Source organism: Elaeis guineensis, chromosome 15 (genome assembly GCF_000442705.2).
Source record: "Elaeis guineensis isolate ETL-2024a chromosome 15, EG11, whole genome shotgun sequence".
NCBI lineage: Eukaryota > Viridiplantae > Streptophyta > Magnoliopsida > Arecales > Arecaceae > Elaeis > Elaeis guineensis.
In genome coordinates this window covers 58,067,713-58,139,801 of record NC_026007.2, presented here as the reverse complement: position 1 = coordinate 58,139,801, position 72,089 = coordinate 58,067,713, and the positions used below count along the sequence as shown (strand labels likewise).

At 33.9% G+C, this 72,089-nt stretch overlaps 2 protein-coding genes and 1 long non-coding RNA gene across 5 annotated transcripts; all 3 read left to right on the top strand.

The window, feature by feature from the left end:
* The first annotated feature begins 27,865 nt into the window (after positions 1 to 27,865).
* LOC105032262 (putative disease resistance protein At3g14460) lies at positions 27,866 to 30,980 on the top strand. The gene is given in 6 exon segments (XM_073249085.1): positions 27,866 to 27,955; positions 28,045 to 28,169; positions 28,389 to 28,691; positions 28,962 to 29,985; positions 29,988 to 30,263; positions 30,933 to 30,980. Coding segments are annotated over 6 exon segments (1,866 nt in total).
* Positions 30,981 to 47,015: 16,035 nt separating this feature from the next.
* Positions 47,016 to 52,092, top strand: LOC105032242 (uncharacterized). 3 transcript variants are annotated; one of them, XM_010906625.4, is made up of 3 exons: positions 47,016 to 47,223; positions 49,192 to 49,498; positions 51,049 to 52,092. In XM_010906625.4, the coding sequence occupies exons 1-3, from the start codon at positions 47,204 to 47,206 to the stop codon at positions 51,709 to 51,711; spliced, it is 990 nt and encodes a 329-aa protein (XP_010904927.1). In that variant the 5' UTR covers positions 47,016 to 47,203; the 3' UTR covers positions 51,712 to 52,092. The 3 variants fall into 3 exon arrangements, with proteins under 3 accessions (XP_010904927.1, XP_010904928.1, XP_010904929.1); XM_010906626.4 differs by having other exon boundaries at positions 49,107 to 49,498; positions 51,049 to 52,091; XM_010906627.4 differs by having other exon boundaries at positions 47,016 to 47,425; positions 49,107 to 49,498; positions 51,049 to 52,091.
* Positions 52,093 to 59,273: 7,181 nt separating this feature from the next.
* On the top strand, positions 59,274 to 64,661 carry LOC109504895 (uncharacterized). Its single transcript, XR_012137283.1, has 3 exons — positions 59,274 to 59,445; positions 61,357 to 61,670; positions 63,226 to 64,661. It is a non-coding gene; the product is annotated as an uncharacterized lncRNA (long non-coding RNA).
* The last annotated feature ends 7,428 nt before the right edge of the window (positions 64,662 to 72,089 follow it).

Below are 72,089 nucleotides of genomic sequence, written 5' to 3'. Positions count from 1 at the left end.
ACTAGATAAAGCGAAGCATCTTCTAAAAATTGCCGTACTGGTCCAATTTGATCTGTCATAATCTTAACGTCATGCATATTAAGAAGAATATATTCGATAATATTTTCTATACTATTATGGGTGTCAAGGGTAAGACGAAGGACAATCTCAAAGCTCAAGCAGATATGAAAAATATATGCAAGCATCCTCAGTTAGAGTGGATTGAGGTGTCAACCTAAAAAATTTTTGAAACCGAAAGCATCTTATATCTTAACAAGGAAGCAGTTGAAAGATGTTTGTGAATGGTGTAAAAGTCTTAAATTTTTAGATGGTTATACAAGTAATCTAGCTCGATGCATCAATGTTAAAGATTAGAGATTTTATGGGCTAAAGAGTCATGACTGCCATGTCTTCATATAATGATGACTCCCATTGGCTTGGTGTGATCTCCTTCCCAACTCTATATAGAGTTCTTTGACCAAACTTAGCCTTTTCTTCAGAGATATTTATGCTATCGAACTATCCACCAACTACATCTCCAGTTTTGAGGCTAGCAGTGTAGAGATCATATGCAAGTTAGAAAAAATATTTTCTCCTAGTTTCTTCGACTCTATGGAGCACCCCGTGATTCATCTGGCATATGAAGCTAGGTTGAAGGGACCAATACAGTTGATGAACACTTGAATTACATCACTAGAGGTATTAAATATTATAATAATTGATGTTATTTTATAAAAATTGGATACTCTAAAGTCTATTTTGTAGGTATTGGGAGTTTGGGTACATAGGATTCAAATTGGACTCAAATCGGATCAGACTTGAGTGAATCAGGCAACCAACTTTCATTTCAATATGAATGCGACTTAAAGATCAAGGGTCAAGAAGCAACTCAATCAAGGATCTAGATCAGAAGATAAATAGAATCAAGTATGAACACGACTTAAATCTTAAGGGCTCGGATTAAAAGATCACTTTTCATGAAAATCTAGTATGAACGCGACTTATTGATTAACGGAGGAGAAGCAATATGAAGATCCAAGAGTTCTTATTGATGCTCCCACTTCTCTCCTCTTGAAACCTTAGCCTCCACTCTATAAATACATGCCCCCCTTCTCTTCCAAAGAGACATCAGCCCCCTTGTGGGAATCATCTCCCTCTCCTTCCCATAGCCTTAGGTTCCACGCCATAGTCCTTCTTTATGCCAACTCTATCTTCCCAAATTTTTAGTCGGTCATAGGTACAATTTTTTTTCTTCAAATTTTGCCATCCTAAGTCCCCATCAGTCTCCTACAAGTCATAAAAATTTTACATCCAAAAGCCTCCAAAAAGTCCTTCAAATCTTTCTCGCTTTCCAACCCTGCAGACTGCAGTCTAAAAATTTCAGCAACTTTCTTCCACCTTCCAACCTCTTCCAAACCCATTTTTCTCAACCTATTCTCCACCAAATCTCTTTCTCATACTGCTGAAGGTCTTCTCCAAGTCTCAAGAATAAAATCTTTAGAGTCCAGAACGCAGATCATAGTGAAGAATCTTTCGATGGTCGACTAGATATCACATCTTAGGAATTCGCTGGACTACTTGTAATGACAGTATTTTTATTTTTTATTTTTTTATATTTTTTATTATGTAATAAAAAATTTAATTTTTTTATTTTATATTTTTTATTTATTTTACATATGATATGAGTCTTTGAATAACCTATGACTACGTAGAAATGGATCGTGATCTAAGGATACAATCCATACTCAGTGAGATAGGCTATGCTTAAAAATCAATCATAGATTTATTGGTTTGTGTATCTAAATAATTTTGACTAACCTATAACTTTAAGAGATAGGCCGTGATCCAAGGATACGGATCGTGCTCTTTAAGATAGGTTATATCTTTATTGATTAGATACCAATCCAAAGCATGTTAAGAAGAGTACCAGCTGTCTAATAAGAAAACAGTAGAGATCCTGAGAGTCTATTTTCATACTTGCATCCAACCTTTAATTAATTTTTTTTATTTATTTTTTATTAATTTAAGTAATTTTTTAATCAGTATTTATACTGCTATCTAACCTAAAACTAATCGACTCAATCGTAACTAACACAATCTCTGTAGATATGATTCTGAATCACACTATCTATATAGTAGTGAATTAGGTTTATTTTTGACCGTCTACGACAATGATCAAAGTTTAGCACTATTGTCGGAGATCATGTTTCAGTTCTTTTGAGTTTAAAAAAAATCAAAAATATCAGCAAAAAAATTATTTCTTATTTACTGTTTTATTTTAATTGTATATTTTTACTCTCTTTAAATTTTTACCTTATATTGCTTTTCATATGTGGTAGATTTACTGCTTTCTAGTTAGAGTACTTCAAAAAAATTCTCTACTTTCTATAACATAATGATTTACTACTTTTTATAATTTAAAATAATTTACTGTCTTAAAAATAGATTTGATTGCTTGCTTTATTTGTAGGAGACCTAGTTGCTTTTTAATCTTAGTGTAATTTACTTTCCATTTAATTAGATTATCTAAATCTTTTCAAATCTAATCAACTTAATTAAAACTACTTTTTATTCTTCTTACATTATTTAATATAACATAAAAAAAATAAAGATACCACATAACACTTAACTAAAATAAAGAAACTAATTAAAACTTAAAAGCTTCTTACTTGTATTGGATATCCTTGCTTTTTGCATTGCATATTTCTATAAAATACTCTAAGGGCACTTCACCCAATTAAATAAGATAAGGTGAAAATTTCATCATTCTTTCTTGATCCACAAATCATAATCCTATATTTGCATAGACCTAAGCCTCTAACTTAAAATTAATTAGATATTGACCCCTAAAGACTCTCGAGCTCAATAAGATAAGGAACCCTCAGAGTTGGATAGGATGAAGGTTAGTTAGTTTAACTGACATCTAGAAAAGTGGTTCAAAGATTATATTCCAAAGAAAGGTGGTTCATTAATTGATTCCATTCATTTATCTAATCAATTTAATTGGTGTCTAAGAAAAGTAATAGGGGGACCCCCACCAACTTTATACTTATCGGCTAGTTGAGTGTCTGATCTTTTACTTAGAGTGTTTGAAAGTGACCTCAGCAGTTAGAAGCTATCTAGATTTAGGACAATCCTTAGCTAGGATTGATTGACCTATTTGATTGCTAATTGAAAATATCTAATCTAAATTAAATTCTTCACATCTATTGTCTCTAGGTTTAGGACTTTCTTAGGGTTCTCATCTTTAGAACTTCTCTTTTTCTTCCTCTTCTCTTCTCTTCTCTTCTTCTTCTCTCCCACTTCCTTTAAATAAATAAATATAAAAAATTAAAACAATCCAAATCTACCATATAGCTTCATCCCTAAAATATATAATAGAAAAAGCTATCCCTAAAAAAATTTCTCAGGACCTACTGCATACACGTTGGGATCCTTTTGGAGTAGATGATTTTGATCTAGATGGGTACATTGAAAATATGCACACATTACTAGAGCCATCAAATTTTAACATCACTCCGCCATGGGCTGAGAAATATGAGCTTTTATCTATAATACCTACTCCAATAGCTTTCTTTTTAGAATCACCATTGGTCCTAGAACTAAAGCCACCCTCAATCATATCTGAGTATGTATATATAGGACTTTATGACATGCTCCTAATAATCAGTGTATCGGATCCAACTCCTAATCTACAAACCTAATTTAGAAATATTTTAGAAGAATATATAGAAACAATTCTCAATAAATAAGAGACTGAAAATGGGATCGCAAATAATCTTCTGAAAATTGACAATAATAGGGTTGTGAACTACTTTTTGAAAATTGGTGATAAAGAAATAATGGACTTTATCAATAATAGAGTGGCAAGCTGTCTTCCTGAGATTGGCAATCCAAAACTATTGAAGTTTGTCAATCTCATATTTGATACAGGATAGACAGAATCATGAAGTCTGACTCAAGACTTTAAACTTAGCACTTGTTAGGAGGCAACCCAATTTTTTAGGAATAATCTTAATAAAAGTCTAGCTGAAGACTTTAAATTTAGCACTGGTTGTGAGACAATCCAATATTTTATTTTTCAGTTATCTATTTTTTTCTAATTTTGTAGAAATTTAATAAAAGACCACTAGCCAAGTTAGGGGGAAGCACATCTTCAGCATCCTATAAAAGCTCATTGGAGTGCAAAGAAGAACCTACGAAAATATATCAGTGGTATCCCTCCTTTTGCACCCTTTTTAAAGTTTTTTTTCTTTCATTGAGGATAATATCAATTAAATTGAGAGGGACAATAATAGAATTTTTTTTTAAATCCTCGAATAAGTTAGTATTTAGTGTTTAGACACCTGATTATGCTTAAAAATTGAGTTGAACCAAATATTTTTTAAAAAAATAAATTAATACACAGATCAGAGAGTTTGTGAGATATTAAGAGATCAAGTATTAAAAAAATCCAATAAAGAATTAAGTTTAGAATATAAATATTTTTTTTAGGAGTACTTCTAATTCTTTCTATCCTTATCAAAGAAGAATTTACCTCTTATGAGCAAGCATAGAGTAACTATATATTTCTTTATAAAAAAATAAAATAAAATAATTTTCAAGTACTTCTCATGTAGTAATCGATCCTTAGGCCTGCAAATGGATCGGGTCGGACTGGGTCTTGAGTGATCCCGACTCGATTTCTTGATCGGGTCTTGATATTGGACCCATACCCATCCTAATAAAAAATCAGATTGGGTCGGGTCGGGTCCATGGCCGAATTTATTGATCCATTGGGTCATTCGGATCGGATCGGGTCCATATATAACCCAGTCCCAATTCATGAAATGCGGGTTCGATTCGGGTCTAATTCAGGTCGGATCGGGTCATGAGTTTAAAAATCTATATAAAGTGGAATTAGAGGTCACATCGACAGCAAAATAGTATGGCCATATCTATCTTTTCATATAGATATTCTCTCCTCTCTTCCCACGTCTTCTCACTTCACCATTGATAGTGGATATTGTATACCATCCCTAAGGCAATAGTAATGTACAACAGTAAACAAGTAACTGAATATTTTAATTATGAACAATTGTTGGTATGTCCTTAGTTTACTTTATGTTTATGGAAGGACTTTTAGAAATGTTTCGAGATTAACTATAAGAATGGTATTTCTTATGCAGTGCATTAATGATCTTGTGCTAGTGTGACAGTATTAAAGATTTTAGTAAGAGATTTAAGAAAGAATTTGGGTGAGTCACTCTTTTGGCCCAAGCCTAAATTCTTATTTGGATGAGTCATTCTAACTGAGTTCGCATCTTATATTTGGATCCAGTTCAGGTCGGGTCAGATCGGGTCATATATCTTGAGATCCAAATTAACCCAAAAATCTCCACGGATCGGGTCGGATCCAAATTCAAAAATTCTAGACCCGACCCGGAAAGATGAACGGGTCATATTTTTGAACCCGACCCAGCTCCATGGGTCTTTTAAATGGATTCGGGTCGGGTCTAATCGGATCGGGTCGGGTCGGATCACGAATCAACCCGATCCATTTGCAGCCTTATCGGTCCTTTACCTAAGCAAGCATTGAGATTTGCATCAAAAGATAAGAAGGGCAAAGAAGCTCGTTATAATGCTAGTCTTAACTTGTAGCCTGCTTCATTTAAGCAAGTAAGTTCGAGAGGTATTTTATATCTAATACCCTAAATTTATCTGATTTGAGAGTCATTGGCTGAAAACTCGCTATAGGCACTCAATAGCAGTACAACATTAAAAAAAAAGAGCAAAGTCTAAATATTGATCTCCCACTGAGTAATCGGACCTCTTCGCCTAAGTAAGCATCATGATTCGTATCAAAAAGTAGACAATGTGAAGATGTTTTTATAATAAAAGATAAATGATTTAGAGATATTGGTAGAAGCAATTTAGAAAAAAATTAGAAAAGATTTAATGTTCTTCACTCAATTCTTATATTGGTTAAGTACTAATAACCTAATGACATACCTAACTCTCGCTCTACTGAACATCAATGATCCTTTGAAAAAAAAATTTCTCGATAAAACTTGAAACTCTAAGCTAAAAAGGTATCTAGCATTAAATTTTTTCTTTACTCGAGGACGACTAAAGTTTAAGTTAGGAGGTGTGATGAACACTTGAATTAGGTCACTAGAGGTATTAAGTACTGTAATAATTGATGTTATTTTATAAAAATTTTATGCTCTCTAGTCTATTTTACATGTAATTGAGAGTTTGAGTTCATATGATTCAAATGAAATTCAAATTAGATCAGATTTGAGTGAACCAGGCAACCAACTCCCATTCTAATGTGAATGTGACTTAAAGATCAAGGATCAAAAAGTAATCTCTTCAATCAAGAGCTTCGATTAGAAGATAAATGAAATCAAGTGTGAACATGATTTAAATCTCAAGAGCTCAGATTAAAAGATCACTCTTCATGAAAATCTAGTGTGAACACGACTTATTGATTCACGGAGGAGAAGCAATATGAAGATCTAGAGATTCTTATTCATACTTCCATCTCTCTCCTCTTGAAATCCTAGCCTCCACTCTATAAATACACACCCCCCCTTCTCTTCCAAAAGGACATCAGTCCTCTTATGGAGATCATCTCTCTCTCCTTCCCATAGCCTTAGGTTCCATGCCACAGCCCTTCTTCATGCCAATCCTATTTTTTCAAATTTTTAGCTGGTCATAGGTACAACTCTTTGTTCTCAAACTTTGCCATCCTAAGCCTCCATCAGTCCCCTACAAGTCATAAAAATCCTACATCCAAAAGCCTCCAAAAAGTCTTTCAAATCTTTCTCTCTTTTTAGTCCTGTAGACTGCAGTCTAAAAATTTCAACAACCTTGATCCACCTTCCAACCTCTTCCAAACCCATTTTCCTCAGTCTATTCTCTACTGCTAAAGATCTTCTCTAAGTTTAAGAAAAAAATCTTCAGAGTTTATGATGCAGATCGTAGTGAAAAATCTTTCGATGGTCAGCTAGATGTCACATCTTAGGAATTCGCTGGACTACTTGTATTGACAAAATTTTAATTTCTCTATCTTTTATATTTTCTTCTTATTATGCAATAAAAGACTTAATTTTTTTTCTTTTATTTTATATTTTATATTTATTTTACATATGATATGAGTCTTTGAATAGCCTATGACTACGTAGAGACGGATTGTGATATAAGAATACGACCCATACACAACGAGATAGGCTATGCTCGAGAATCGATCATAGATTTATTGATTTGTATATCTAAATAATTTTGACTAGCTTATAACTTTAAGAAATAGGTCATGATCCAAGGGTACGGGTATTGCTCTCTAAGATAAGTTATATCTTTACTGATTAAATATCAATCCAAGGTATGTTAAGAAGAATATCAGCTGTCTAACAAAAAAATAATTAAGATCCTGAAAATCTATTTTCATACTTGCATCCAATATTTAATTTATTTATTTATTTATTTATTAATCTAAGTAGTCTTTTAATCAATGTTCATACTACCATCTAATCTAAAACTAACCGATTCAATTATAACTAACACGATCCTTGTGGATACGATCCTGACTCACACTATTCACATAGTAGTGAATTAAATTTATTTTTGACCACCTACGATAGTAATCAGTAGTATAGGTGGATGTATCCATTTGAAAGATACATGCACAGTCTCAAGAAGAAGGTGAAAAATAAGACCCGGATCGAAGGTTCTATTGTGGAGACTTATATAATAGAAGAAATTTTAAATTTCAGTCGATACTACTTTAACCTCAATGTACAGACAAAGCTGACTCAAGTGGATCGACATGATGATGGTGGTAAGGGATCAAAGGTGGAGATCTCAATATTTGCCTATCCTGCTCGTGAATTTGGGTACGAGATTCATTGGGTATTGATTGATACTGAACTTCGATAGACGGAGACATGTTTTGCTAAACTGTGGAGCTCGACCTATATGTTAAGTAAATATCCATCATAATCTCAACTCTTTAATCACTTATCATCCTGTACTTATCTTATACATGTATAGGCAATATGATGAGATACTAAAATGAAATAACCTGATGACAAGTAAGAAAAAAATTTTCACTCAATGCTCATAGAACTTTATAAATTGATTCCATCAACTGGTAAGCGACCATTGTCATTTTTTACCATTTAATTTTTCTCAATTTATTTCTTTCATAATATGTAGGTCATGCAAGACAACGAATCTATACCTAAAAAGCTAAGATAATTAGGTTATAGGCTAACAAAGTACGTGACATGTTATAATAGCTGTAACATAAAAGATTTCAAATTTCACATGCAGTAATATGGAGAACATAAAAGTACAATGAATAGTAGTATGTGTATAAAGGGCCGCTGGTTTGATACCGAGGCAGAGAGTGACTATTATGGGATTCTCAAAGAAGTGATCAAGTTGACCTACTCCTTAGGTGATAATAGTATCATTCTGTTGAAGTGCTGATGGTTTAATACTGATAATTGTATGAAGACTGATCCACGGTATGGGTTTATTGAAATCAAACATAGATCAAAAGCATATGTCAATGACCCCATAGTGCTAGCCAAACGAGCTGCTCAAGTATATTATTCTCTTTTTCCATCAAGGGAGAGAGGAAGAAAAGATTGGTGGGCTGTATGTAAGATTAAGTCTTAAGCCATTTATTACATGCTCGAAGATGAAGAGCTTCAATTATCAGAATGCTTTCAGAAGGATGAAACATTATGATTTCATCCATCTTCAATAGATGCTGAGTTGGATGCTCTAGAAATTCTCGTGCATGATGGCCAACATGAAGAGGTACATTTAACTGATTTTATTTTAAAAGATAATCTTATCTAAGAAAGAGAAGAAGAGGAAGAACAAGAAGAAAAGAAAGAGGTGGAAGAAGAGAAAAAAGTGGAAGAAGAGAAAGAATCGAAAGAAGAATTCGAAGGGTACCAGACATCTGAAGAGGCCGATGAGTAATATTAAGTATATAATCCTTAAATTATTTTAATTATTTATCTTACATCATTTTAAATCTTGTATTGCCATCTATAATTATACAATTAATTTGGTGAATCTATTTATTTTTATTTTTAAAAATTATACATCATGTTTTCAGAGGCTGGAGCCGTGCCAGCAGAGGACAAAGCTCTCGAAGAGAGAGCGATCATGCGGCCAGCTCATAGAGTTCTGCACATCTCACACTCTATGGTAAACTCTAACACTTTAGATATTCTCGTTTGTGTTATTTTATCCTTTGCTAACTAATATAATATTCTTTATATTAGATATTTTGCACTCAGATTCAGATGACAAGGGGTCACTAGTGACCCCACAGTCACGCACCAGTGACCAGCTTTCAAACACAGAGGCATGGTAGAGGACCCATTCAGCTTGTAGCACCTCCAACTTGGCCGAAGGATACAGAGCTCATCCACATTCAGAGCTGATCATAAATACTATATCTTTACTGAATATGTTTAAAATTTAGCCATTATAAAGTCTAACATTTATTGATCAAAATCAATTTTGCAGCATATTTACAAAGAGCTCCGTACCTCGTGTGATTATCAGGACCATCAGACAATTGATGCTGGGGCCGACAAACGAGTTCTTTAGTTGGCCATCGAGGGCTCGTGATACAGCCTGAGAGATGTTCCTGATAAGTCAAAGATGTTTAATTTAATAATTTATGGTAGGTTTGTATTCTATTTATTAATACACGCTTGCTTCTACTTGCAGGGGTACTACCGATTCTTATCTTCTCAGGATGAGGCTAGCCACCTGATCTTTGAGCAGCTGGCTACACATAGGTTTCGAGATGGGCTACACAGCCTACGGTAGTCCACCATCAAGTATTCTAGTTCTCAGTCACCATCAGACTGAAAATCCTACAGGGATCATTGGATGCGGGTGGATGCATGAGAAGCCCTCTATAATCAATGAAATAGTGAGGAGTATGCCAGTAGATGGCAAAGGATCCGATAGAATTGGGCCACCTAGCAGGATCTGATCAAGCATACAGACGGCTCCATCGGCATATATATTGTGGCTGATCGATTGGTAAGAAATCTATACCAAAACTCTTCACTAAAACTATAAAAATTTATATATATATATTTTAATTAATTTAATTTATTATTTACTTATTATAGATACGGCAGTTGGATTATCGACTAGGCCAGCTATAATTGGAGGCCACACACCAGTCTAGGAGGACTGGTGATTATTTAGATTCTAGGTTGTGATAGATCATGGTAAGAATTTCAAACTGTATTTATTTAGTTGTTATAGGATCTAATATATATATTAGAAATAATATGTTTCTAAACTATATAGGTGGATTATGCGAAGTACGTCATTGTGCGGCATGGCGATGACCCATCCCTCAGCCCCTCCTTGACCTTGAGGGATGACTCAGGGTCACCGAAGGGGTGAGTAGGAGCCGGGTCATAGGATTCGGCCACAGCTATGACCCTTTAGTAGCTCGATACTCTTCGGCATCCTCACAAGCCTCGACATCCCAGACTTAGAGTGATGTGCACGTAGAGAAAGTCATGCAGAGGCTTCTGAGCCAGCAATCTCAAAGCTTCTGAGATGCCATCTGCGATATGATCGTGGAGATTCTCTGGGAGCCACAACTGGACGACCAGCTGGGCTTGTTGTCCCAACCATCACATCATCAGATAATTCTATAAATAAATTTTTTTACTTGTTTTAAGTTTTCATATTTAGAAACTTCATATATTTAGGTTTGAGTCGAAAAAGATGATCTAAAAGCTAAAAATTCAATCTAACCATCCAATTGATGGATTGGGGGTATCTATAGTTTTGTATCATCGAATGAAATATGTAAGAATAATCTGTTTGAGAATAAAAAAAGTGTATCAAAAATACACCTCCATATCAAAAGATACATCTCTATATCAAAATTTATTAATAATATTTTCTTTTTCTTCATTTTAGGATGCTGGGATATCTGGCTTTCATCCACCAACTGTTGGAGAGAAGTAGGAGGATGAGAAGGAGGACAATAAGGAGGATCTGGGCTGATTTTCTTTTATTTTGATGTATTATATTTTTTTATACTACTTAAAAAATTATATAATTTATATTTCTAATATAATATAATTAATTTTTTATTTGTGATTATCATATTATCTTTAGATTTTAATTATAACAGATGTTAAGAACCATAATTGATTGTGATTAATTAAAATAGATTTAAAAAAATATTATTAAGAATTTTAAAAAAATAAAATTAACTATTACCGATGGTATTAGTGACGGCTTTAGCCATCGCTAATAACAAAATATTATTATGAATTTAAATAAATAAAATTAAATATTATTGTTGGCTAAAGCGACTACAGCTATCGCTAATAATTATTAACGATAGCATTAGCGACAAAAAAGCCATCGCTAATTGATTTTAATTTTTTTTTAAAAATTTATTTAAAAATAAAAAAATAAATAGTGACAAAATTTAGCCATTGCTAATAGCCTTATTATCGATGGTTAAAATTTCTTCACCAATAGTCAAATTTTTTGTAGTGCTACTGCAGTCAACATGCATCTCAAAGTTCCATATGGCTAGGAGATTGAGTCATGGTATAGTCAAACTATAGCAATCTTATTGTGAACAGCCAGACACCGTAGGTTTAAGAACTAATCACACCACTACAGTATTAAAAATGTCATTGATGAGTGAGTAGACATCCAAATGACTTCTCATATTGATCATGCTTAGAATTTTTATTCTCTAACAAATACTTATACTCTCGCTCCAGTGTCTTCATATTGTAGACTCGAAACTCGTCTATTTTAAGGAAAGCGATCCGTGCATCAATCTTATCGCATCAATCACTATCTCCATGATGATCTTTCGATTGGGAGCAATTTGAGAATTAACCATCAATGACATACGCCTCAAATTCTTAACTCTTGAGAATATATGTCATCATCTTGTTAATTTTCTGGATGATTCACGAACACATATATGAAATTAACTACCCAAATTAATTAGATCGAGTACAAAATTATGTCCTAAAAAAAAATCAATGTATCAGCTTAATTGGCTTTTAGGATATACATCTAACAAGTATTTTGGAAGATAAACTGGAAACTCTCTCTCCTAGAAAAAGTAAAAACTTTTAACCAGTTGGTAGTCAATAAGAGAATTCTAACAGCTGAAAATCTGAAGAAAAGGAGGTGGAAAGCTCTAGAATTTTGCATACTTTGCAGTGAAGATGAAGAAAAAGTAAATCACATCTTTTTGAATTGTTTTTATGCTAAGCTTTGTTAGATGCAGATTACTAGCAACTCATAGGCACCACCATTACCAACAGTACGTAGTGGAGGAAGTATGGATATCTTGGAGGTATTGGAACAAGAAAAAATGGAAAAGAATAGCATGGGATTGCATATGGTCAGTATCGTGCTGGATAGTGTGGCTAGAGCGAAACAATCGAGTTTCTAAGAGTGAAGGTCTATCACATTTCTATCTCTCAAAGAAAGTGATACGACTTCTTCGGGCATGGACATCCAGTAGCAACGCGTTACTTAGAGCTGCTCTAGCAGAAGTGTGTGTTAGCTACACAAAAGACCAAGCAATAGATACCTTAGAGCAAACTTAAGAAGAAACCAATAGAAGAAATGTCTACCAAAAGAGAGAAGAGTATTATTCTACGATCCTGAGCGTGGTATCATTTTTGAATTGAACTATTTGAGTCTGCTCAAGGGGCCAGGCAAATTGGATGGATTGGTGGATTTCACTGTTCTAGTGACCACGAGCATCCTTCATTTTGTAAGGCCGAAGACTTTTGTAAAATTTTTGTTTTGGGACAAGCCTATAAAATGATGTTTTAAACCTATAGACGAAGCCCACATATAACAAGGAAAGCTATGGGTCATATGTATACTTAGCATACATAAATAAATTTGGGTGGGGCTACCATCCATCTTCATCAAAAAAATAAAATGCTAAGAGCCTATTCTCTTGTGAGTGAATATCATAAAAAAATTGATTAATTTTTTAATGGACCAACTTATCCATATTCTCATATTTTTCAAAATGTATAAGTTATTTTTCTATAGATAGCATTTGTCCATGAAATGAGAGAAAATTTTATCTACCTAAGAGGTGGCTAAGTTATTTTTTCATCAATCAAAAAAATAAATTTTTTAATTTATTTTTAATATATCCTTAACCTTATAATAACAATAATATAATATAATATAATAATTTATTATAATATAATATATCATGATAATAATATAAATATAATAATATTTATATTCTATATTATAATACATTATCATAATATGATATATTATTATACATAATATATATTATATTAATACAAAATATTAACATAATATAATATAATATATGATAATACTATAATATATTATAATAATATAATATATTTTATATATAACAATATATACTAATATAATATATTATATAATACTATATTATTACATATAATGATAATATAAATTATAGATTATATCATATTGTATAAATATAAAATATTAATAATATATTATAATATATTATAATAATAAAATAATATATTATAATATAATATATCATATTATACTATTGTATATAATAATATTTATATAATAAATAGTATTATAAAAAATATGAATAGTTCTTAGCAACTTATTGAAGAAACTAAAAATGCAAAATAACATGGGTAACATATTTCAGAACCATTTTCAATGCATAAAAATATGAATAAATTATTTTTTTATCTAAATATTGCCTAGAAATATTTTTTTAGAAAAATATAGATTTCTAGATATAGTTTTTACCTCCAAAAGAACATGTCCTAAAGTGGAAAGGCTACATGATAACTTTACAATTATATCCAAATAAATATGGTAGCTACACAACTGTGTCTAATGATTACAATCAAGTAAATATGGTAAATTAGACTCTAAAATTCCTATAGTAATGCGACCATAATAGTCATGATATTTCATGACCATAATAGGTATGATATTCTGATTGTGAAATCTCCATAGTCTTGTGACTATAATAGTCATGATCTTGACAACTCATGATATATAATATTCACAGTCATTTGATCATAATAGTCATGATCTTGACAATTCATAATAATATTTTCATTCCCCCCTTAAATTCAAGATGGGTGAGTAGAAACAAGCTTGAGTTTGGATATTAAGAGATGAAAATGGCCTGGAGGATGAGTTTTGAAGAAAATATTAGCAAATTGATCTACAGAAGAATAGAGTGAAGAAGTAAAGTTCCATGAAGTAAATGGTGGTGCACAAAGTGGCAGTTAATCTCGATATCTTAGTTTGTTCATGAAAAATATCATTATGAGCTATTTGAATTACATTTCGATTGTTACAATATAATAAAATAAGAGTAGTACATGAAACACGCATGTCTTCTAATAATCAATACAACCATATCATTTTAGCAGTGATATCTACAAGTGCGCGATATTCAATTTCAATACTTGATCAGGCAACTACCGTTTGTTTCTTGCTTTTCTAAGAAATAAGTAAATCTCCAAGCAAATAACTATATCCAATTGTTGACCGATGATCACTTGGACTACCTACCCAATCAACATTAGAACAACCATAATATGCATGATATTCTGATCCTAGAATTTCTATAGTATGGTGACCATAATAGCAATGATCTTAACAACTCATGATAATATTCACAGTCATCGGACCATAATAATCATAATATTGATAACTTATGATAATATGAATATTATCATATCACAGAAAATTAGGGTTAGAAAAGGAGGCCTAGCAAGAATGAAGCTTCTTGTGGCTATGCTAGGCTATCATCCTAACCTAGCGATCCTACCCACCTACCATAACAAAGAATATAGTTTTAGACTGTAGATTAAAGAATGAATGTTGTGGTGTATACGGAAGGATATGATTAGTCCCACATTAGTTGTGAGTTAAGGAGAATTCTATCTTATATAGAAAGGGATCATCCTTCCCACAGGAGGTGCCTTTTAAAGAGCAAAACTGTGAGACCCATGGGCCAAAGTAAATAATACTTCACGTGCCGAGCCATGAGCTCTTGGCTGCAATAATGGTGCTCCTTTTGCCTGTATGCTAGTTTGTGGGAGTATACGGACACGGTAAATGGGAGTATACAGATTTTTCTTGACTAGAGGGGCCATGTTGTGGTGTAGAAGGAAGAGTATCATTAATCCTATATTAGTTTCACTAGTTCCATAGATCAGAGCGGACAATACTTTACATGCCGAGCCATAAATCCTACGCTACATAAATCAATAAACTAACAAAATAATATAAATATATACTACCAACTACTTTTATCCATCGTATTTTACCTAATTGCATGCTATCCACCGTCCCAAGACATGTAAGGATGTCAGAGAGGCATCCATTTAATCCGCCTGAACAAGACTATTTTTGTTTTTTGGGAAAGAACAAGACTGTTCAAAATCTAAGCTAGTCACTAAATAGGGAAAGAAGCCATGAAACAGGCCATGCCGACTCTCCACCCTAACCTTTTCTTCTTCTTTACAAATCCAAGCCTTCGTCCGGCGCTACCGTGCTCTCTCCGTGCACCCTTGCCTCCTCTTGAGAGCTTCCAAGCCTAGGGCTTTGGTGAGGGTGGTGTCTTTAGAGCCATGGGTTTGGTTTGTTTTCTTTTTATCGAGGGTTTCAGTAGTTTAAAGTTGACATCTTGTTGATATTTTAGTATTCTGTGGGGGCTTAAAGTGTCATTTTTGGGTCCTGCGGATTCTCAAGTAGATGGTTTTGTGGAGTGGCATAGCAGCCGCTTCTTTTGGGATGATTTTTTTTTTATCCATCATATTTTACCTGATTGCACGCTATCCACCATCCCAAGATATGTGAGGGTGTCGGAGAGGCATCCATTCAATCCACTTGAGCAAGACTGTTTTTGTTTTTTGGTAAAGAACTAGACTGTTCAAAATCTGAGCTAATCACTAAATAGAGAAAGAAGGCATGAAACAGGCCTTGTCGACTCTCTACCCTAACCTTTTCTTCTTCCTTATAAATCCAAGCCTTCGTCTGGTGCTACCGTGCTCTCTTTGTCCACCTTTGCCTCCTCTTGATGGCTTCCAGGCCTAGGGCTTTGGCGAGGGTGGTGTCTTTAGAGCTATGGGTTTAGTTTGTTTTCTTTTCATCGAGGGTTTCAGTAGTTTAAAGTTGGCATTTTATTGATATTTTAGTATTCTGTGGGAGCTTAAAGTGTTGTTTTTGGGACCCGTGGATTCTCAAGTAGATGATTTTGTGGAGTGGCATAACAGTTGCTCCTTTTGGGATGATTTTTTTTTATCCATCATATTTTACCTAATTGCACGCTATCCATCGTCCCAAGACATATGAGGGAGTCGGAGAGGCATCCATTCAATCTGCTTGAACAAGACCGTTTTTGTTTTTTGGTAAAGAACAAGACTGTTCAAAACCTGAGCCAGTCACTAAATAGGGAAAGAAGGCGTGAAACAGGCCTTGCCGACTCTCCACCCTAACCTTTTCTTCTTCCTTATAAATCCAAGCCTTCATCTAGTGCTACCGTGCTCTCTCCGTCCACCCTTGCCTCCTCTTGAGAGCTTCCAGGCCCAAGGCTTTGTGAGGGTGGTGTCATTAGAGCCGTGGGTTTAGTTTGTTTTCTTTTCATCGAGAATTTCAATAGTTTAAAGTTGGCATCTTATTGATATTTTAGTATTCTGTGGGGGCTTAAAGTGTCGTTTTTGGGTTCTGTGGATTCTCAAGTAGATGGTTTTGTGGAGTGGCATAACAACTGCTTCTTTTGGGATGATTTTTTTTTTATCTGTCGTATTTTACCTGATTGCATGCTATCCACCATCCCAAGACATGTGAGGGTGTCGGAGAGGCATCCATTCAATCCACCTGAACAAGACTGTTTTTGTTTTTTGGTAAAGAACAAGACTATTCAAAATCTGAGCCAATCACTAAACAGGGAAAGAAGGCGTGAAACAAGCCTTGTCGACTCTCCACCCTAATCTTTTCTTCTTCTTTATAAATCCAAGCCTTCGTCTGGCGCTACCGTGCTCTCTCCGTCCACCCTTGCCTCCTTTTAAGAGCTTCCAGACCCAAGACTTTGGCGAGGGTGGTGTCTTTAGAGCTGTGGGTTTGGTTTGTTTTCTTTTCCTCAAGGATTTCAGTAGTTTAAAGTTGGCATCTTGTTGATATTTTAATATTCTGTGGGGGCTTAAAGTGTCATTTTTGGATCCTGCGGACTTTCAAGTAGATGATTTTGTGGAGTGGTGTAACAGCTGCTTCTTTTGGGTTCTTTTTTTTATTATTATTATTTTCCTTATGTCTTTGAAGCTCTCTCTCTCTCGCTTCTTCTTCTTCTTCTTCTTCTTCTTCTTCTTCTTCTTCTTCTTCCATGGTTCACTTGAGATGGTTGGTGGTTTGAAGGATGTGGGGGTGGAGTTCCTTTAAGTCCAAATGAGGGCCTTGGAGGGGTAGATAGAGCTGCTGGTTTATGGATTCCACCGTCCTATTCCATGATCTCGCTGGTAATATATATTATTAGCACCGGAAGTGGTGATCAGAGATGGAGAGATATGATCGACTGTTTGGGATCAGAATTCGTTCTATAGAGGCCTTACATATGTGCATGATGTCCTGGCTGTTAATTCTGACTTCTAATGGTGGTTCTCATAATATGATCTTACTCGCGGTGATTCGTGGTGCCTACTTGTGGTTACTTACATGGGTTTCTGGCCTTCTCATGCCTGTTTGATTTTCCTCGGCTGTTATTGTAGCACTTAATTTTTCTCAGCCATCTTTCCATTCTGTTCTTGATTTTAGTGGCCTTATTCGTAACCAAAAAAAAAAGGATCCAAATGGACAGCTCTTTTAACAGGGATTGGTTCTTTTCCGGCTCTGCAAAGGTGGTGTTTCTTAGGTACATTAATATTTAAACTCTTCGATTACTTTATTATCTTGTTTTACTCCTTTTTCTTCGTCGACTTTATGTCCCTCTGCAGGTGGTACCGTCATGCAATCGCGAAAGGAACGTTAGCCACGGTTCATGAAGCATGGGCCGTTCTAAAGTGTTTTCCGGCCAAGCTCTTATTTTTTTGAGGGGGACACAAGTTGCATTCTTATCGGATGGGCAAAGGGATAAAATCCTTTCGTTCCAGAGCTTTTAATATATGGTTAGAATCTGCTAACAGCCAAATCCAGCTTTTTGACAACTTGTGGGTGCCATAAAGAAAGGTTCTGATCACAACTGATCACCTTTTTTCGAACTATGTTCACAACTGACATATGCTAGCATGTGAGAACACTAACTCTTCTCACAAAGTCTAAGGGCCGTTCCATTGAGGCTAAAAATTTAATCCAAAACTTTATATATTTTTGAATAAATATTTTTTAGATAATATTTAAATAAAAAATTAATTTATTTATTTTTTTATATGTTAAAAAATGGTTCAAAAATCTGTTATTCATTTTTTTTCCATTAGTAATTTTCTGAAAAAATTGCAAAGAGCTATACATATTTTCTATAACACACTTTCTTATATAAATATTATTATATATAACAATATATTATATTATATTATTATAATATATGATATATTATATTATATTAATATTTTACATTAATATATCATAATATATATTATACAATATTATTGTTTATAATAATATAGTATAATATATTATATTATTATAATATATTATAATATAATTATTATATCATAATAATATATTATATTATTATATATTATTACATATGATTATATAATAATATATTATTATATTGTTATTATATGTTATTACATTATTACAATATATCATAATAATATAGTATATTATATTATAATTTATTATATATATATATTATTATATATAACATATTATATTAGTATAACAATAATTATATATTATTATTATATTATCTTAATATCTTATAATAATATAATATATTTTATTATATTATATTATATATTATTATATTATTATTCTAAGGTTAAGGGTATATTAGAAATGAATTAAAATTTTTATTTTTTCGATTGATAAGAAAATGATTTAACCATCCTCTGTATGGGTAAGATTTTTTTTTATTTTATGAATAAATACTATCCATAGAAAAGTAATTTATCCATATTGAAAAATATGAGAATATTGATAAGTTGGTCAATAAAAAAATTGATCAATTTTTTTATGATATTTATTTTGGGTTGAAAAATGGATCGGATAGTGGTATATCCATATTTTTCAACGAATACGAATACGGATATTAAATGGATATCAAAATTAATATCCATATTTATTCTAAATAAATATAGATATGAATTAGATATTAAGTAAATTCATATTTATTATAAACAGATATAGATACAAATCAGACAATAAGTATCCGTATTAATTTGTTATAAATAGATACGGATATAAATCGGATATTAAGCATATCCATGTATATTATAAACAGATATAGATATAAATTGGATATTAAGCATATTTATATTTGTTCATCTAGATACGGATATAATTTGGATAATATTTTAGATATTAATCAATTTTAATATTAAAAAACTAAATATTAATTATAATATGACCATAAAGAATCTAAGATAATCATAATCATAATCCAAGATAATCATACTTATAATCCAAAGCTCCATTAAAAATAGAAATTAAATCATTAAAATTCTAAATATTTAGAAAAAATAATATGTAATGTACCTTATATTGAGAATCTAAATAATCACCAACACTCTCCCTAGCTAATATAAATATTTGCTCATCATTCTTGTAATAAAAAATCTAAAAGCAAATATGAGAAAATAAGAAGTCAAATAAGATGAAATTATACTCCTAAACAATAATCATTCAAAAAATAATAAATATATACCTACTTTCTCACAAGAAACATAATATTATTTTATATATATGATGTTCAATGTTAAAAGAGCTAGAATTTAAATGATAAATAAATCAAATAAGTAGCATAATCCCTATAAGATAAGTTATATAAGAATAAAGATTTAAATGCAAGTAGGAAGACTTACTTTATCTTTTGCAGTTTAAGCTCATGCAACAGCATACGACCTTCCTTTAGAAAAAATTTAGATGAAGAGGAATGATGACAGTTTTATACAGGGAGTTGCATTCCTATCTCGTGCACTTTTCTGCCATAGTTAAATTGAAGCTTAGTTAAATTATCTTAATTGCCATCTTTCAAAGACTTACAGACCACACACACCCGCCTCCATGCCAACTCACATGCAGCACAAACACATGCAAGGTTACCTCACAATCTAGTTACAACTGACTGCATGCTTTGTTGTCTAGTTCTTTGTGACTTTTAATGCTGGATCCAAGTTTAAACTTATGATTTAGCTAAAAGAACTATTAATTATTTCCTTCGAAAGAAGAAAGAACTATCAACTAGACGTTTGGGTTATAGGTGACAAAAAGGTCATTATAACATAGTCAAGGTGTCATACGAGCAACATAACCGAGCTAAACAATTCAGATGAATACTTTGCATGTTCAACAATGCTCGTTGGTCTATAGCATAAACAACCCGTACACATGCTATGTTCATATAAAATTAATTGTGCAGGTGATGGTTAATCACCTTGCCAGCATCAACTTACAAAGGAGTAAGAGAATATGGATGAATCATGTGAAATATTATATCCTTTGAGATATAGCAGGTTTTAAAAAAAAAAAGCAAAAAATTTTGATCAAGAACTAAAATCATATTCAACAATAACTCAACCAAAAAGAATCAGCAAGTAAATTAACCTGGATTTGGAAAATTAGAACAGAATCCTTGAGACCAGGCCTGAGTCTTGTATAAAAGACCCAACTTTCTGTGTTTCATATTCATGTATCAAAGTCAAAACATATATTCAGAAACAAAGATGAAGAGCTGAAGAGATGCTTCAGCCATGTTTCATGTTCTATAAGGAGAGGAAGATGAAGATAACTCATGAAAGAGAGAGGGGGAAATGGGAGTCAAGTTCAATCACAAGGAGAAATTAGAGGGGGAGAAATGCAATTGATATTTAAAGAATATACCTGCTTGCCTTCGGATGCCGGTTGGGAAAGACTTTTGTCGCCGGATGCCAGTCCAGAAGGACAATCATTGCCGGATGCCAGTTGAGAACAATGCTCCTCGTCAGACATCGGTTGAGAAGAACATCCGCCGCTGAACACAAGTTGGAAAGGATGGTTATCGTCGAACAATGAACACTGGTCGGGAAGGTGGTTGGTCGCCTACCACCGGTCACCGGTGGGGTGGAGATGGGGAGAGAAACCCTTGCCATTGCCTCGCGAAATTTTGAAGGAATAGGAATCGATTGCGATCAGTTTGGGATTACGGAAAGGAAAAGGTCATGGATGCGGATCAGCGGTCAGTGGACATGGATCCGAGATGGGATGATATATAATAGGGATATCCAAATTCATATTTCAAAAAAAAAAAGATAAATCCACATTTGAATCCATATCTGGCTCTTTTTTGAACTAAATATTCAGATCCGTATCCAGATCTGATTAGTCTAAATAATATAAATCTAAATCTATCTCAATTTGAATGCAGATGTGGATACAGTGAATTTTATCTGACCTATTTTTAGCTCTATATTTATTCATAAAAGAATAGATCCTAAATTGATTTACAAGGAATGTTTCCACCCTTGATAAAAAAAGATGTGTGAGGAGGATATTAAAAGAAGGCTATTAAGAGGAGGATATTAAAAGATTTTATATATATATATATATATATATATATATATATATATATATATATATATATATATATATATATATATATATATATATATATATATATATATATATATATATATATCACTTGCTATGGAGTTGAACTAGTGGTAAAATTGGTAGCTTGCAGCTTTACAGTGTGATATCATGTTAGAGTAAAAATACGAGGATCCAAGATTCTTGGTCTGTTATTTTGGATATGGGTTTGCTTAGAGGATTTGGAAGCTATACAGATTAGAGTTTTTAGTTTAGGGTTAGAGATGGTTTTTATCATTATTAGTGGAAATTGATGAGCAAATCAAGGTCGCATCCTTATACTATATCTTAATTAATATGATCCAACTTATATATTATAATATATTATATTATATAATATTATTATATAAAATAATATAGTATAATATATTATATTATTATATTATAATATGTTATATAAATATTATTATATATAATAATATATTATATTATTGTTATGATATATTATATTATAATATCTTATATTATTATATTATTATTATAAGATTAAGGGTATATTATGAATGAATTAAAAGATTATTTTTCTAATTGATGGAGGAATGATTTAGCCATCCCCTATATGGATAAAATTTTCTTTCATTTTATAGATAAATGCTACCTATGAAAAAATAATTTATCTAACTTGAAAAGTATGAGAACATGGATAAGTTGGTCAATAAAAAAATCAATCAATATTTTTATAATATTTAACTATAAAAGAGCGGCTAAATTAGTTTACAAGGAAAGTTTCCCCTCTTGATAAAAGAGGATGTGCAAGGAGGATATTAAAAGATTGGGCATATATATCCCTTGCTCTGTAGTGGAACCAGTGGTAAAGTTGCCAACTTGCAACTTTACAATATAATATCATGTCAGGGTGAAGATGATGGGATCCCAATCTTCCTAGTCTGTTATCTTAGATACAATTTTGCTTAGGATTTGGGTGCCATACAGATTAGAGTTCTTAGTTTAGGGTTAGGAATGGTTTTTATCCTTACTAGTTAAAATTGATGAGCAAATCATGTTGGGTTCCGATGGTACAGCAAAAGGACTAGGTGTTTAAAATTTTTATTCAAAACACCTAACGCATCGAAATCCTAATGCCCAGGATATCTTGATAATACTAATCAAAGCATGTATATTCAAGAAGTAATAGAATACATACCTATTAAATTCTAATTTGGTGATGATTAATTTTCATGAGGCGCCCAAATATTTACCTTCCAATGGTGATCCACACAGAAATTGATTCAAGGACAGCGCTCTTACATCTTTGCTTAGAGAGTTCTAACCTCTAAAACTCGACTAGCCTCATACCGATCAGGTTTCATCGAAAACCTGACTACACTCTCTCAAAAACTTCTCTTAATTTTTGAATTTTCTCCTTTAGGACATTCCTCACCCTTGTCTAGATCTGATTAGATTTTGTCTAAAATATCAAAGCCTTATCCTAAGACTAACGGGATGTAAGAAAGAAAGGAGAAGCAAAGTAGACAAAATTGAAAAGCAATCTAGAATGATTCGAACACCAGCGCACACCTATTTATAGGTGTTTGAGGGATGCCTAAAAGAAAGACCACGCTCTTACCAAACGCCATATATCATTTGCGTATCAGAAAATTAAGAGTCTTCAAATAGAATGACTCTTCAACTTGATACGTCGATTAGATCTCCCCCCCCCCCCCCCCCCCGCACACGCTTAGAGAAGGGATGCTTTGGCGTCCCATCTCCATTCAGATTAATCCTGATTTTTGCCATGTGGCAAGAGGATTTAAATCTGAATATAGATCACCTGATAAGGAAAGAGGAGACGCCTCTTTCTACCTAAAGCAGAAAGATTTTTCTCATGTCTCTTCATGCTATCTCCCTATTCTTATAGCCCTAAGTGATCTTTGTCTTGGTTCAAATAGTTTTAGGTGCGGATTGTTGTTTATGATTGTAGTGTTTGCACTAAACTTATATGAAAAGATAGCAACTTTGAAGTCATTTTTCCTTGCAGTCTACTTTGTGCTACACTAGTAGGATTTAATAATGTATAGACTATCGAATTTAAGAATATCCGGGTAAAGTGTATAATATCAAAGACTTTGGGACTCTAAGTGCTTCCTAGGAGTTACAATGGCACAATCCAAGAGAGCGAATTTTATCTCCTATCTAAGGTCTGCAAGGGATGTAAATCATTTATTGAAAAATTGAGATGAATCCCTATGAGTCTCATAGTAGTCCTTATCATCATTTTTGATTAGATAACTTGTGTGATCATGAAAGATCAAATAAACAATACAAGCATGTTCCTAGCAAACTAAGCTAGTTGATTCTTGCTAGATTGTACTTATGCCACTAAGATGGGGAATCAGGATTTAGGGCTCTTCTTGGATTTTCCTACAAGATTGGATTGAAAATGTTATAAGATTCATGGATTGGGCTACTACAACTAGCAAGATCACAAGCATAGGTTGGGCTAGGGCAGCCTAACCTATAGGATTTTCAATCAGTGATCTTACTGGTTGTTTTGGCCCAATCCATGAATCCTATAAGATTTTCAACTAAATCCTTTAGGAAAATCCAAACGGGCCCTGAGTTTTTTAGAAATCCTTATTTGGAAGTCCTTATCAAATCTTTTGCTTTTTTTTAAGTGCTTCTATGCCAAAAAGAATGGAATGCTGCTTCGCTCTGCTGGATGCGTCGGATCCCATATAAGAAGCTTGCTCTTTATCCGGTCATTCAAACATTTTGTGGGCGGCGCACCTGCTCTATTGTTGCATAGCAATAGAAGCCTCAGGCCTATGAGCTTCTTGTTTAGGGAATCTAGTTACACATGGGAACAGGAGAAAAGAAAAAGAAAGCAAAAAAAAATATAGGAGGTAGAGCGTAGTATGATGCTCCAGGTTTGCTGTTTTGGTGTGTACTACCATATATTGGGCATACCATATCATACTGTTACCAAATTGATGCTCGTTATATGAGGTATGTTGAGTGTTGATACATCGAAAAGACCGTACAGGAAGTGTGCCAACATGGTACGAGTACATGTAGTGTAACTGCTATTGCAAACCTTGGCGATTCCTCTTGTTAATTGTAAGCTTTCTTGATATTACAAACTCTTCTACAAAAATTGAGATCATAATTAAGCATTTTCATTCATATGTTACATTAGATTTATTGTTTGATGATCAAGTGGAAGACATGAGAGAAGTTATTGATTTTGCCTGAAAGAAATAACCGGGAGTCCTCCTGTTTATCACCACCGAATGAACCTAGGTATATGTTGTTGAAAATAATGCATGCTTAATTCAATAGAAATCAGGTCCAGGCACCATGTTTCGAGGAGTTTAGATGGCCTAATATTATCTGATCCATGTAACCCTTCTTTTAATCAGTATTAATGCTGCACCACAAATAGATCTAATATTAGTTGGACTATTTACAAAAGATCCAACATGACTACTTGTGATTAACTTGTATCTAATGCCATATTCTGCATATTTCATAACCAAGAGGACTGCATTTTATTAGTTCTAGCAAGTTCTTACAATTGTCTAAATTGCGACTCTCTGCCTGGTGTTTCAACCATCTTACAAATTGCTAAGCTTATCGTACATGGTGGACCCTTTCCGTATCTAATTAAGCTTTTGGGATCAGTTAGTTAGTTAAGATGGTATGAAAGCTCCAATTTTCTGGAGATTATAAGTTTGAATCCTCTCCATGCTAATTATTTATTCAATTAATCTGGTTATTATCTTGACTCATTTTTGTCATTATGTTCCACATGATATACATTGTTGATCCTTTGTTTATCAGCTTATGCTTTTGGGGTTAATTGGTTAGTTAACATAGATGAACCTCTAATGACTGCTGTGAGAACATTTAGACTGTCATCAAGTCAAAAAGTAATTATTCTGCATACCTCCTTCTTGTGAAGGTGCTCATTTTTGTGAGTGCATATCAGACTATCAGTGATGCCTGATGGATTGGTTAAATTCTTGAGACAGTTTGCTTCTTCACCTAAATACATGTAAATGGTGAAAGATGTTGCTTGTTTTTCTTTATCTAAAACACCAGCTTAAGAAAAAAAGAGAATAATTTGAGATGTCAAATTATTCATTGAATCTATTCCGATCAGCTTTTTCTAGGTATTGCAACGTGCACATGACATTCTAAATGAATGTCCATAGACATCAAAATCCTGTTTTATGTTTTCAAATGGTTATGGTTATGCTCTTTCGCAGATAAAGTCCTCATCTCAATATGCACATGACATTCTAAACGAATGTCAAAACAGACATCAGCATCATGTCTTCCTAATGTTTTCAAATGGTTATAATCTTTTTCTCATCTCATGTACAGTTGTATATATGTACTTATATACACATTATTTTGGAGGCTGGATGAAAGTGCTTGCTTGTTTGTCGGATTTTCATATGGTCATTGAAAATGAAATAATCTCTATCCTATGAATTTGAGGATTTTATTTTCCTTGTAGGAAAGCGTTACTCTGGACACTTTGTTTGATCACTTGCTGTGCACATTCATCTTCATGGGCTATCTGATTGCGTCTCATATTACTATTGCAGCACTACCCAGCAATAATTATTTTGGATAAAGTAACAGTTAACAGCCATTCTTATAAGAAAATGCTAATAATATTTATCTGAACCTGCCACTGAGTGGATCAGGAAGTGCATACATATGGATGGTTAGCAGGTGAGAAAGTTGTAGAAATTTTTGTGATGATTATTCTAACTACTTGGTGAGTTATATGACATTTAAGTTTGTTGGGGCAATTCAGCCAACTCCCCGATTCTGACTTTCAATCGTTCTCATAAGCACAAACTGCCGACTATCAATCGGCTTGTCGACCAACAATCAACTATCCTCAGCCATCAACAAACTCCAACTATAATAACTCGACTAATTTCAGACCGATGACCATCGATATATCAAAGTTACTGACCGATGGTCATTCGGACTTCCACAACTACTGACATACGATCGACATATGACATATTATGATTACTGACATATAGTCGGCTTACTAGAAACCGTCAGCGCAGAAAGCGCATAATAGCTAGAACATAATCAGTGACAGGTATAACCACCCATCTCACGATCACATAATATCGGAATAAGCAGGATCTACGTGTCTAATCATTACAAACGGTTACCAACTACTCGTCCATAAAAAGAGATAAATGAACAGCATTTGATAAGAACTCTTGAGGGCTGAAACTCTACTTGTTTGAATATTCATCTGCTGTTCACCACTCGATCCCCACTGACTTAAGCATTGAAGGGTCTCCGCCGGACACAATTTCGATCAGTGCGGACTTCATTTTGCAGGTGCTCTCCAGTGGTGATGGATGCAATAGGAGATTGAATGCAATAAAATTAATAATTATTCTATCTACTCGAGGAGTTGTATGACATTTAAGTTGATCATAATCTAATATAATTTTTTTTCAAGTCACGTTTGTCTATTTGTGACTCCTACCTTCAATTAAAGCGGTTATTTATTTCCTAGGCTGAAAATTGCTTGTATCCTTTACGGTTGTATTTGAGTTGCCGGTCAGTGTGAAGTTGGATATCTCCTCCTGTCTACCAAGCCTTCGTTAGAAACAATAATCAGAGGAAAAAAGAATCCTTGTCTACTTGATTTTTGCATGTTAGGACTGTCACAGAAGATCAACCTGATAGTAAGAAACAAGTTGTTGTTTAAAATCAAAAGTTTATATGCCCCCTATCTCCTTTTTCCCATTGCTCAAGTTAAGACACTTCGCGTGCAATTAGAGTTATCTACTTGAATTTTTTTTCTTAGATATTTTTTTGTGAAATTCTTTACTGTGGATCCTTCCTTTTTTTTTTTTCTTTTTTTTTTTCTTTTTTTTTTTTTTGCAGGAGTCTTTTCTGAGATGGTATCAATGATGGTATCAATTGCCTTTCTGAATAAGGCAATTGACCGGGTGAAACTTTATTTGGAGGATAATACGGAGCAATATGCAGGCGCAATCCATAGATTGGAGATCCTGAGACTCGTTCTGTCACGAATTGAGACAATGATTGATGCAGCTGAGAGATTAATGGCATAGTCAGCATGCTATTGAACGACGAGGGGTCTAGTAGTATGCCAAGAATTGTTGTCATTCCAATAATTGGGATGGGCGGTTTTGGGAAAACCGAGATGGCAAGCAATCTTTTTGAAAGACTAGGTCAAACGAATTACTTTACATTGAAAGCCTGGTTACATGTTTCTGACACTCTTGATATTACAAGATTGCAAAGAAGTTGGTTTCTATTTTCTCGAGGAACAGAAATTTGGTTTTAGATCATAATTACTATGATGAAAGTGCTTTGCATTACAGTTTTCAGAACCTTAAGAATTTTGTAAGAAATGAGAGGTTTCTGATTGTACTTGACAATGTATGGAATGTAGAGTCAACTCATTGGACGTAACTGCATGATGATTTAGCATATGGGGCAAGGGGTAGCACCATATTGGTCACCACTCAACATCAGAAAGTAGAAAAAAATATGCAGTCTGTGGAGCCTATAAAATTAGATGTTCTCAAGCAAGATGATTATGAGAGACTTATCATACAATCTGCATTTGGTCATAGGACTCTTCAGGAACACAAAAGGCAAAAGTTACAGTTAATTGCCAGTAAAATATCTAAAATTCTTCGAGGGTTACCTTTGGCAGGAATTGCACTGGGAAATTTGTTAAGCTCCAATCTGGATTCAGATCACTGGAAGATAATTTCAAAGAGTGCATGGTGGGAGCATGATAGTGCTTTAGAAGCCGTGCTACCATCACTGGCATTCAATTATCAAAACCTTGATGCGAGTCAGAAACTATGCTTTGCTTACTGTTCTATATTTCCCAGGGGTTACATATTTGATGAAAAGCAATTAGTAAATATGTGAGTTGCACAGGGTTTCATCCCACAAAAGAAGACTATAAATCTAGAGAGTACAGAGAGGGGCATATTGGAGGAACTTGCAAGCAGGAGTTTGTTCCAAAAGATGTCTGACAATGAGTATATTATGAATGATATAATTAGGTAATTAGCTGTGTACCTCTCTTTGGATGAGTGCTTTATGATCACTGATGAGACGGAGGAAATTCCACAAGGAGTGCGGCACTTGACTGTCAGAACTAAAAGACTGCATTCATTTCATAATTTGAGCAGGGTGAAAAATCTGAGGACCATTTTATTTTATGGAACGTATGAAGGAGAGGAGTTTTATAAGGTTCTCAAGAGCATTTTAAAACGCTCCAAAAGTCTGCGAACACTGGATTTATCTCATCGTGGCACCGACATCACCAATCTGCCAAATGTTGTCGGTAGATTATCCCATCTACGATATCTTGATATCAGTAACACTAAAATACGCTGGTTGCCGAAGTCATTTAGCAACCTCTGCCATCTGCAAGTACTGGAGGTGCGACAGTGCCATCTTAATAAGCTCCCTAACAATATGAATAAATTGATTAGTTTGCGACATCTATCAGCAGAATCGAAGATGGTTTCCCTGATATCTGGCATTGGAAAGCTTACTGGGCTTCAAGAACTGCAAGAATTCAAAGTTAAGAAAAAGAAAGGTCCCAGGATCGATGAATTAAAGGAGCTGAATGAGCTTCAAGGAAAATTACTGATTTTAAATATTGAGAATGTTAGTAGCAAACAAGAGGCAATGAATGCAGGATTAAAGGAAAAGAAAAACCTTGATGGATTGCATCTTTACTTCAAGACAAAGGATGAGCCAAAGACTGAATCCAGCAGATATTCAAAAAGCAAAACTGCATGCAACTTAGAAGAGTTATTGGAAGCCCTGGAACCTTGTTGTGATATCAAAGACTTGGGAATTAAGGACTGGGATATTCATGGGTTTCCAAATTGGTTGGACCCGATAGAAAACTTCATTCATCTTCAGTCTATTCATCTGAGTTGTTGTCACCAGTTAACAAGCCTCCCACCCCTTGGGCACCTTCACTCTCTCAAGCTACTACACATTGAAGCGATGCCGGCGATAAAAACAATTGGCGCTGAACTCTATGGCAGCATTGATGATGTATTTCCATCATTGGAGGAGTTAAAACTCCAAGACTTGCAAGAATTTGAAGCATGGATGGAGGTACGTAGGCCACGGTTATTTCCTCGTCTAAGAAAACTATATATATGGGACTGTCTAAAATTGAAGAACTTTGCACTTCTCTCAAGTTAAACCTACCAGTCACAGAGCTCAATATTTCTTCATGTGGGGACCTCGGTGCTTCATTATCCGGATGTTTTGAAAGATTCTCATCACTCACCATTGTAAAGATTGCTCTGTACCCATATAATAAATCTTTCTCTGAGTCTCATGTGGCGGGCCTGAAAATCTTAGAACTCTCATTTTGCTCGGAGGTGAGGTATGAAGGGGATGTTGAGTTCCTCAATGTCCTGGATCGATTCAAGGCTGAAGAATGTCCAAAGTTCTTCATCCCAGAGGTATTTAATTTGCTTTCTAGCTTTCATACACTTCCCTCTCTTATGCTGGCCAATTTTATCTGTTCTCCCTTTCTTCTTTCTTTTGATTTTTTTTTAATTGATTGCATATTTTTTTTCATTGCTTAAAGGGCTCAGTGACCCCTCTGTAATCTAATATCAGATTGAAGAAAACTAGTTCCTACAGTTTGCACTAGTAACACTGAAGAAAACTAGTTCCTACAGTTTGCGCTAGTAACACATTGACTAAGGTTCCAAAGATAGTCTATGGCACTTAAGGACAATTTGATCCTTGTGTGACATATCAAGCTACCCCTGGTTATGTGAAGTCCCTGTTATATCCTGTTACACCACAAGTTTGTATTTTGTTTTCTGATCTAGCAATCTTGTCATATACTCTGATGGCACGTAATCAATTTTTCCCCCTAACATTTTATTTATTTACATTTCTACGGTCATGTTGCCACCAGCTTTATGAGGGCTCTACATGCACAAGCTTTCAAGGGCATGTCAACCAAACAGAAGATCGTGCAAGGCTTTATAGTATATGATAAACTCAAGGTGCAAGGTCTTGTGGCCATCAAGTCTATTAGAGGTAACATCTGTCAAGTTCATTCCAAGACAGAAGGATCATTGTGCATGAAGCAACTTCCCTGCTGATGATTGATGCAGCATGAAACTCTCAACTTGAACATTTTTGTTCCAAAAGTTTTCGGTTGATTTGACTTCTCTCCTTTGGTCTCATTAGAGATTGAACAGGATTCAGTATTGTACCAAAGTAATAGGATTCAGTCGATAATCTGATGTTAGATGTGTACTTGGAGAATCTTACTGTGGCTGATTGCTTCTTATGCCATTTGCTTTATCTGCTTACCTCTACTTTTCCTCATACATGGGTTTCAAGTTGTGGTTATACTGAATGTCTTCTGCTGGATGTCAAATATCTTTATCACCTTGGTTTGGATGGATTGTTCTTCTGCTATATCTAATGTTGAGCTGCTTCTTTATGCTTGCTATATCACTTTCTTATATGTTACCTTCTTCAATCTTCAGCTGTTCTTTCACCCAAGCTGTATTTTCTTGGATGGTTTACTTCACACAAGTTTTCTTCCTTTTACTCCAAGGATGATATGTTTACAGTTACCCTTTCCCAATTTTGTGTGCAACCTTCATGGGCCTTCTCACTGGCTGGTGAATCATAACTCAATGATAGTTCTTTTATATCTAACAAGGTCTCTTTGTTATCTTACAAGGTTTTCCAATGTGCTGATACATGGATCCAATTTTGTATGGGAGACTATTGGATGGTCTCATTTTGGCCCAGTTGTGTACTTAATTCTGTCTTCCTTTGTGTTGTTTGTGGTTCTTTCTTCTCACATATGTAATACACTTGGGTGGTTTCTTAGTTTGTAAACGGTTCATGGTTATATTTTAGTAAACCAGTGCGTCTTACCCCCGAAAAAAAAGGGATTGAGGCCAACATACATGGATGTGTTATGGAGAGTTTTCCCTTGGACTCTCAAGTGGACTGCATACATTTTTCAAATGGACTAGAAAATGTTGTAGCACAGGTCTATTTAGGTTGATTGGATTTTTGATAGCTATGAGGGACTGACTTGGATGTGCAGCAAGTTATATTTATTTAATGGCTGCATTCTCGAACTCAATGTAGAACTCTTAGTCTCAGACGTGCTGGAGGTGAGCTCCATTAGATCAGTCCCTCCTGTAGGAATTATTGTTATTTTTTCGATTTTAGATGGCTTTGAGACAATTATAATTTAGAAGCTACGGGCTGTTTGGAATTCGTTGATGAATTGACCCTCCTTAAAATTCCAAGCAACCCACCTATTCTATCTTATTAGAACATATTCTTCATCTCTTAGAAGTAAATGGATTTCTCTCTCTCTCTTCTTTTTTTTTTCCCCCTCTCCTCCTAACTGGATCTTCGGATTGGGAAGTTAACTAACGTAATCTGCAAAAGAATGTATTCACTAATTTACTAATAGATAATGGACAGGCTTTTGGGACTCAAAAAAAAAAAAAAAAAAAAAACAAACCTTCACATTTTGCCCAACTTGCCCAGTCTCGATGGTTGAAAAATGCAAAAAGAGAAAGAAAAACCGCATGTATTTCATGTGTGGAATCCTAGTTACATCATTGATGAAGTGTTTGACCCTCTAATTATTGTAATATTACCAATTTACACATACACTGTGTATATACATGCATAAATATGTATGTGTATATGCGTGCATAGCCATATTTCTGTGATGGTGATGGATGATCTTTTTTTTCTTTTTTGGTGAAACAATCGCTCCTACAATTCTAGTATGAATATAACCGAAAAGATCAGAAAGAAAGATATCCTGAAAAGACAAAGGTAAAAGAGAAACATCAGTCTAAGCTCCATAAGAGTGGTGAGTAATTGTCACGCCCCCGACCCGAGATTGTGAATCGAGGGTCATGGCAACCGCCGCATACTTATAGAATACTTTTTCCATAAGCATGCAAGACATCTCATCATGATATCTTCACAAACAGTTAAATAAATTATTTTTTTTTTATTCAATAATCAAACCTTAATTCAAATAACAAATCAAAACTTAGTGTTCAAAAGAAAGTAACTGTCTGACAAAGTCAACACTAAAACAAAACTAAAAGTCTTGAATCAATTCTGAGAAAAATCCTAAATCAATGAGTTAACTCCATCTCTAATCGCTCTCCCAACCGAAATCCCACATCATGCTAATTTTCTGGATCTGTAAGAAAAACATAAAACTTATCATGAGCTAAATAGCCCAGTAAACAATGTATACCTTTAACTGAATAATCAGACAAATAATACTATGCATAACAAATCAATATGTAATTTCATGAAATCATATTCATACTGTCAATCATATATAAAAGTCAATTCATCATAATTTCTAATTATACTTTTCTTCTTAAATTCATCAATTTCTTAAATTCTTCTTACCAACCATGACTATGACCACATTATCCCTGTGGCAGGGTCATAATACCGCGTATCTGCTTGCGGTGGGCTGCGAATCATCTGGCAGCCAAGTCCTTTGGAACCGCTGGTCTAGCTGGCGGTTTTGTCGCTGGTCTATCTGGCGACATGTCGCTGGTCTCACTGGCGACATAAATCCTCAGGACAGTCAATTGCCAACGTATATGCCCCCATTGGCGGGGTCCTCAACACAGTCAGGTTGTCAATTTCATATTGTCTTCCAATTCATATATTATTTTCAAAAATAATAAAATTAATTGATATTCGAGTCAAATCAATTATAACATTCTTTGAGATCATATATCATCATAATAATTGCTCAACAAATAACTTCAATCATAAATAATTTTCTACAATTAACTTTAATCATAAATAATTTCCAACAATTATTTCAATAAATAATTTCAATCACAAACATGCATAAATTTATTTAATTCATAATATACCAGATAAATTCAGTAAAAGTAAACACTACTTACCTCAAACGTATTCCAATAAATCCACATAATTCTATAAATTTTCTTCCAAAAATTCTGTTCGTAGATCATACCGCGATATCCCATGATCAAACATCCACAATCCTATACAGAATCAATTTCAATAATTAGAAAGAATACGAATACCATATTTCAACGGTTTAGATTGGGTCCGATCATCTAATTTTATCTAATCAAAATCTAATTAGGACCTAAATGATCCAAAGTTTGACTATCAGATCAAATCAGATTCGAAGTGATAGGATCGAGATTTCTTCATCGATTTCATAAAATCAAGTGGAGAGAGAAAATCAGAGGAGAGAAAATTCATGAGGTACAATTCAAATTGATCAGGTGACACAATCCAACATTACGATTGGTCCAATATCTCAATCGGTGAAACCAACATGATCAAATCAAATCATGGCTAGATCGGAATCATGGATAATCAAATCTAAAGATTCATGGTCTGATTAAGGTAGGTGCCAGTACGCTGTCTGACAATCATGGATCAGGATTCTTCATTAGAATCAGATCAGACTTATTAAAAGAAATTTTTTCATTCACTAACCTTTTTTTTTAGAGAGAGAATCAATCAAGAAAGAGAATATTTTAGAGAGAGAAAATTCTAGAGAGAGAAAATTCTAGAGAGAGAAAACTCATCTTGAATTCTTCAGACCATATGATTCAACAAATTCTGATCGATCAGATCAAATCATGCTAAAATTATCATGTGGATAATTCAATAAGATCATGAGAAATAAAATCTAAAAATACCTGATCTGATCAAAGTGGATGTCGGTGTATCGTCTGACGATCACAGATCAAAAATCCATCACGAGGATCATTTAAATTCATCATCATTCTTCTCAAAATTCTAAAAATCTTAGGAGAGATAATCTAGAGAGAGGATTCTAGAGAGAGAAAGTAGAGAGAGAAAATCTAATTTTAGAGAGAGAAAAATACTAATTCGGGCTGAAGAGAGAGGGAAGAGAGAGAAACTCTCTTTCTCATATTTTATTATTTATATCATTATTTATTAATTAATTTAATAATTTTTCTTTTCTTTTCTTTTCTCTCTCTCTCTCTTTTTTTCTTTTCTTTTTCTTCATGGAAGAGAGAGGAGAGAAAATCCTATTTATTATTATTATTATATTATTATTATTATTATTTTCCTTTTCCTTTTTCTTTTCTTTTTCTTCTTTTTCTTTTCTTTTTCTTTTCTTTTCCTTCTTCTTCTTTTCTTTTTCTTTTTCTTTTCCTTCTTCTTCTTCTTCTTTTCTTCTTCTCCCGCGTCGGAACAGAGGACTCTTGGTCCTCAGGCCTTGAACGGCCGTTCGGGCCGCTGCTGCCATGGCGGAGGCCGGCGGCCGACGGGCCATCTCCCTCGGTCACGGAGGAAACAGGGCCGGCGGTCAATTCCGATCGCCGGCGCCGGAGATTTCACGAAAAATAAGCCCCAAAAACAGAGTCTTTTTCCGACCAAAAATCGGCGATGTTCGTCGCCGGCCACCGCGCACAAACGCACGGGGGAAAGAGGAAGGAAGGGAGGAAAAAGAGAAGAACTTACCTCGGCCTCTTGGGACCTCGTCGGAGAGAAAACACGGTGAGAACCCAACTGTGCCCGCGGCTCTTCTTCGGGAAAATCAGAGAGAAAAAGAGGGGAAAAGAGTCGATGGATCGATTCTAAAGAGAGGGGGTCTTCTTATAGGAACTCCTAGGACTCCGAGGGGTCTTAGGAGTTCGATTCTTGCTCGGATTTAGCCGGAGAAGGAGACTCCTATCGGGAGTCTTCTTTTCGGTTCTGAATTCCTCTGTTTTCTATTTTTTTTTTGTTTGGGCTGGCGGGCTATCACAATCTTCCCCTCTAAAAAAAATTTCATCCTCGAAATTTTTTCTTGCTTGAGTCTTCATAGTTTCTTACTTGAATCTCATCCTCAAATATTTCAAAATTCTAATTCTTAATACAAATTCATTCTTAAATCATTTCATAAGGAAAAAGTCAATACATTAATATCAACCTGATACGGAACCATTCATTTTCTTATTCATCAAGATCAACATCTCAAAGATTTTCAATATTTTCAAGATTTCAAAATTATGATCTCATTTCCTGTAAAAAATCATATTCAATATCTCATGACTTAAATTAAAATCAAATCTATCTCTTGTGAATAGAAGAGGATCAATGTCTCTATTCTTGCATAAGAACTTCATTCATCATCATCATTCATTTTATTTCAAAATATTACTCACTCTTAATTTCAACCCATCATAAGATAGGAAATCATACTTCTATGAGTCATATGATGACATCCTAACCAATCAAAATTCAAAAATATTTTCTCTTATTCGTACTTTCAAAGGTTGAAGATTTATCATTTCAATCTCATTCTCGAGCTTTTGATATTTTAATTCTCGATACAACTTCATCATTAAGTTATTTCATAAAGATCAATATCACCATTGTTGATTGAATCAATATCACTATTTCTAGTCATCGAAATTTTCTTACTCAAACCCTCAAACTCTTTAAATATTCTAATTCTTGAAGCAAATTTTATTATTAAGTCATTCCATAATAAAAATCAATAACTCAAAAATTGATCTAAATCAAAACTATATTTTTCTTATAATCAAAATCAATATCTCTATTCTAAGTAAGTATATCAATTTTCTTTATCTAAACATTAACAACTCTTAATTAATCGATTCATTATCAAATTATGAATAACTCCAATCTATCTTTTGTAGAACAATCGTCAATATCAATAGATAACCTCAATCTTTTTCATTCAGTCAGAGAAATAATAATGATCAAAAAAATTCTAACTTCAAATTTCATTATACCCTGGAGATAAATATTTGAGTATAATAATCTAAGATCAAAATCATCATTCGATAAACAATCTCAAGTTCTTTCTAGTAAATAAAGAATTATAAAATTTAATTCTAGGATAGAGAAAATTTATCTCTAAATATTCTAAATCTAAAATCAAAAATCAAAGGTCCACTCATCCTAGAATTAGGAGGCTAATTATTTTTGTAGCATAGTAGGTGGAAGCTCTACTTTTAAAAATCACATTAGGATATCCAAAAATAATTCAAAATTTTAAAATATTATTCTTTCTAATATCAATAAATTTCTTGTATCAAACCATATCATCTATCATAATTTTTTTAACTCAAAGGGTCAACATTCTTGACTTACTCAAAGTAATCCAGATTACCATGCTTCCGCTACGCACTCTGATCTAACAATCAAAATTTCTTAGGTTCACCAAAAAAAAGTTTGATCAAATTATTTCTTTATCTTATCAATAGAAAAGATCTAAAATTTTAAATTTCAATTGAAGTCAAAGATTAACTTTCGATTCTCCTTCATACTTTTACTGGTGTACAATAATCTTGATTAACCCTTGAGTCCAATATCATATTTAAACCATCATATAGATTTACTATAATCAATATGAATCAAATCTTAATTCTCATATCACTTCAATTCGATAATTTTCAAACCAAAAATCTTTATAAGTCAAATCAACGAGAAAATCCTTCGATGCTCCACCAAATTTGGACATAATCAGAATATATATGGATTTCAAATCATTATTTTTTTTTTTCTAAAATTTCTATCATCAGGATCTTCAATATCTATTAAATATCCTTTCATAACAATCATATAAGCTTCAAAAAAATCAAATCTCTATTTAATAGTAGATTCAATTAGGGACCTCATTAACAAAAGCAAAGGAACTCCATATCAATTCCTAAATCCCAATTTTCTAAATTGTAAATTCACATGGATCCCTTAATCTGAAATAAATATAATTCAGATCTTTTATCTTAATCTGAAGATATCAATTTTTCATTAACAACCTCAACAATAATATTAGAAAATCTCTTGATCAACTTAGATACGAAATCTTTAAATTGGAATTTCATACACATCAGGTAGTCTCCAAGAGACATAATAAGATCTATTTTCTAGATCTAAGGATGATAATTAAAGATTCCAGTATGATGAATATTCTACAACCTCATAATCGATTTCATCAATAAGAAATAGGTTTCCTTGCAATATCCTCAAATATGCATTCATCCTAATATGCCACTTTATATATAATCCACATACCAAATTCAATTTCGATAAATATTCCAATCATGCATCATAAAAGATTTTTCTTAGTCCATCCTGGAACAACATTTTATTATCAAATCTTTATCTTGTCAATAATAGTCAACTTCTCAACTAAAAGTAATATCATAGTATTATTCTCACATCGAATTTGAACTTACGATTCACTTGAATAACCTATGATCAAATTAATAACCATAATACACAATAAAATTTTATGTCAATCCTTTTGTAATTACTTTCAATCAGAATCTAACTAATCATATAATGATCAATAGATCATCCATCATATTTCAAACTCCATATATCATAATCTCTTGTGATCCTTTCATACATAGTCTCAATGTTTAATCAAAATTTATAAATATTTTTTCCACTACAATTATCAAAGATCTACACTATAATGTCCCTGGTGTCTATCCACTAACACCCATTCAATATCTGATTCTAGGTTTCATAATTCATCCGCTTATGCTCTGATACCATATTAATTGTCACGCCCCCGACCCGAGATTGTGAATCGAGGGTCATGGCAACCACCGCATACTTATAGAATACTTTTCCCATAAGCATGTAAGGCATCTCATCATGATATCTTCACAAACAGTTAAATAATTTTTTTTTTTTATTCAATAATCAAACCTTAATTCAAATAACAAATCAAAACTTAGTGTTCAAAAGAAAGTAACTGTCTGACAAAGTCAACACTAAAACAAAACTAAAAGTCTTGAATCAATTCTGAGAAAAATCCTAAATCAATGAGTTAACCCCATCTCTAATCGCTCTCCCAACCGAAATTCCACATCATGCTAATTTTCTGGATCTGTAAGAAAAACATAAAACTTATCATGAGCTAAATAGCTCAGTAAACAGTGTATACCTTTAACTGAATAATCAGGCAAATAATACTATGCATAACAAATCAATATGTAATTTCATGAAATCATATTCATACTGTCAATCATATATAAAAGTCAATTCATCATAATTTTTAATTATACTTTTCTTCTTAAATTCATCAATTTCTTAAATTCTTCTTACCAACCATGACTATGACCACATTATCCCTGTGGTAGGGTCATAATACCGCGTATCTGCTTGCGGTGGGTTGCGAATCATCTGGCAGCCAAGTCCTTTGGAACCGCTGGTCTAGCTGGCGGTTTTGTCGCTGGTCTATCTGGCGACATGTCGCTGGTCTCACTGGCGACATAAATCCTCAGGACAGTCAATTGCCAACGTATATGCCCCCATTGGCGGGGTCCTCAACACAGTCAGGTTGTCAATTTCATATTGTCTTCCAATTCATATATTATTTTCAAGAATAATAAAATTAATTGATATTCGAGTCAAATCAATTATAACATTCTTTGAGATCATATATCATCATAATAATTGCTCAACAAATAACTTCAATCATAAATAATTTTCTACAATTAACTTTAATCATAAATAATTTTCAACAATTATTTCAATAAATAATTTCAATCACAAGCATGCATAAATTTATTTAATTCATAATATACCAGATAAATTCAGTAAAAGTAAACACTACTTACCTCAAACGTATTTCAATAAATCCACATAATTCTATAAATTTTCTTCCAAAAATTCTGTTCGTAGATCATATCGCGATATCCCATGATCAAACATCCACAATCCTATACAGAATCAATTTCAATAATTAGAAAGAATACGAATACCATATTTCAACGATTTAGATTGGGTCCGATCATCTAATTTTATCTAATCAAAATCTAATTAGGACCTAAATGATCCAAAGTTTGACTATCAGATCAAATCAGATTCAAAGTGATAGGATCGAGGTTTCTTCATCGATTTCATAAAATCAAGTGGAGAGAGAAAATCAGAGGAGAGAAAATTCATGAGGTACAATTCAAATTGATCAGGTGACACAATCCAACATTACGATTGATCCAATATCTCAATCGGTGAAACCAACATGATCAAATCAAATCATGGCTAGATCGGAATCATGGATAATCAAATCTAAAGATTCATGGTCTGATTAAGGTGGGTGCCAGTACGCTGTCTGACAATCATGGATCAGGATTCTTCATTAGAATCAGATCAGACTTATTAAAAGAAATTTCTTCATTCACTAACCTTTTTTTTAGAGAGAGAATCAATCAAGAAAGAGAATATTTTAGAGAGAGAAAATTCTAGAGAGAGAAAACTCATCTTGAATTCTTCAGACAATATGATTCAACAAATTCTGATCGATCAGATCAAATCATGCTAAAATTATCATGTGGATAATTCAATAAGATCATGAGAAATAAAATCTAAAAATACCTGATCTGATCAAAGTGGATGTCGGTGTATCGTCTGACGATCACAGATCAAAAATCCATCACGAGGATCATTTAAATTCATCATCATTCTTCTCAAAATTCTAAAAATCTTAGGAGAGATAATCTAGAGAGAAGATTCTAGAGAGAGAAAGTAGAGAGAGAAAATCTAATTCTAGAGAGAGAAAAATACTAATTCAGGCTGAAGAGAGAGGGAAGAGAGAGAAACTCTCTTTCTCATATTTTATTATTTATATCATTATTTATTAATTAATTTAATAATTTTTCTTTTCTTTTCTTTTCTCTCTCTCTCTTTTTTTTTCTTTTCTTTTTCTTCATGGAAGAGAGAGGAGAGAAAATCCTATTTATTATTATTATATTATTTTTTTTTTCCTTTTTCTTTTCTTTTTCTTCTTTTTCTTTTCTTTTTCTTTTCTTTTCCTTCTTCTTCTTTTCTTTTTCTTTTTCTTTTCCTTCTTCTTCTTCTTTTCTTCTTCTTCCGCGCCGGAACAGAGGACTCTTGGTCCTCAGGCCTTGAACGGCCGTTCGGGCCGCTGCTGCCACGGCGGAGGCCGGCGGTCGACGGGCCATCTCCCTCGGTCACGGAGGAAACAGGGCCGGCGGTCAATTCCGATCGCCGGCGCCGGAGATTTCACGAAAAATAAGCCCCAAAAACAGAGTCTTTTCCCGACCAAAAATCGGCGATGTTCGTCGCCGGCCACCGCGCACAAACGCACGGGGGAAAGAGGAAGGAAGGGAGGAAAAAGAGAAGAACTTACCTCGGCCTCTTGGGACATCGTCGGAGAGAAAATACGGCGAGAACCCAACTGTGCCCGCGGCTCTTCTTCGGGAAAATCGGAGAGAAAAAGAGGGGAAAAGAGTCGATGGATCGATTCTAAAGAGAGGGGGTCTTCTTATAGGAACTCCTAGGACTCCGAGGGGTCTTAGGAGTTCGATTCTTGCTCGGATTTAGCCGGAGAAGGAGACTCCTATCGGGAGTCTTCTTCCCGGTTCTGAATTCCTCTGTTTTCTATTTTTTTTTTTTTTGTTTGGGCTGGCGGGCTATCACAGTAATAAATGAGGCCATCCAGTCCGCCACACTATTCACCTCACGATGGCTATGACGGATCATATGAGAAGGGCACCCCTGGAGTAAACGCTGGATGTCGCACACCAGGGGATGAGAAGTAGCTGCACGGATCTGAACCCTTTGAAGCCAAGTCACCACCATCATCGAGTCCCCCTCCACCACTAGTGAGTCGACCCCAAAGATCTGAAGCAAAGATCGCACGTCCGATTGACTAAATCAAGGTACAACAGAATTCAAAAATTTTTGTCCAACATGCGGTCCGATTGAGATCGCATCTCGATCTGTGCCAAATCGTTCATGTATCTAAGATCAAAAGAATTTAAAACTATTTTAAACTGATTATTTTAACAATGATGATCGCATCATCATCTTTGCATGGATAGTGATACACCGCTATCTGATGATCGTGAAGTTGAAGTTTGCTGTCAAGCTGCACATGTGTCCGATCTCTACAAGTATCCACTCGGACTTGGACTAGGATGTTTTCTCCGATTTTGATCCGCCTTCACCAAGATAGATCAGTAGGCTTCTAGATCAGTCTTCGATCAGATCTCTGACAGGATCTCGATCAATTTTTGATCGCAGCCTTCTTCTTCCTTCACGTAGATCAACCAGCACTCGACTCTTCGAGTGCATCAGATGGACCAACCCAACTCTTTTGGGTGTGGGACAGGAGAGAGTAGAGAAGAGAGGGAGGAGGTGTGGAGAGGAGAGGAGAGCTTCTAAATTTTTCAATGAATCAAACCTTTTGCAAGAGGACCTATTTATAGATTTAAAAACCTAAGAGTTCCAAGGTTTTAAGTCATCAAATGACTTAAAGCAGAAAAACTCATAACATGTGGTGCCCCCTCCCTCTCTTTGTCATGCCATTTTTGTGCATGGGATTTTTGCGTGGGTCTAGGATCAGGCTTTGATGCTCTATGGGGGCATTTGGTGTGAGATGATCCAATCAAAACCAAGGATCATATGGGTGGAGGTGATGAGATCACCATATTTAATTGCACTATAGTGATCCTATGTGACAGTGATTTCAAATCACCCCCAAATAGTGATCTTAAGCTGAGATATAAGGACAAAAATATCTTATAGTTTAGCAAAATATTTGATACATCAATACATCATTAATATATTATATCAATATTATATATATTATATTATATTATATTTGATATTATATATTATATTTATGATATATTATTAATCATATTATTTTCATATTATGATTCAATGATAATTTTAAATTAGAGTAAAAATATCTTATTATACTTTATATTTATATAATAAAAATATTCAATATATTACTTCTATTTATCTTATTTTTCTAATTAAAGTAAATATTCATATTAATAAATAATATATTATAAGTATAAATAAAAATATTAATTCTATAATAATAATAAGTATACTTTTATAGAATTAATAATTTATTAGATTAATAAATATATTTTTATAGAATCTATTAATTATTAATATATTAATAAATATATTAATATTTTATTTATAATATATTATATATGGTTAATAAATATATTTTTATGGAATATATTATGAATAATTTTGGAATTATATAATCAGTAATTTTGAATTCTCATAGAATATCAAACATGTTACTCATGGATATTAGAACATCTTTAATCATCGAACCATGGCCTATCGAACACCATGATCTTAAATCACTGATGATCAGATCACTACAGGATTTGGATCATCGATTATCTTAGATCACTGTGGTGATCCCATTTGGATTATCAAATACTACTTATATATGATCCATTTATCGGTACAAATCTCAAAATGATTTATCTGTAATCCATTCGTTTATACAAATCTCAAAACTGCCCAATCCTTTATTATCCATTTGTCTAAATAAATCTTAAAGTACTCTATCGTCTATTGTCCATTCATTTGTACAGATCTTAAAGTACTTCATCCTCTATCATTCTACTTTGCATAAATTTTGAAGTATTCTATCCTCTATAATTTATCTATTTATATGGATTTCAAAGTGCTCCATACTTTATCATCCACCTACTTGCACAAATCTCAAAGTAATTTATCCTCCATTATCCGTCTGTCTACATAAATCTTAAAGTACTTCATCCTTTATTATCCATCCATTTATATAGATCTGAAAGTACTTAATCATTTATCTTTCTTTATCTATATAAATCTCGAAGCACTCCATCCTTTATCGTTCATCTGTCCATACAGATCTCAGAGCACTCCATTCTCTATTATTCATCCATTTGTATGGATCTTAAAATGCTCTATCTTTTACCATCTATCTATTTATATAAATCTTCGAGAATGAAGTCATTTATCTGCTTACATAAATCTCAAGTACTACTTGCCTCCAATTTTCTTTCAATTCTTGCCAAAACAAAAAGAATATTAATAGAAAGGTGATTGTGAAATTTTATAAAAATTAAATTATCAAGTAACTCTCACGTGATAACATTCTCTAATGGAGATAGAGAGCTAGAGCACATTACAATGATTTTAAAGTTTTAGATTAATATTTTTAAAATTTTGCACCTTATATTAAATACTAGCTTATAACCCCATGTCATGCACGGGATATGATTTTTTTTAAAAAATATTTTATTTTATTAATTTATTAATATCTATTTTATGTACATTCAAAATAATTAAGTTAATTAAAAAATATATATTTTATACACAGCATGGATTATAAGCTATTTTATTTTTTTTTTAATTTAAATTTTTTCATGGGCCTCTTGTCGCTTAGTCCTCTTAAAATCCTCACCCTCTTTCTATATTAGCATTCATTTTGCTCTACTTCGCTCTTCATCTTCAAAGCTCGCTCTCTCTTCTCTTTTTTCATTGCTATGATAGAGCTCAAGAGACTCTTAGAGAGTCAGAATCTCATCCGAATTGAGTGTATCGGTGCTCACTTACACATCCATGACTTGGGCCACTTCACTCTGGAGGCCCGCACTATCTCCAAGGGCATGGACAGACTGCTAGCCTCATCCTCCAACTCATCCATAAGGATAAGATCGTCAGTTGCACCATCCTCCTTGCTAGCCAGCCCAGCACCAACAAAACCGCCATTGCCATGGGCCTCGTCAAGTTTCTTAGCCAAGACACCCCCTTCACCACCATCTCTGGCTCCGAGCTCTTCTCTTTCGAGATGTCCAAGATTGAGACCCTCATCCAAGCTTTCCATCTATTTTGCTCTTCACCTCTAGAGCTTGTTCTCTCTTCTCCCTTTTCGCTGCCATGATAGAGCTTAAGATATTCTTGGAAAGCCGGGATCTCATCTGAATCGAGTGTATCAGCGCCCACTCATACATCTGCGATCTGTGCTTCGACTTCACTCTTGAGGCCCGTATCGTATCCAAGGACATGGTTAGTCAGCAGTCCATTCACAAGGCCATTGGCCTCATCCGCCATCGAATTCCATATATAATCAATGGATTAAGAATTGATATGATAGGTCATATTTTGTAATTTTTCATTAGAACTTTTAGCATTTCCTCATCCAAAGGATTGTAAATTTTCACCCCGCGCTTGTTCTCCATTTTAATAAAAAATAAAGTGTAAAATTTATATTTTTATTTATTATCAAATAATATTTTTAAATAATAGTTTTATTTTTAAATTTAAAATATATGCTATTCTGGTTCTTAGTAAATGTGATATAATTATCCATACAAAAAAAAAAAATAAAACATGATATGATTATCCTATTATAGTAGGAACAACCAAACAATCTACTAGGGTTGAATCTCAAAGGCATGCTAAAGATTGGAGGAGGTTGAGTCATTTCCACATTCTATTGTCCCAACCTACTCTCTTATCTTCTCTCCACCTCACCACCCAAATCCCTCTATGCCTCCTTCATCTCTTTTATTTTTCACATCATCTTCTTTTCCTTCTTTAGATTTTGTTTTTACTTCTAAATAATAAAAAATATTTTTTTATTATTAAAAAAATAACAAATAAAGATTTGATAAAGAAAAATTTTTTTTTTCAATATCTATTAATAAAAATTTTATTTTTAAAATTTCATGTTGGAGATCAGAGTTACAATTTTTTTTTTGCTATATATAAAGTCTTTTGAAGTTTGAGAATTGTGATGAATATGTTTGTTTACTATCCAACCCACCCTCTTGTCTTCTCTCCACCTCACCACCCGAATCCCTCTTCGCCTTCTTTGGCTCCTACCTAATTGACTGTTGGAACGGCGGCATCATCATAGAAGGGGGACTCATAGGCAAAGCAGGGAGGGAGAGAGATGATGATCCGTGATGATCTGTGGGACTAACGGAAACATCTAAAGCTATGGCTGGCTCAAAGGCCTTGCTATGGCAGAGAGTAGTGGGAGTATCCACAATGCCCCTGGTGGTTTTTCCCTTTGTTGATGATGACGACTGTGGACTATGACCCTTTCGATGCCTTCGCATGTGGCACCCACCCACCACACCCCCCCACCGTCACGAGTGCTCCATCTCCAACCACCAGCACCCTCACTCTGCCCCTCCCCACCTCATTTTTTCCTCTCCCGCCTCTCCGCTGCTCTCTTAGAATCCCACCTCCTCCCCCTTATACCAATGAATCCCTTTCTTCCCCTCGCCCCTCTCTTCCACCACCGTCGATGGCTGCCCTCTGCCATCCCCTCCGCATCCTCCGACTCCCTCAATTGCCCCACCATCGAGGTAAATGACCCATTGCCCTCTTCTCCTGCCCTTCCGCCTTCCAAAGGCTTGATCTACCTCCTCGCACTCCTTGAAGCCCCCCGATTGGCCCTCCGCTACTTCGTCAGCCACCTACAGACCCTCAACCACTCTCACCACTGCCTCCAGGGCACTCGATTCGGAGGTGGAGGAGGTCTCCAGCACTGCCGGCGCCATCCGATTCGTGGCAGAGGTCAGAACTCCGAGTAGTATTTTTTTTTTAGTCCTCTTGCGAGAGGGACGAAGAGAGAAGCACTGTGGATGGAGTAGACGTGTGGTGGATAGTCTCACAAGTAGAGTAGACATGTGACGAACGGAGACTGATGTCTCTATTTTAATATATATATATGATCTGAATTTGACGACTATCTTCGTGGATTTTACTTTAATAATAATAATAATAATAATAATAATAATAGTAATAGTAATAATAATAATAGTAATAATAATAATAGTAATAGTAATAATAATAGTAATAATAATAATAATAATAGTAATAATAATAATAATAATAGTAATAATAATAATAGTAATAATAATAGTAATAGTAGTAATAGTAATAATAGTAATAATAATAATAATAATAGTAGTAGTAGTAATAATAATAATAATAATAATAATAATAATAATAGTAGTAGTAATAATAATAATAATAGTAATAATAATAATAGTAATAATAGTAATAATAATAATAATACTAGTAATAATAATAATAATAATACTAGTAATAGTAGTAATAATAATAATAATAATAATAGTAATAATAATAGCAATAATAATAATAGTAATAATAATAATAATAATAATAATAATAATAATAATAATAGTAATAATAATAATAATAATAATAATAATAATAATAATAGAAATAGTAGTAATAATAATAATAATAATAATAATAATAATAATAATAATAATAATAATAATAATAATAATAATAATAATAATAATAATAATACGGTATCCACATGGCAGCCCTTGCTGTTTAATCCGAGACGGCTGTCCCGCGCTTTGTACCGAGGACGGGCTTCTAGTGGGACTGTGGGAGGAGCGTACCTGACTTTCCGGTTCCCACTTTCTCCGCCGGTATCTGCATTTTTCCCCCTTTTTCCTTCCGGTGTGAGGACTTCTCTTGGCAGTCGGAGCTCCCCTTCTCCGGCTTTTCGCTGGTTAATTCTCTCACCAACATCCAATTCATTGCGACGTGACTCCAGAGAATGGCGTCGTCGATCTCTAGGTTTTGTTCGACACCATTTCTTCTTATCTTGTACTTTTCTCTTCCCGCTAATTGCAAATGCTATCCACGGCTTAATCGATGGGAGAATCTGTCTCGAGGGTTTAAAGCTCAGCTTATTCGGTGAATTTGGTTTGAATTCTGGACGTTTTCTAACTGTCAATCCCGAATGCAGTGGATTTGGGGCAGAATTCTGACTAGAAGTGTAGGTGATATCATATTTGTATGTTTTACTGTTAGCTGTAAAGCATATGTAGTTTATGAGTTCTTCTAATCTAAGGTTAGTTACTTGTGTTGCATGATTCTTTGTTTTGGCTGCACTTGAGTGAATCATTGCTAGTTTTGGGTTCAAAAATTGTGATTTTTAATGCATTGGCCTTATGGCAGCTTGATCTTCTAATTGGTTTATCATGTTACTTTTCTGCATGCTTTTATATATTCCTGAAGTGGTCTATTGTAAAGCCCGTGCACCTCAAAACCATAAGCAACCACAAAAGGGAATGGTATAGAAAGTTTGTAAAGGTTTCAGTACCATTGCACAGGATAGTTTGATGAATCACACGGCTTTGTGGAATATCAGGTTCCCGAAATAGAACTAATATGCATGATTTGAAGAGAGTCATCTATTATTGTTATAAGCTTGTTGTGCAGATATTTTAATGCTTTTTGGAGCATAAGACACAATGTAGATAGTCCACAGTCTAGTTGCCACTGTCTAACTCATGATGATCAACGAATAGGGGGTTACCTTGTAGATATTGAAATTTTCATATGAATAAACCTTTAGTGAGAAACAGTTCATGACCTACTTAATTGAAAAGATATAATGTGGATATTAAAAAATTTAAGCAGTAGTCTGGAAGTTGTGTCAAATTATCATTATCATTATCATTATTTGCATTAACTCTGACCAATTAGATTTTTTTGATGTGTTGAGAAGCTCTTTAGCAGAGCTAGCATATATCATAGTTTTGTATATTTATTTACTTATTTATTTATTTTTGTGTGATTATAATTTGGATATTAAAAATTTGTAAGCAATAGTTTGGAAGATGTGTGACCCAATATTATGTTCACCTTTCAACGTTAACGCTGTTCATGCTGATGTTTGATATGTTGAAAAGTTTCTTAATAGAGCAAGCATCTATAATAACTTTTTGAGTTTTGCATTAGTTAGGTGTTCATAGTGTGCCAAATTGTGAGGAATTGTCCACAGGTCATCAGCTGCAAGCCACAAGCTTCATATGACCCAATTTTATATGCACTATTTGACATTAATTCCGAACTTGTTGACTTCATGTGTTCCAAGTTCTTTCATGGAGCTAATATCTAAGGATGGCATCAGCCTTGGCTTCAAATAAAAATTGGATTGTAGAAGATAGAATGTTCTTTGACCCACAGCTGAAGGTGGACAAACTGGATTTCTTGCTGGTCCCTGTTTACAATCATAAACACCGCTATTGGCCATGGCTTCTGTGCGCTAGTTTGCATCATTAATGGGCAATTTTGAGTCTTTAAAATCAAGTCTCATTGAAAGTGACTCAGCAATTGGCTTTCAACTAGAAATGCTTGTATGTTAGGGGACTGTGGCTGCTGCTTTTGGCATTTTCTTTCTTTATACCTTTTTTTTTTTGGTGAAAAGATTTCTTTGTACCATGTTTAAATTTATGATGCTTCACATTTCAGTAGAATTTAGTGTATCATGGAATCTCTTTACTAAGCTGTCTGAATGAAGATGAATGAAGAAATGAGCTATCATTAAAAAAAAAAAAAAAAAAAAAAAAAAAAAGATCTTTGCTTGCATTGTGCAATATAGGTAACCTGGTAGGATATTCTTGCAAAATTTTTTAATTGCTGATTTGTTATCCTGTTTCCTCTAACTGCAGGGTAGTGTGTTTTATCATATGTCATTTAGAAGGATACTGACATTGGAGGATATAAATTTTAGCTCATTATTGTTGAAGATTGCAGTACGATGGAGTGTACTTCAGAAAAGAAGTTCAAATCTGACTCTGAGCAAGATGGAGTGTTGGACTCAAATGCAATTGTCCTACTCTCTCCAACTTCTGATCACTCTGATAAAAGATCAGATCCTGTGGTACTTGAGAGAGAGCTTGCACATGAATTAGCTGCAAGTAAACAGGCAACTAATGTTCCGAGTGAGACTACTATTAGCTTCGAGGAAGCACTTGAAAGGGAGCTAGAATTTCAAAAACGAAGGAAAATAGCTATGTTGCAAGCTTCTATTGACTCTGGGTCGCTCTTTACACCTTCTCAAGTAAGAATCTGTTACCTTTTTTGTAATAGTTCCTGTAGGCAATAAAACATGCAAATTTATACTTCTGTAGACATGCATATCTGCAAAGATCTGATTGAAAGGCATTTTATTTGTTTTTCCTGCTGTCATTAAGGTAGATGTTTAGATAACCGGACGTGATAACAGGTCCTTACATGTACACATTGTTGTCACCACTTTCTTGTCATTTTATTTGTAAACTTTATTAATAATTTCAAATGAGTTTTCTTGAGTTTAAATCTACACAGCAACACTCTTAAGTCTTGAACTCAGTTATTTGCGAACTTAAACTAACATGATAATCACTTTGAAGTCTTTTCCAGTCAACTCAAGTACATATAACATGATTTGCAATCTTTTGGCAATCTCTAAGTTTCACAATGTGTAAGTTTCATCTTTTTTCTTCCCCTTTTTTGATATATCTCTTTCTGGTTCACAAAATTTCATAAACCGTCATTTTCTTTTATGTACATTCTTTCAATTGCTATCCTAACCATTTGTTAAATGACGTGGCCATCCTGAGGCTCTATCCATTGTGAGACTTTCTTGGTGATTTATAATGATATATGGAAAAACGTCTCCATGCTAGGGACCTGTTGGAGAGGAAATGTTGGCAGACTGGTGCCAGGTGTGTTTTATGTGATGCTAAGGAGGAATCGGTTTACCAGTTGTTTATAAAATGTTTTTTCCAGAAGAATTTGACAAACTTTATGAATCTTCTTGGGGACTAAGGACAGAGCTGCCACATTGTCGTCCTTTTGGCTATTTGGTGATCAAAGAGGATTCCCTGCTTGCTAAGGTTGCCACGGACTGTGTGGGGAAAAAATGTTATTTGTGGTGATCCACTTGTCTCCGGGCCCTTTTATGAAGTGATGCATTATGGATAACACAAAAGGAAGCAGATGTTTGATTTAATCTGGGTGACGTGTGGAGTTTAATGTATGTTTAACCGTTTAATTGTATTGTTCATTGATTGGAGAAGTGCAAAGTTGGGTTTAAAGGTGGCTTTTGCTTTGTTTTGATAAAATTTTGGAGGGAGGTCCCTCTCCCTCAACTTTCTTCAAAAAGGAAAGGAGGAAAGAAAGGTTCTCAAATCAGCTTAGTTTGTTGGATTTGCATGGTTGTTTCTTTTGTATACCATCACTTTGACCAACAAGCTAGCTATCTACTTTCCATGATTTTTAAGATCATGCTTGTTAAACATGGCCAGGCTTAAAACTTTGGGCTTGCTCTGATCTCATTTTCTATTCATTCTTGGATCATCATCATTGAGACATGGTATCCATAAATTTATATCATTCAACTAACTTCGATTTCTCTGCAACCCAGCACAGCTTAAATTATTGACTATTTCAATTATGGCTTCTGGGTTTCTTTTCTTTTTGAATGTTCTACGACTTGTATATTGCCCAAATGCTTGTGTTTCCGAGAAGTGGTCTCTCCTGTTCTTAGATATACTTTCAAAAAGACTTAAGTATAAATGTTCTGCTTGTTTCTTGGGCCTAACTGCATTGTATTTTTTTCCTTCCTAGGTACTACGTCCAAAGCCAAGTCTTACTGGGATAAAACGAAAAGTGGTGTCTGAAAATCTTCCAGAGAAAGAACCCTATGGAAGTCAGGATCAAAGACCACCAAAACAACTTCAAGCTCTGCGGGCCAGAATGCAGCGACTACAGAATAACCGGCCTTCAATGCAACAGTTACAGCATCAAAATCCACCTCAGTGGTTGAATGGTAGATGGCTTCCTACACAAGGATTGAATTGTAGACCACCTTTCCCACAGCATAAACAGAATCAACCTCATCTGCTTAGACATTCAATGGGAAAACAACTGTCGCATCGACAATCTGAAAATCTGCAAGAACCACCAAATGTGATAGCCTCGTTTTGGTGCAATATCTGCAAGGTGAGCTGTTCTAACGCTCTGAATCTGAACTTCCACTATCTAGGAAGAAAACACAAAGCCAAATTCGAAGAAGTATTTGGAAGCAAGAACACCAGGTTGAATGAGAATGAGGTCAATGAAAGCAAGAATAATGAGATTGTATGGTGCAAGGAGTGCAACGTCCCATGCATGAAAGGAGCGTCATGGGCTCAGCATTGTGCTGGGAAAAAGCATGTTGCTCGGCTTCTGGCTTCACAATCGCTGGATGGTGCTTCAGGCCATACCATCTCTGGGAAAGCTGCTGTTTGAACACACTTCTGGACCTCAAATTTGGCAACCTTTCAGGAAAATTAGGGGCTCATTGAACGATTGCCCACCATGAATGAATAGTTTAAAGATGAGTGAGAAAGGTCAACTAAACGAAGCCGTGAGTATCATGTGTACCCTTGTTTCCTGTAAGAATACTCTTGAGCTGGGTTAAGAGTTGGGAGCTTTTTAATGGGGATCATGTTCAAGTAAAATTTGAGTGTTTTGACTAGCTTAATTGATATATCTGTTGGACATGTATTAGTGCTTTGGATTCAAATCTCACCTAGTACATTTTCTTGTTCTCAAAAAAGACTTGAGTCAAAGTTTTCTGACCTAGATTAAATGGATGTAGTGCAGGTTGGATCTTTGACTCATCTTGCCTCATGAGAATATAATCTAATATATCTATATTAATATAGAAGTTTTGTGTTGGCAGGTTTTTCCCCTTTTTTTTTTTTTTTGGTGTAATCTGTACAGATTATGCTTCCATCATCTATACAGATAATCAATATGATCATTTATTCCATCCACTTTTCCCTTCTGCAACTAAACGTAAAAAGAAGAGCTATCCCATGGAATAGCGTATCATTTTTGCTCACTGTGACAACCGATACATTCGTTCAGGCTCCGAGGACCCATTCATTTGAAGATAAATAATTTATTCAAAAATTTATATTTTTAAAATAAATATTTTTTAAATAATATTTAAATAAAAAATAATTTATTTATATTTTTTTATGCATTGAAAAATGATTCGAAAATCTTTGAGACGCGTTCTTTTCATTATTAGTTTCGTGGATAAGTTGCTAAGATCTATCTATATTTTTTATAATATTTTTTATTATATAAATATTATTATATATAATAATATATTATATTATATTATAATTATATTATAATATATTAATATATTATTTTATTTTATTATTATATATTATATTATTATAATACACTATAATAATATATTATATTAATATATTATATTAACATATATTATATTATATTAGTACATATTATTTATATAAAATATATTATATTATTGTTATTATAGTATTATATAAATATTATGTATGATAAAATATAATATATTGTTATATTATTATAATTTTTTATATTATATTATGTTAATATCTTATATTAATATAATATAATATACTATATTATTATAATATATTATATTATTATATTATAATTATATTATTATTATAAAGTTAAAGACATATTAGGAATGAATTAAAAAGATTTTTTTTTTGGTTGATTTAGCTATCTATAAGTAAAATTATTTTTTATTTGCTAGATAAATACTATCTATGAAAAAATAATTTATTTATTTTAAAAAAATAAAATTTTAAATAAATTAATTAATAAAAAAATTAATTAATTTTTTTATTATATTTATCTACGAAAGAACAAGCCTTAAAGCTTATCTCTCCAACCAAATGCCAAAAGAAGACTTATCTAAATAGTTACCCATCACTCCTAGCATACGAGGCATTGGATAATTTGTAATATTACGTTGATGGATAGCCCCACATCCAAAAGTTTACAAAATTTTTAAATTTTTATATAAGAAGGCCCACGTCACTTTATAAAATTATCTTTTTTCTATTGATTTAACTGTATATTATATAATATTATATATATATATATATATATATATATATATATATATATATATATATATATATATATATATGATTTGGATTTAAATTTGGATTTGGGCCTCCATAAAATTTAGTTATTTTGTTTTGCAAACGGGCATAATTGAATACCGATTAATTATTATATAGAGGTTTGTTGTTGGGAAATTGATTGTCTGCAAATTTCACTTCATGCGGACAATAAACTCTTCAAAAAAAAAAAAAAATACATATATATATATATATATATATATACACATTTCAAACTTTGATCATTTTTTTATATTGATTTTTTAACACGGGGAATGTCCTTCTAAAACTTATCCCCTCCATCAAATGTAAGTTGAATTCGAGACAAAACCTATTAATTTTAACTCTAAAAAAGAAAATTATAATTCTTCCCCTTTCTCCGTGGGAAGCAGCCCACATCTTGTTGTTTCTTTATTTTACCATGATGAATGCCTTGGTGCCCAACTACGATATCAGAAAAGGCTCCAACCTACAGTATTGATGTTTTATACTATATCTCTATGGTACACTAGCAATGAAACCATGCTGCACAGCAGTTTTTGAATTAATTTTATAAAAAAATTATAAAGAAATATCTCTTAAATAGATATGCAATTGATTATTCTATTATTAGGTAACATTAATTTTTCTTTTTTTAACTCACCATCCATTTATTCGTCCATTCTCGAAGTTTTTTTGGTTCAACTGAAACATTTAGAGCAGAAAAAAATAGAGAGGATATGATGCTTGCGATATTTAGATTAACTTTTGCGCTATGTTTTGGTGAGAGATACTGCTTGTGGGTCTGTATACAAATCACTAAAGTTATGTTTAACAATATTTAGTAGTTATTTTTGCTTCAACGTAAAAGAAAGTTATGGCATAAAATTTACACAAAGTTATTATATAATATGTGTTGCTTTCAAAATTCTTATAGCATAAAATACTTTTTCATGTATCATGAAGTTCAGCCAACATGAGAACATGGAGGTTGGCCTTTAACCTTGAGTGGAGCTTCTATTTATTCATTCAGCATGTGCATCATAGTTAGGAGCGCAAATAAGTCAGGTCAAACTGGATCATAAGCGACTGAATTTGATCTAATTCCTTGATCAAATCCTAATGTTAGTCCTAAACCCAACTCAATAGAAAATCGAGTTGGATCGGGCCACGTTGAAACTATAGCCAAAATTCTCCATCGAATGGGTCATTCGAGTTAAGTCTGGTCCATATATCTCTCGGCTCTAACTCGAAATATTAGGACGTGGATCGGATTTGGATCACATGTAGCCAACTATATTTTAATCACTCTAAAACCAACTACAATTAACCACACAAGATACCTAATAAATAATATTTTAAAACAAATTAGGATATAAAATAATTTTAAACATATCTTTATGTTAAAGATATTACTCATATAAATCTTAAATTATAATTTAAAAGCTCAAATAGATTCGAATTATGATAATATACCGAGTTTGGATCGGATTGGATTGAGTTGGATCCGAATTTAGTAAATCCAGATCCAATCAAAAAATAAATAGATCTAATTTTAGAATCTGATTTGACCTATGGGTCTTTTAAAATGGATTGTATTGGATCTAAATAAGTCAGGTCGGATCAAATCACGTATCAACACGATCCATTAGCAGCCTTAATTATAGGATACATGAAGAGAAATATTTAAATTCAAATAATTCTATCTTCAGTTGATAATTCAACTAGTTGGCATCTGTCTCTCTAAACCAAAGTGATGACGTCTCTTTGTTAATCATTCTTTTGTTTTATTCCCATCCTCATCTTGATTTTTTTAAAAATACTTTTCTCATTAATGTGTGGTGATATGAGGTGGGTCAAACGGATTGTGCTTGAGGGAGAATCTTACAATTCTATTCCACGTATTTTTCTCACCGCCTGTTATATATTGCCATCGCAATGTATAGCGACCTAAATCAATTAACATAAAATCCCATCATGTTAAGCCATTTATACCGTACGTAACAGAGGCGTTGCTAAACACCTACCATGAAGGTTTTTCTTTTTTTTTTTTTTTTTTCTTTAGAAGAACTGTGGGAGCATATCCAATCCAAATTACTTTGTCTAATAACTTGGACGACTACTAGGATTGCGAGACAAAACCTATTCTCAAATTGAGGTGTGACCTTTGAGATGTAGCCCCCATCTACACTCATTGTTCATCATTTGCTTGCACAAATCTCAAAATAGTCTATTCTTTATCATCCATTCATCTGTATATATCTCAAAGTATTTCATCTTTTATCATCAATCCATCTACACAAATATGAAAACTCTCATACTTTGTCATTCTCCATCTACATAGATCTCCAAACACTCTATCTATCATTATTCATTTGGTGGCATAGATTTTAAAGCATTCTATTTTTTATCATTTATCTGCTCATACAGATCTCAAAGCATTTCATCTTTTGTCATTTATCTGCTTGTACAGATCTCAAAATATTTTACCTTTTATCATTCATCTGCTTGTACAGAGCTCAAGCACTTTATTTCTATCATTCATCCATTTGCATAAATTTTAAAATACTCCATCTTTTATCATCCATCTATTTATATAGATCCTGAAGTCATTCATTTGCCGGCACAAAGCTCAAAGTATTTTTTTTCTTCGATTTTCTTTCAATTCTCATCGAAATAAAAATATATTAGTAGAAGGGTAATTATGAAATTTTATAAAAGTTAAGTTATGAAGTGGTCTAAATTTAGGGATGTCTAGGTGAATCTATTATATATGTATATAAAAATGGAGCAGCCGTGTTAAGGCGTCCTCATTCGACATGTGGTTAAAAAAATACATGATGCATGGCTAAAAATGCATTTTTTTTTTATGTGAAGGTGTTGCCCAAGAGCTCTGTGGGGTCCCAATCATGGAAGTCAATGGAGCGGAAAAGAAGAGGAGCAGCAAAAGGCGAGAGCGTAGTGGTGGCGACACCATGCTCCTTTCCTCGGTGAGAAAGGAGGGCCCAACGAATTTGCTCTTTTTTTTCCTTTTCCTTCTTTTTCTTTTGGAGTTGGAAAGATTTCTGTCCTTCTACCAACGTCGATAATTTTTATTCGGATCAGGCTGAAATCGGGTTGGTTGTCGTCGGCGTCGGCGTGGGCGGGTGGGGAAGGCAAGGCTTGGTGACGGCGGGGGAAGAAAGACGGATATTGATGGATCCATCGGCGGAAGGAGACGGGGGGCTTGGCTGCCTGGCTGGTTTGGTGTGCATACTGGATTTAATCAAGACCCTCCGGATGGGGTCCTGCCTATCGTCGGATGGGTGGAGCAGCTTGCCGCACCCGTCGTCCCCGTCGTTGCCCACATCGGGGCAAAGCGGCCCGGTAAGGCGGCATCAGGGAGGCGGTAGGGGTCCCAGAGCTCTTCCTTCGAGCAGCTCCATCGGATCTCTCTTGTGCGGTATCTGCATAAAGTAGCAGATTTATTGGAAACTTGCTCCATTTTATAGAAAAGCTAACAAGGATTATACTTTCTCAAAAACGGACAGAGAATGTCAATATCTTTTTTATCTAAATTTTTTATATAAAAGATAGGCTATTTCCTTATGCCACCTAAATATTATTAAGAAAGAATAATGTACGACCAAGAAAGAAAGGAACAGAGAAGATAAAGCTCTGTTCTTCCAAGGGTATAAGGAATGCTAATGTCAAATATTTTGCTGCCTATATCTACAATAATTCGAGAAGCAACTGCTGCTTTTGAGCTCTCTGCAACCAACCAAAAGAAGATTTTAATATTCATCGGTAGAAAGCTAGAGTTATTGGATTTAATCAGGGCCCTCCGGATGGGGTCCTGCCTGTCGTCGGATGGGTGGAGCAGCTCACCGCACCCATTGTCTCCATTGTCGCCCACATCGAGGGCAAAGCGGCCCGATAAGGCAGCGTCGGGGAGGCGGCAGGGCTCCCAGAGCTCTTCCTTCAAGCAGCTCTATCGAATCTCGGGTAGGCTGTTCCTTAACGGGCCAGCAATGTCGCATCGCTCTTTACGCAACAGGGCAAGAAGGGGACCAATCAGGATGCCATGATTGTGTGGGAGGTTCGTTTTTATTAACTCAAATTTGTTTACAAAATATAATTTCATCGTTTTGTGATTCTTTTGGGAGAAGAACGAGAAAGAGATAATATATACTTTCAATTTTTGATTTACGGGATGATGGAATTAATATTGATCGGGGATTGTTGAGAAAATTTAATACTTTAGATGTCAAATAATTTTTAACCCTTCAATCTTTTGTTTTTTTTTTAACTCAAACAATTTTTTTTTGCATGTTTGATTATATATTTTATAACTTTTTGATGATTTTAAACGAATTTATCATGCCATAGTAATAACTGATTATGGACTTCTCATGAACTTTGCAACTGCTTATGATGAATAGTGAATGGCTTAACTCACTATGAATACTTATTTCTTAACTTCAATTTTTTTTTCTAACTTCAATTCTTTAAAATTTAAACGGAATGATACATCAATCCATCTACTGTCCACCAGTAAATATAGAATGCTTAGCTCTCTTTGGATTGTCTAGCTCTCATAGAGTGTTGAAGATGAAGGGACTTGATGTGCTGCAAACTTTGAACCAGACAAAAAGATATATGTGTCTGAGTTTATATTTTTATTTAAAATATTTGATATCATCTATGATGTCTTTTATATTATATTAGATTTTTAATTTATAAAAATATTATTTAAAAAAATAATTAAAAGAAGAGATGGAAAAAAAATTAAAGTTTAGATTTTAATTTTTTTTTATAATTTAGATCTTCAAAATTTTAATATTATTTTTTTTAATTTTTAAAATTTAAATCTCTCATAACATATTAATTGGAGGTACAATCACCAAGATTCTGATCAAAACTATCATTTATCATTATATTACTATATTTTTGCTCCATCTCGAACCCAAAGATGCTGTGGTCATTGATAGTAGTGGTGACCGACAGTCGATATTGTTAATTTTACTATTGAAAGAGTTGGAGGATATGTGAGGAGAAGATTGAAAGAGAAGGAGAATGAGAGATAGAAAAATTTAAAAAATAATTAAAATAAAAATAATAAAAAATTATAAATTTATAAAAAAAATTTATGAAATCAAAATTATTGATTATCATAAAATTTATTTAAAAAAAAAATTATATGTCATAGAATTTTGAATTTTTTTTAATCCACTCACACCCCTGGATTGATGAATAGGTGTAAGATGTGGACGGGGCCTAATGCCGTTGTGGAATGCCATCTTGGTTTTTTTTAAAAAAAATCTTGACATAGTGACAAAAGATGACAAGAGGTTTGTTATGATGTTGTGCAGGATCTCATACAAATAAACAAAACTAATTTAATTAAATTATGCTAAGAATAGAGAAAAATTAATATGACTTCACGTGGTCAATGGGCAAAATTGAATTAAACAACCACACTTGCATCTCAATTTATAATTACACGGGCTTTATACAATATGTGAATAAATACATGATCTTATGAGGCTCGTGTAGTCAAAAATCATCGCATACAAACAATCGGCCATAACAAAGAGAGTACATCTCTCCTACAGTCCCTAATTGGAAGAAGTTTTTACTTAGAGGATGATTGAATCAAAAGTCATTACATGATATGCAAGCAATCAACATTAGACTCCTCTAAATCAAATCTTAAATTTTTATAATAATTTAAGATCTCATATAAAATTTAATCAGAAGATATTAGTTGGATTTTTTGATTCTATATAAATAGATAAAATTTTTTTTATAAATAATTAATACCAAATCAAATACACATCCATACGAGCCTTTATTTTTTTTTTATTTAAATCATATATTTTTGCCAAATTAAAGATTTAGATCTATCCATGATCAATCTACATGAATCTACGCTACAGTTCCTCTATTCCACCGGTCTCTGCATTTTTCCCTCTTTTTCCTTCCGGTGATAGGGTTTCCGTAGGCAGTCGGAGCTCCCCTTCTCTGGCTCTTCGCTGGCTAATTTTCTCACCAACATCCAACTCATTGCGACATGACTCCAGAGAATGGCGTCGTCGATCTCTAGGTTTTGTTCGACACCATTTCTTCTTATCTTATCCCTTTCTCTTCCCGCTAATTGCAAATGCTATCAACGGCTTAATCGATGGGAGAATCTGTCTCGAGGGTTTATTTGAATTCTGGACGTTTTCTAACTGTTGATCCTTAATGCAATGGTTTTGGGGCATAATTCTGAAGTGTGGGTGATATCATATTTGTATGTTTTACTGTTAGCTGTGAAGCACATGTAGTTTATGAGTTCTTCTAATCTCAGGTTAGTTACTTGTGTTGCATGATTCTATGTTTTGGCTGCATTTCAATGAATCATAGCTAGTTTTTGAGTTCAAAATTTCTGATTTTTAATGCATTGGCCTTGTGGCAGCTTGATCTTCTAATTGGTTTATCATGTTACTTTTCTGCATGCTTTTATATGTTCCTGAAGTGGTCTATTTTAAAGCCCGTGCAGCTCAAAACCATAAGCAACCACAAAAGGAAATGATATAGAAAGTTTGCAAAGGTTTCAGTAACATTGCACAGGATAGTTTGATGAATCATACGGCTTGTGGAATATCGAGTTCCCGGCATAGAACTAATATGCATGATTTGAAGAGATTCATCTATTATTGTTATAAGCTCGTTGTGCAGATATTTTAATGCTTTTTGGTGCATAAGAAACAACATAGATAGTCTACCGTTAGTTGCCACTGTCTAACTCATGATGATCAATGACTAGGAGGTTACCTTGTAGATATTGAAATTTTCATATGAATAAACCTTTAGTCAAAAACAGTTCATGAGCTACTTAATTGAAAAGATATAATGTGGATATTAAAAATTGTAAGCAGTAGTCTGGAAGTTGTGTAACCCAATGTTATTGTTATTATTATTATTTTTTGCATTAATTAACTCTGATCATGTAGATTTTTGATGTGTTGAAAAGCCCTTTAGCAGAGCTAGCTTCTATAATAGTTTTGTATATTTATTTATTTGTTTGTTTGTTTTTGTGTGTGATCATAATTTGGGTATTAAAAAATGGTGAGCGATAGTTTGGAAGGTGTGTGACCCAGTATTAGCTCAACTTTTTTACATTAACACTGTTCATGCTGATGTTTGATGTGCTAAAAAGTTTTTTAATAGAGCAAGCATCTACCATAACTTTTGGAGTTTTGCATTAGTTAAGTGTCCGTAGTGTGGAAAATTGTGAGGAATTGTCCACAAGTTGTCAACTGAAAGCCACAAGCTTCATATGACCCAATTTTATATGAACTATTTGACATTAATTCTGAAATTGTTGACTTTTCACGTGTTGTAAGTCCTTTAATAGAGCTAATATATAAGGATAGCATCAGCCTTGGCTTCAAATAAATCTGGATTGTAGAAGATGGAATGTTCTTTGAGCCACAGCTGAAGGTGTACAAACTGGACTTCTTGCTGGTTCGTGTTTATGACCATAAGCACCACTATTGGCCCATGGCTTCTGTGCGCTAGTCTGCATCATTAATTGGCAATTTTGAGTCTTTAAAATCAAGAATCATTGAAAGTGACTCAGCAAATTGGCTTTCAACTAGAAATGCTTGTAGGTTAGGTACTATGTGGGTGCTGCGTATGGCATTTTCTTTCTTTATATATTTTTTTTTCAGTGAAAAGATTTCTCCATGCCATGTTTGAATTTATGATCCTTCACATTTCAGCAGAATTTAGTATATCACTGAATCTCTTTACTAAGCTGTCTGAATGAAGAAATGAGCTATCATTAAAAAAATAATACTAAAAGATAAAAGAATCTTTGCTTGCATTGTGCAATATAGGCAACCTGGTAGGATATTCTTGCATAATTTTTTAATTGCTGATTGTTATCCTGTTTCCTCTAACTGCAGGGTAGTATGTTTTATGGTATGTCATTGGAAGGATACTGAATTTTGGCTCATTATTGTTGAAGATTGCAGTTTGATGGAGTCTACTTCAGAAATGAAGTTCAAATCTGATTCTGAGCAAAATAGAGCTTTGGACTCAAATGCAATTCTCCTACTCCATCCAACTTCTGATCGCTCTAATAAAAGATCAGATCCTGTGGTACTTGAGAGAGAGCTTGCACATGAATTAGCTGCAAGTAAACAGGCAACTAATGTTCCAAGTGAGACTACTATTAGCTCCGAGGAAGCACTTGAAAGGGAGCTAGAATTTCGAAAACGAAGGAAAATAGCTATGTTGCAAGCTTCTATTGACTCTGGGTCACTCTTTACACCCTCTCAAGTAAGAATCTGTTACCTTTTTTGTAATAGCTCCTGTAAGCATTAAAACATGCAAATTTATACTTCTGTAGACATGCATATCTGCAAAGATCTGATTGAAAGGTAGTTTGTTTGTTTTTGCTGCTGTCATTAAGGTAGATAAACTGAATGATAAACTGAATGTGATAACAGGTCCTTACACATGGACTCATCGTTGTCACCACTTTCTTGTCGTTTTATTTGTAAACTTTATTAATAATTTCAAATTAGTTTTCTTGAGTTTGCATTTACACAGCAACACTCTTAAGTCTTGAACTCAGCTATCTGCAAACTTAAACTAACATGATAATCAATTTGAGGTCTTTTTCAGTCAACTCAAGTACATATAACATGATTTGCAATCTTTTGGCAATCTCTAGGTTTCACAATGTGTATGTTTCATCTTTTTTCTTCCCCTTTTTTGATATATTTCTTTCTGGTTTACAAAATTTCATAAACCATCATTTTCTTTTCTGTACTTTCTTTCAATTGCTATCCTAACTATTTGTTAAATGACATGGCCATCCTGAGGCTTTATCCATTGTGAGACTTCTTTGGTGAGTTATAATGATATATTGAGAAACGTCTCCATACTAGGGGCCTGTTGGAGAGGAAATGTTGGCTGACTGGTGGCAGGCATGTTTTATGCGATGCTAAGGAGGAATTGATTAACCATTTGTTTGCAAAATGTTTTTTTTCTAGAAGAATTTGACAAACTTTATGGATCTTCTTGGGGACGAAGGACAAAGCTGCCACAGTGTCATCCTTTTGGTCTATTTGGTGATCAAAGAGGATTCCCTGCTTGCTAAGGTTGCCAGGAACTGTGTGGGGGAAAAAATATTATTGGTGGTGATCCACTCGTCTCTGGGCTCCTTTACAAATTGATGCATTATGTGTAACCCAAAAGGAAGCAGATGTTTGATTTAATCTGGGTGACATGTGGAGTTTAATGTATGTTTAACCATTTAATTGTAGTGTTCATTGGTTGGAGTAGTGCAAAGTTGGGTTTAAAGGTGGCTTTTGCCTTGTTTTGATTGAATTTTGGAGGGAGGTCCCTCTCCCTCAACTTTCTTCAAAAAGGAAAGAAAGAAAGAAAGGTTAGTTTGGGTTGTTGGATTTGCATGGTTATTTCTTTTGTATGCTATCACTTTGACCAAAAAGCTTGCCTTCTACTTGCCATGATTTTTAAGATCATGCTTGTTAAACATGGCCAAGCTTAAAGCTTTGGGCTTGCGCTGATCTCATTTTCTATTCATTCTTGGATCATCATCATTGAGACATGGTATCCATAAATTTATATCATTCAACTAACTTCGATTTCGCTGCAACCCAGCACAATTTAAATTATTTTGACTATTTCAGTTATGGTTTCTTGGTTTGTTTTCTTTTTGAATGTTCTATTACTTGTATATTGCCCAAAATGCTTGTGTTTCCGAGAAGTGGTCTCTCCTGTTCTTAGATATATTTTTAAAAAGACCAAGTATAAATGTTCTGCTTGTTTCTTGGGCCTAACTGCACTGTATTTTTTTCCTTCCTAGGTACTACCTCTGAAGCCAAGTCTTCCTGGGATAAAACGAAAAGCGGTGTCTGAAAATCTTCCAGAGCAAGAAACCTATGGAAGTGAGGATCAAAGGTTTAGGGCTTCTCCAAATGGTTCTCCCATACAAGAAAGGACCAAGCATCAAAATAATCATGGCCAGTCATCCACGGCTCAACGAACTCCCTCTCAAGTTCCCTCTGCTCCTCAGTTTCCACAACAAATCCCGTCAAGAACCCCTTTGTCTTCTCGAATTGTGACGACGGGAAGAAAAATAAATTTTGAGTTTTTGGAGAAAGAAGGATTTGTAATTGAACAGAAAATCAAGAGATTGAGTTGGGAATTTTTGTGTTCTTTGGATATCTTGACCTATCCGAACCTAGTTTGGGAATTCTTCGGAAGTGCAGAGTTTGGAGATAAAACCTTGGAATCAAAAGTTTGAGGTGTTCGTATTATATTGGATGATGAAAGATTAGCTCAGATACTAAGGATGTCTACTGATGGAAGCATATTTGACCATTTTGAAAATTGGTCCACTGGCTTGAGATATATTCTGGATAGAGATGATATAGGTGAGCCGGAGGAAGTGAGCGCCAATCAGTTGAGTATCGAGATGCGTCTTCTTCATCACATGACAAGTAGGGTTTTCTTCTCCAAGATAGGGAGATTCGACTTCATATCAGGGAGAGATATTACCTTTATGTACCATTTGATTCATGAGATCTCTCTGAACCTACCCTCACTCATGATCAGTCACATAAAAGGGGCGGCCAGTTGGCAGAAGGCATCATTGCCTTATGGTATAGTCTTAACCTTTGTTTTTCAGGAGTTTGGTGTGGATCTTCAAAGAGAGACTGCCAAAGCATTGATAGACACTGACATCTATGACAATCGATCACTTCGGAGAATGGTTTTCAGAAAGTAGATGATCGAAAGTAGATGATCGATGGTTACGTAGAGGTGCAGTACAGAGAGATGCAGATGTTGATGGTGATGACGATGAGACATCTATAGCAATGTCCATTGCTGTAGATATGAGGATTGAGAAGCCAGCAGAGCAGCATGAGCAGACAGAGGCCGCTCCTTCACAGACCAGTCATCCAGAGGTTATAGATTGACTTTTTGATAGACTAAACGAGGATGCATTAGGTGAGAGAGTTTTCACCAGAATTGTCACCTCAGTTTGTGTAGAAATTCAGAGATATACTTTAGAAGTACAGTAGGCGAGATGAGATCTGATGGAGGTACTATCTTTGATCAGAAAGGAGTCAGCTAGATTGATCCAGGCTCTTACTTCAATGAGGGAGGATGTTCACGATCAGATCCAGTCATCTAAAGACATCAGACCACCCTCTCTTTCTATCTAGTCTGAATCTACATCTTAGAATTATCTTGGTCTATACTTGTTTAGGATGTTAGGATTTTTTTTATAAAGCTTTAATGATCCTAGCAATCCATTTTTGATATCTGTATAGGATATGGTTCTAACATATCTTACATGATTTCATTTTTGTAATCATCTTTTTGTAATCATATTTTGCTAATCGATGAAAGTTTGATCTTTTATAAAAATTTAGTATGTTTGATGTTTATATTTATGTTTATTTGTTTGATTGAAATTGTGCTTTGTCTATAAAATAAGAGGAGAGAAATGAATGTTTGATTAAATTAAATGAATTCGCATGTTTTGAAAGAAAAAGAGAGAAATTTAAAAAACTAAATTTTTTGACATTTATTATTAAAATAGGTGGAGAAATCTTTCTTGAATTTAATAAGAGAAATCATTATTGATTTTAAAAGAGAAATTATTAAGAAGTTATTCATACTTTGCATGTTTTAATTATCATCATTTCTATTATTTTGTTATATTGGATTTTTTTGAGAAATGAATTTAAAAAATGTTCTTCTTAAAATCTTTTAAAGTTGGTATCAAGTAAAATCTTTTCAAGAAAGTTGTCAGAAGACTTCTGTTTGGATTTCAAATCATTGATATCAAACTGCTTATTATTTATCTTGTACTCTATTATTTTATTTTTTAATAAAAAGAGAAGAATGTTTTGTCTTAAATCTGATTATGCATAGATATATTCTTAATATGATAACATTTGAGGTAAATTCAAAAATTCATATATTTTTTGAACTTAATTGATTGATATTTCTTGAGAAAAGAAAGAGATGATCCTTTTAAAAAATAATAGAAAATTTTTTTATGATTTATTTTGAATGATCTATTAGTATCAATTCAAAATGATTTATCATTTGTTGACTTTTCAAAATAGTTTAATCTGAATTTAGTTAGTTTATTTATGTTATTCAAAAATTGAAATAAATTTTGTGAAACTGGCTAAGCCTTAATCTGATTTTGAAAAGGGAAGAAGTATTATTTTCTTTAATCTGAATTTGATATATATTCAATTTAAGTTTCAATTCGTTATGAATTTATTTATTTTGTAAATTTGATTTGAGTTTTAACTTGATTTTGATGATACTTTTTAAATCATTCTCTTAGATTTTTTGAAGCTGTGAAAAAAGAGAAAGAAGTTATGTTGAGTATATGCTTGAATTAATCATATATTTGAGAAGTTATGTTTGAGATGCTTATTTGTTTGTTTGAAATAATTATATGAAATGAGTATATTTGAGAAGTTATATTTGAGATACTCATTTGCTCGCTTGAGATAATCATATGAAGTGAGCATATGTTTAGATGTGTGTCATCTTAAATATCTGTATCAAATTTTGGTATCCAAATTTATGATGGAAATTCTATGAAAATTCATGTCGTTTATATTAGCTCCGCTTTCTTCTTTTGCTTCTACTTTGCTTTTATAAACGCAAACCTCTTCACTTCATGATTCATATTTTGATAAATTAATTAAAATATATTATATTTTATTATACAAATACTCAAATTTTATCATCATCAGAAAGAGGAAGATTGTTGACCTACTTATTTTAAGATTGATTTTGATGATAATAAAATATTGAGTATAAATAATACTAATCATGTATTTCAAGGATGAATGTTGGATTTTTTAAATGTTTAAAATAAAAAAATTATTCATAGAAAAAATTCTCTCAAAGATGCAAAGCCAAAACCTCTAAAAAATAAATTTTCATAAATTTAGCTAAGAAAAGTTGACTCCAAAGAACGAAGAGTCGACTCTGGTACTTTAGAGCTTAGTAGCATGGACTATGAGAAGACTCCTGTGGAGCTCGAGTTCACTCTCTCAGTTGAGAGCAAAAAATTATATTTTTAGAACCCCAGCTCGAGCTAACTCATGAAGAAGTTGAGTCGACTCTTGGACAGGCTGAGTCGACTCATGAAGAAGGTAACCCGACTCTCTTAGGAAGATAGAACGTAGGATTTTTTAGATGATGTCCGCATCATCATTCACCCATCTGACTGGACTCAGCCTTTCAAACTCGTGTGATGCATCTAATTATGCTATCAGAGCCATTCTAAGATAGAGAATTGATAAGCTGCCGTAAGTCATTTGCTATGCCAGTAGGATCCTTATTGACGTGTAGCTTAACTATTCAACAACTGAGAAAGAGTTCTTGGCTATTGTATTTGCCCAAAAAAAATTTAGATCTTATTTGATTGGGTCACATATCATTGTATATACTGATCACTCAGCCATTAGACATCTCTTGTCAAAAAAAGATGCCAAGGCACATCTAATCCGTCAGATTTTACTTCTTTAGAAATTTGACTTAGAAATCAGAGATAAAAAAATAATCGAAAATATAGTAGCTGATCATCTGTCTCAATTGATAGATACGCCTTCTAACGAACTATATATCAATAAAAAAAAAATTTCTGATGAACAACTTATGCCTGTGACCGTGGAATCATAGTATGCTAATATTGTCAATTACTTAATTATGGATAAGATTCTCTCTTAATGGACCACTCAGGACCAATACAAATTCTTCATCCAAATAAAGTATTTCATTTAAGACGATCCATATCTGTTTAAATAATGTCCTTACCAAATCAATTGGGACAATCCATATGAGGCATTGTGTTTCGTCATATACTGCATCTTTTATTTCATCTGTGACTTAATTAATATTATGACGGACTTCATAGATTAAAACAATAATTTTAGGGTCATGATGAGATCATACCACTAAAACCTAAAATCTTGATAGCTCCAGTCTTAAATAATCTCAATCGTAAGATCATCGAGTCGGAGATCGATGATACGGATAAGACTGGCACATCTTATGTATGCTCGATGGAGTGGGTGATTGATCTCACAATCACTTGTATGGAGATACTAATATAAGGATGCTAGTACTCATTAGAGAATGAGTTCACTGAACTGATCCACAGAAAGAATATCTGATGGAGCTTTACTAGCATGTCAAAAGATGGTTCTCTAGTGAGAGTGATGTAAATGATCTTTAGATCTGAGATTATTATGGTACCTTATGCATGTACATCTATACTTTGGTTCATGCCCTAGCATGACTTTTTGAGATATGTGTGGGATGCTTTGAGTATAGTGAAGTGTGCATGAGATTGTGAGTGGTCAACAAGAAATCGATCATTCATTGTAAGACGAGAGAACATCTTATATGGTCTCATAGGATGATGACTCAGGAAGTCTCTGGCTAGAGCAGAATGAACATTAGAAAGAGTTTTTAATGGTTCATTAACTGAGTCATTATCATCAAATAGAGATATATATAGATAGGTATTTGGATTTAACATGATTCCATGACCATAGCCTATCTGAGATGTTGTATGATCAAAAGATTGAAGTACACAATAACTCACCACGAAAGAAAATATATTTTGGTATTCCACCAAATTTCACATCTTCAAGATAGTCATGACACGTTGCTAGATGTTAACCTTAACTCGTAGGTTATCATAAATTAAAAAGTTTAATTCAACAATCTAATTAGAAGAGTTCTAATTAATTGTAATGCATGAGCTGAATTAGTTTTGGACCTAATAAGATTGGGTTGACTCAAGGCCGGACTTACTGCTGGCTAGATGTAGAATCCAATGGATTACACACAATAGAAAATTGATCTTGGACTTTTGATTAGGCTTGAGAAGTCCTAATTTAAGAAAGATTTGGTTGAAATCCTAATGGATTTAGATCAAGCATGCTTGCATATGATTAAACCCATGAACCTCCATCTATTTGATTTTCTAATTGGATTAGGAATAGTTTGGGTCAAGTTGTTGGCTCCTAACTAACTTTCTTTTGATTTAAATCATCTCTGGCCTAATTAAGATAAGAGTCCAACTTCGGACTCTAGATCCCTCTCACGCCCCTCTCATTGTGCGCATCCCAATTCCACGCGTGAAAATGTTTCACGCTGATTTCTTGCGCCCATGGGAGGCCACGCCCCATATGTCTACGTGGAAAGGGAGGAGTCCATGTTGTGAAGGACTCCTCCATTCCCCCTCGCGCTCTTAGACTCCACGCTAAAGAGGCTTCATGCCCTTCATGCCCCAAGGAATTTTGGCGTCCAGTGTTGGACGGTTGGAGAGGTTTTGGTTCCAATCATGACTCCTAATTGAGTCAGGATTTAGGCTGGAACTAAGACATTAAATCTATAAATAAGAGGCCAATATTCAAGAGTTGAACAATTGAATATTCTCCGCACCAAGAGAAGGAAAAGGCACAGAGAGAAAGAGGAAGAAAGATTGCTGATTTTTTGAGAAGAAAATCAGCAAACTAGAATTGGAAAAAGTCTTTGGTCGAGATCCGTGTGGATCACCGTTGGAAGGCATACGTATGTGTGCCTCAAGAGAGACTAATCAGTGATCAAATCAGATTGATTTGAAAATATATTAATTCTTCTTGCTCCTTTTGTCACACTCCGAACCCAACATCTGGATCGGATACGTGATGGCCGCACATTCCTTAGAACAAGTCCTAAAGAATATGCAAGGTCAAAATAAATCATTACAACCTTAACATCCATAATAATTAATTTCAACAATAATTCGTAAAATGTTGCATAATTACAATTTAAATTTTTTCAATTCTCTGACCAGATACTATGACACTCTATTTATCCTTCTGCTCACCCGTAAATCTAAGCCATAGCCAATCATAAGCATCCTGTAACTCTGAGAAGAAAAAAAAGATGAAGGGATGTGAGCTTTACAGCCCAGTAAGAATTTCCATATCACACTGATATAGTAATATAGTCTGAAAATAAGGATAATCAATAAAATATAAAATCTCATGTTCAATGTCCAGAATAATGCAAACATTCATAAATTTTCTGTCTTGTTAAAATAGATGCATCATCGTATGTTAACAGGTGAAACACTTTTATTCAATAATTATTTCATGTCTTATCTTTCATTTCTCTTTTCATAATCATATGATTTTTAACATTTTCTTTCTGGCTCTGGACTATTCAAGTCTATATCTCAGTCATCATCCGAATCAATTTTCACATAAAAAGCCTTTCAAGGCTGTCCCAGGATGAGCTCCTGGCCGGCTGTCCCACGTATGAAAGCCCATGAGAGGCTGTCCCAGGCATAAACTCCTGGCGGGCTGTCCCAGACATGAGCTCCTGGTCGGCTGATCCACCTGTAAGCCAGTGGAGGCTGTCCCAGGCATAAGCTCCTGGCGGGCTGTCCCAGGCATAAGCTCCTGGCCGGCTGTTCCACATGACAAGGCTAGTCCATACCATATATCTCTTTCTTTTTATTTAATCATTATGTGTTGATTTCATCAAATCAATTCCGACTTGCATTATGATCAATTCAGATATGTCATATCCATATAATCATACCATCAATCTCTGATACATATATATTGACATAACATATTCATGCTCAAAATCAAATAACAATATCTCAGATATAATAAATTCATCGATCTCAAATCCAACGATACAAAACCAATAATGCAAGACCAACAGTAAAATAGCATATATATAATAGTGATCATGTACAGAGATTCTTACTTTTATCGATGACTGATCCAAGCACAGAAATCAATGTTCTTCTTTAATTTATAAATTTTTTTAACAAAATATTCTACTTGACATCTTATGCAGACAATCATATCTCTTCGTAATCCTGATCAAATATAAAAATCATATATAGAAAAAATTATCGATAATCGATCCTAATAACACCAATCTAGGACCTCTCTTAGAATTAACCAAAATTAGGATTTGTCTAAGTATCTGGATCCTCCACTGATCCATAAGACTTCTAGAGAGAGAAAATTCATGGAGAAAAAAAAAATTTTAGAGAAAGAAAGTAGAGAGAAAATAGAGAGAGAATCTTCGTATCCTTCAAATAAGATAATCATGATCAAGATTATCAGAGATCATATCAGGGTGATTTAATATGAATCAAATGTTATAAATTTCGAATATGATTGGACTGGGATAAGATATATTGTACGAATTTTGGAGCAATCTCAAATCATCATATTTTTATTTCAAATTTATCCTAGAGTCTGTGATGCAATCAGAGAGAGAGTAGAAAGACCTTAAAGAGATAAAATCCATAAAGAGAGAAAGGTCTAGAGAGAGAATCTAGAGAGAGAAAATGTAGAGAGATAATGTAGAGGAGAGAGGAAAGAGAGAAAGGAGGGAGAGGAGAGAGAGAAAATTCTCTCTTTTCTTTTTTTTTTTCTATTTTTGTTTCGTTTTGTTTTCTTTTTCTTTTTCTTTTTCTCTTTTTCTCTTTTTCCTTTTCTTTTTCTTTTTCTTTTTCTCTTTTTCCTTTTCTTTTCCTCCTTCCCACGGCCTCCCTTGGGCCGAACAGGGGACGGACGAGGGGGCTCCAGCTTGGCTCCGGCAAGGGATGGCAGCATGGCCGAATGTCTGACAGCAGGTGGAGATGGTGGTGGAGCCAAGGATGGCCGGCGATGAGGTTCGACCGGCAGGAGATTTAAAGAATTTGAAAAATAGGGGATCCGCCCCTTTTCTTTTTATTTTTCGATCATTGACCGATCACCGACGGCCAAGACCTTCAGGGAAGAGGGATAGAGAGATGAGGGTCCGATTTCGGGGATGAGACGCCGCAACCGACGGTGCCGGTGGGTGAAAAAGAGAGGAAAGGGTTCCGACCGAACAGAGGTTTCCTGTTTCATGGAATTTTCGGTGATCCTGATGGCCGGCGAGGAGTCTAAAATCATGGAAAGAAAGAGAAGAGAGAGAGGAAGAAAGATTGAACCCTCACCTGAACTCCGGTGGCCTCTTCGACCTTCGATTTTCGACGAACACAAGAAGAGGGTGCCGTGGCTTCCAAGGGAAAAAGAGGAGGAATCAAGCTTGAAGATCGCAGGTGGAGGTTTGAGAGGGAGAGGGAAGGAGGGTTTTATAGGGGAGCTATCCTACCCTAAACCGGACTCCATGGGTCCGATTTCATCGGGGTCGGAGGGGAAGAAGACTCCGATTAGGAGTCTTCCTCCTCCTCCCGTCGGGCTCTGTTTTGGGCTCTCCAAATTTTGCCAGGCCCAAGAGCCCTATGGGTTGGGCCGTGACAATCTCCCCTCCTTAAAATAATTTCATCCTCGAAATTAAGTTATGTCGTTTGAGATACATATTTTAAAGTATATATTTTTCATGTCATTCTCAAGCTTACGATAATATCTTATATATTATTTATTTCTCATGATCTTGTTATAACAAAAATTATTTGAAATCTCAAACTCATCCCTTCTTATTGATTTCTTAATTTTTTTTTGAAGAACCGTAATATTTTGGACTTGTATTAATATACCACCGTTATTTGTCTAATACATTCCACTCGAAATTCATAATTATCTCAGACTATCCTTGATAGAAAAATAAATAAAGGTCAAACATCGGGCACTCTTCACAATCATCGATTTCTTTCTTCTCTTGACCTTCCAATAG

Bases quoted from the DNA above. Each gene is read 5' to 3' on its own strand.
- LOC105032242 (XM_010906625.4), top strand. From the start codon at position 47,204: ATGGCGTCGTCGATCTCTAG. The intron at 47,224-49,191 runs GTTTTGTTCGAC...TGAAGATTGCAG, and splicing joins ATGGCGTCGTCGATCTCTAG to TACGATGGAGTGTACTTCAG. The intron at 49,499-51,048 runs GTAAGAATCTGT...TTTCCTTCCTAG, and splicing joins CGCTCTTTACACCTTCTCAA to GTACTACGTCCAAAGCCAAG.